We start from the raw sequence: 72089 nt of genomic DNA, 5'->3' as shown, positions 1-72089 counted from the left end.
TGTAATAAAGACATTTTGAAAAGTCAGGCCACACTCATAAAATCAATGGATATTATGGCTAGAAAGAAATGGAAATTATTTAAACTAGAGGTCCCTAAGTATAGTTCATTGTCAGTAACATAAGCTTCATTTGTAGAGTTCTTCATACAGAGTCATTTACATGACAATACTAGGTGTACCGGTTAATAATGTAGGATTTTGTAATAAAAGAAAACACTATAATTTCAGGAGAAACATCAAAAGTGCCTTATTCAAAGTAATGTCCATTGCTAGCTACACATTTCCCTCATTTTCAGGTAATTTGTGGATATCATCCCAATAGAACTTTTCTTGGCAAACCATTCAGAGACTCAAATTTCCCCTTCTTCATATATAAGTGCATGTGCTGTCGATTGGAATAAGTGGAAACCTGAAGGAGCAAAGTGTGGTGAACACAATGGGTGGGTTAATACTTCCCAGGCAAGATTTTTTAATGTGTCTTTAACTGGTTTTAAAGTCTGTGATAGTGCATCATCATGAAGCAAATTATTTTTCTGTGTCTTCTGGCATATTCTGATCATTTTATGTTCAAAGCATAGTTGAAATTTATTATTTGTTGTCAATAGCTATTGACCAGTATTAATGATTTCAACTGATTTTAGCATAATATTGGTTTAATCATAATACACCACACCTTCTTGATCCCACCAAATTCAGAGCATTGTCTTTTTTTCTGAAGAGATTTGAACTTTCCTTTGATATTGATGGTTGACCTGGATCCACCCATGATTTTGTGCATTTGGGATTTTCAAAATAAATCCACTTTTCATAGCCAGTCATAATTTGATGCAAAAGAGACTTTCATTCGTGCAGTTGAAACAACATTTCACTGATGACTTTTCAGTTTTCCATTTGTCTTTTTTTTTTCAGTTTTAACTAATTTATTTTTCTAGTCTCTTTTTTAAAAATTATTTATTGATTAAGGTATTACATATTTGCCCCCATCCCTCCATTACCTTCCCAATCCCCCCACTAATGTCCTCACCCCCCCATTGTCTGTGTCCACTGGTTAGACTTATAGCATGCATACAAGTCTTTTGTTTGATCTCTCCCCCTTACCCTCACCCTCTCCTGCCTTCCCTGTGCTGTTTGACAGTCTGATCAATGCTTCCCTAGATCTGTTGCTTTTTATTATTTATCATAGATGAGTGATATATTGTGATATTTATCTTTCTATGACTGTCTTATTTCACTTAGCATGATGCTCTCCAGTTCCATCCATGTTGTTACAAATAGTAGGAATTGTGTTTTTTTTAGTGCAACATAGTATTCCATGCTGTAGATGTACCACTGGTTCTTTTTTTAGTGCAACATAGTATTCCATGCTGTAGATGTAATCCACTCAGCTGATGGGCACTTAGGCTGTTTCCAAATCTTAGCTATGTTCAATTGTGCTGCTATGAACATAGGGGTGCATATATCCTTTCTGTTTGATGTTACTAGCTTCCATTTATCTTTCATTCAGTCGATGTGTCACCCATTTTCCTTGCTTTTAAATCTTTTCCATTGCTTGTAAACAATTAGAAATTGTTTGCTGAGCAACGTTTAATCTTTCTGCATTTTTTTTTTTTTTTTAGTTTGACATGCATCTTCATCCAATAATGCTTGTAATTGTTGGTCTTCAAACTTTTTCAGTTGACCTGGACATTTTTTGTCTTTCACATTGAAATCATCACCTTTAAAGCATTTAAACCAGTGTTCACAAGTATCTTGAGATGGAGCATATTCACCATAAGCTTCTCAAAGTATATGATAACTTTCAGCATCATTTTTCCTCAAAATAAAGTAGTGATTTAAAACTTCCCTCAAATGCTCTTTTTTTTTTCAAAAATATTCAAAATTTCTAAGTGTAAAAATACCTATGATGTTAACACCTTCAGCAAATTTGATATATGAAGTTTTGAAGCTTGCTGTCAATACAACAAAATAGCATACATATCAAATCACATATATATCAACAAATGTGTAACTTCATCTATTGAAAAAGATCTGCATTACTACCTGGTACGCATAATATAATGAATTGCACTTATCTAGTTTCTAAGGTCTTGGGTAGAAATCTCAAATCTGGTACATTGAAAAATTTGAGAAATCCTCTATAGTATCCCCACAGCTTTCTTGATTCTATACATTGTTATTTTCAAATGTTCACATGTAGATCAAACATATACTTCAGAACACCTGAAGCACTTGTTAAAATTGTTTCTAGAACCTTCCCTCAAAATATGGAATTGGAGTCCCTGGGTATGAAGCCCACAAATTTGCATTTATAACAAGTAGTTTAGTACAATCTGGTGATCAGCTAGATTTGGGAATCTATAGTCCAGTTTAACTTACCAGCTAATGCTTGAACTATAAATATTTTTGCCAAAAAGTTTTATAGCAAATATCACCTTGAACTCAATTACAGATTAATTAGGCCGAGAACATAGGATAAAGATGTATACACATAGTGGCCCTTTCTTGGGACTTCATGACCAATAACAGAATCATTAAATCATAAATACTTGGAGTTAGAGGGACTTGAGATTCCAATTAGTTGGGATTTCCCAAAGTATGTTTCATAGCACATTAGACCTTTAAAAAGGAAATAGAAAGTTAAATTAGATTGGAACACACAGGATGGTATCACATGTCTTTGAGTGTTAAAAATGCACATTAGCCCAATTAACACTGAGAAATACTGTAGTATGTAACTCGCTCAACTTTAATAAAATCAATATTAAAAAAAAATCACCCATTAGCCTACAGAATCAGTGTCCTATCTAACAATTTTGGAAAACAGTTATCTAGTGCAGCATTCATCTAATGAATGAATGTACTTTCCAATTTTCTAGCAGGAACTCTAAAATTGGAGGCTGGTAATTTCATTTCTGAAATCTCTAATTGTTCACACATGCATTAGCATATTGTTTTCTGTTGTTTTTACTTTAAAACTATATGCTTTATGTCTAGAGACAGCATAATGAAGTACATATGAAATTTACTGTCAGAAGTCCTGGGTTTGAATCTTGGCTCTACTAACTACTAATTATTTTACCTCAGGCACTATTCAGGCTCCCTGAACATAATTTATTCTTATATACAAAACTAGAGGCCTTGTGCACAAAATTTGTGCATGGGGAGGGGTGTCCCTCAGCCCAGCCTGCACCCTCTCCAATATGAAAACCCTTGAGGGATGTCCGACTGGCCATATAGGCCCAATCCTAAACAGGCAGTCAGACATCCCTCTCACAATCCAGGACTGCTGACTCCCAATAGCTCACCTGCCTGCCACCTGATTACCCCTAACTGCTTCTGCCTGTCACCCTGATCACTCCCTAACCACTCCCCTGCCAGCTTAATTGTCCCTAACTGTCCTCCCCTGCTGGCCTCGTCACCCCCAACTGCCCTCCCCTGCAGACCTAGTCAGCCCTAAATGTCTTCCCCTGCAGGCCTGGTCACCCTTAACTTCCCTCCCCTGCTGGCATGGTTGCCTCCAACTGCCCTCCCCTGCTGGCCTTATTGCCCACAACTGCCCTCCTCTACAGGTCTGGTCCCCCTCAACTGCCCTCCCCTGTAGGCCTGAATCCCCCACAACTGCCCTCCCCTGCAGGCACAGTCACCTCCAACTGCCCTCCTCTGCCTGCCCAGTCACTTCTAATTGCCCTCCTTTGCAGACCTGATTGTCCATAACTGTCCTCCCATGCTAGCCATCTTGTGGAGGCCATCTTGTGTCCACATGGGGGCAGCCATCTTTGGCCACATGGGGGAGGCCATCTTGTGTGTTGGAGTGATAGTCAATTTGCATATTACTCTTTTATTAGATAGGATAATACTTACCTTACAAAGTATAGTAATAATTAAATGAAATAATGCATGTAAATCTTTAGCACTGTGCCTAGAACAGAGTAAGCACTCAAAAATAGAAGTGTTCATTCCATTCACAGATGACAATGTGCAGTGCTTAGTCTCAAATACAAAAGGAGGGGATTCTGCCTTGTTACCTTCTATGCATCCCACCCCATATACAAATCTCTTTTCTTCAGTGATCTTCCTCCAGATTTTTCTGACCTGTACAGATCCATATCAGTTTGAAATTAATATCCCAATAAATTTCATTTTAATAAAAACAATTCTATTGACCTCATTACTCAATAATATTTTATTTTCACAACATAACTAATGGAATGGAATGTGAGCATATTAGTCTCCCAAGAAGACAAGATAGATGAAAAAGCACTGGAACATAATAAACATTGTGAGACAAGTTGGGGGAAGTGCTAAAGATGCTATTATAGGAACCAATGTGTTCTGTGACAAGACTTTCCTTGGAAATATTTAATGGTTACTCTAGTGGGATTACTTACTTGTTAATATTCTACATATTTATAGGAAAGCCAAGTTAATAGGACATTCTAGATACTAAAAATATATGACTGCCTTATGATGAAGTAAAGAGTGGTAAGGAGATGACTATTTGGTGTTTCTATATATTAACAAAGCAAACATGAAAAGTGGTATTATTTAAAAAACAGTGCAGCTGCTTCAATTAAAAAAAGAACAAGGAGATATTAAAATGCCAACTCTGTCTTTACCTAGCTCTAAAAATATGTGAATATTTAAATTCTTTGAGACTTTATTTTCTCCTCCACAAAATGGGTAATGCAGGACAATTGGTTGGGTATTTTGTTGTTGTTGTTTTGTTTTGTTTTGTTTTCTAATTTGGAGTCAAAACTCTGGACTCTTCCAAACAATGAGATTTAAGTTAATTTTTAAAACACTCAATTGTCAAGAACATAAGTAGGCAGTTAAGATTGAAGTACAAATAGTTTATGAACAGGAAAATATGCTTAGCTTTAATCATAATTAAATATGCGAATTAAAACAGAATGAAATTCTATTTTTCACATATTAGAATGGTAAATATATAAAGCAACATTAATAGTTCAGATATTTTTTTTTTGTGGTTGTAAGGAAATTGGTACTTTCATACAATGTTGATTGACCTCCAATATAACTAATTGGAGGTCAATTAGACATTGCAGATCCCCTTTAACCTAGCACTTCCTCGCCTTACAAATTATCCTAGCAATATGTTCACATGTATGTGCAAATCTATTATGAATAAGGATTTTTTTTTTTTGCAGTAAGGTTTTTAATAGTAAAAAGCTGAAAACAATTTCAATGTTCACCAGTAGGAGACTTGTTATATAAGTTTGGTTCAAAGTAATACTATATGGGCACTAAAAAATGGAGGTAGTTAGGGAAGTTGCTCATAGGGCTAAATCCTTTATACCTTACATGAAAAGAAATAAAGAAGGTGTAGACTAACTCATATTTAATGATCACTTACTGGGTGACTGACTGGTACTGGTCCTTTATTATTTCACTTAGCCTTTACATCAAACTCTATGAGGTAGTCTCTATTATCATTCCAATATTACAGAGGAGGAATTTGAAATACACAGAAGGATGACCAAGTTCAGACAGCTAGTATGTGACAGAAACTGGATATAAACCCAAGACTGAACTGTATTAACCAACTATTCTTTTTTGCTTCTTCTTATATAAAGTCCTCTGTATTTTCCTACTTGAAGAAAGAATTAAAAAAAATATGTACATATGCCTGGATATGATTTTAAAAGTCCTGATAAGATAACCAAGTAAAGGTTAGCTGCAGTTGACTATGGAGGATTGGGGAACTGAGGCTTCAGATAGGAAGAAAATTTGCTCAGGGTCATATACTGAGAGGCCAGATTAGTATGATCTCTGAACGCATAATAATCTGGCTACTCTGGCTACTCAATATATATATTAATATTATATATATATATATATATATATATATATATATATATATATATATATATATATATTAGAGGACTGGTGCATGAATTCATGCATGGGTGCATGGGTGAGGTCCAGCCAGGCTGGCCAGGGGGAGGGGACATGGGCGGCTGGCCAACCTGCCTGCTAGTTGAACTCCTGGTGGAGGGGACAATTTGCATATTAGCCTTTTATTACATAGGATATACACTGAGTGGCCAGATTATTATGCATTCAGAAATCATAATAATCTGGCCACTCAGTGTATATTTCTTTGTCTTTGTTTGTTTTGTCTTGTCTTAATCTTTTTCATGAATTAATTTTCATTGAGTGATAACTACAAAAGCAACTAGCTTTTTAGGCTAAAAAATTATTTCAAAACAAAACCTAATACTCTCATCATTCAACAGATTGGAAAACTAAGACTGAAAGAGGGGAAGGGATCCAGTGAGTTCAAGGAACTAGTTAATAGATGAGTAAGAACAACAATCCATGGCTGTTTGAGTTCTCTTTTAACTTCCTTATTCCTCTTATCCCTGACCCTCAGAGACACTGTGGGTCAGAGATAAAGGAGAGATGTCAACTTCATTGTTAATTTTTTAATTTTGTTAAACATTGTATATATTTTAAATTAAATATTTTTTTCTAAAATGCCATCATAGCCAAAACCGGTTTGGCTCAGTGGTAGAGCGTTGGTCTGCAGACTGAAAGGTCCCAGGTTCGATTCCGGTCAGGGGCATGTACGTTGGTTGCGGGCACATCCCCGGTGTGGGGTGTGCAGAAGGCAGCTGGTCGATGTTTCTCTCTCATCGAGGTTTCTAGCTCTCTATCTCTCTCCCTTCCTCTCTAAAAAATCAATAAAATATATTTAAAAAAATATAAAAAAATAAATAAAAATAAAATGCCATCATAGTACTAGCTAGTATAATTCAACAGCACGTTAAAAGAGATCATTTATGTCATGATTAAGTGGTATTTATTCCAGGGATGCAAAGATGGTTCAACATATGGAAATCAATTAATGCGATATACTACATTAACAAAATGAAGAATAAAAATCTCATGATCATCTTAATAGATGTATAAATAGTGTTTGAATCAATTCAACACCCTTTCATGATGAAAACAAACAAACAAACACATACACACACCTCTCAGTAAACTAGGAATAAAAGGAAATTGCCTCAACATAACAATGTCATGTATGACAAGCCCTACCTAACATTATACTCAACAGTAAAAAGCAGAAAATTTTTCCTCTAAGATCAGGAACAAGGAAAGGATGCCCACTCCTGCCAATGCCACTTTTTATTCAACATAGTACTTGGAGTTTTAGCCAGGGCAATTATCTAATTAAAAGGTATAAAAGACATCCAAAAAGGAAAGGAAGAAGGAAAAATGTCTTTATTTCAGATGGCATGATCTTTTATATAAGAAACCCTGAAGATTCCACCACAGAACTCTTAGAACTAATAAATTCCATAAAGTTTCAAGATGCAAAGCCAGCATACAAAAATCTATAGTCTTTCTTCATATATTAACAATGAAGTTTCTGAAAAGAAAATTAGGAAAATAATCCCATTTACAATAATAAAATTCTGAGGAATAAACTTAACTAAGATGGTAAAAGACTTGTAGATAAACCCTAACCAGTTTGGCTCAGTGGACAGATCGTCAGCCTGCGGACTGAAGGATCACAGGTTCAATTCCAATCAAGGGCATGTACCTTGGTTGTGGGCACATCCCCAGTAGTGGGTGTGCAGTAGGCAGCTAATTGATGTTTCCCTCTCATCAATGTTTCTAACTCTCTATCCCTCTCCCTTCCTCTCTGTAAAAAATGAATAAAATATATTAAAAAAAAGACTTGTACATTAAAAAAATACTGATGAAAAAAGTTAAGGAAGACACAGAAAAAAAATGGAAAGTCATCCTGTGTTCATGGATTGGAAGACTTAATACAGTTAAAATGTCCTTACTACCCAAAGTGATCTATGGATTCAATCAATGTCTATCAAAACCCCAAAGGTATTTGATTTCACTTATATATGGAGTCTAAAAACAAACAAACAATAAAAAAACAACAACAGATTATATACAGAGAAGAGATAGATAGTTGTCAGAAGGAAGGGGGGTTGAGAGGTTGGGTGAAAAAGGTGAGGGGATGAAGAACCACAAATTGGTATTTACAAAATAGTCATGGGGATTTAAAATACAGCATGGAGGGTACAGTCAATAATATTGTTATAATTATGCATGATACTGGAAATACTGGGGGAGAGCACTTTGTGAATTGTTTGATTGTCTAACCACTGTGCTGCCAACCTGAAATAAAACAAAGTAATATTGAATGTAAACTGTAATAAAACAACTTTAAAAAACACACACAATTAAACTAGAACTACCATATAATACAAATGGTCTTTCTGAGAGAAATAGAAAAAAAATTCTAAAATGTATATGGCAACATAGAAGATTTCACATAGCTAAAATAAATTTTAAAAATATATATTTTATTGATATTTTACAGAGAGGAGGAAGGGAGAGAGATAGAGAGCTAGAAACGTTGATGAGAGAGAAACATCGACCAGCTGCCTCTTGCATACCCCCTACTGGGGATGTGCCCGCAACCAATGTACCTGCCCTTGACCGGAATTGAACCTGGGACCTTTCATTCCACAGACCAACACTCTACCACTGAGCCAAACCGGTTTCGGTTAAAATAAATTTTTATAAAGAAAAACAAAGCTGCAAGTATCACACTTCCTCATTTCAAAATAAATTACAAAGCTAAAGTAATTAAAACTGTATGTGATTGGCATAAAAATGGACATATAGTCAGAATTCAGAAACAAGTTAATGCATATGTGATCATCTAGTATTTGACAAGGATACCAAGACTTGTGCTGGGGAAACTGAATACCCACATCCAAAAGAATGAAACTGGACTTTTATTTTACACCATAAACAAAATTCAACTCAAAATGGATTAAAGATTTAGAGGTAAGCCCCGAAACTAGAAAACTTCTAGGAGAAAAAAAAAAATAAGGGAAAACAATATGAGATAAATGTTGGCAATGATTTCATGAACATGACACCAAAGGTATGGGCAGCAAAAGCAAAAATAGACAAGTAAGGCTAAATCAAACTAAAAAGTTTATGTAGAGCAAAGAATGCAGTCAACAGAGTGAAAAGGCAATCTACCAAATGGGAGAAAATATTTGCAAGCCATTTATCTGATAATGGATTACTTTCCAAAATATATAAGAAATTCTTATGATTCAATAGCAAAAACAAACAAACAAACAAAAAACAACAAAAAACACCCAATTAAAAATGGGGAGAGGGCTTAAATAGACATTTTTACAAATGTGACATACAATTGGCCAATGGGTATCTAACAAGAGTGTCAATGTCAGTCATCACCAGGGAAATGCAAATAAAAACTATAATCATATATTACCTCACACCTGTTAGTATGGCTATTATCTAAAAAAAAACAAACAAAACAAAACAAAACAAAAAAACACACACACACACAAAAAACACTTAAGACAAGTATTGGTGAGGATGTGGAGAAATTTTTTATAGAAGCCAGTATACTTTGGGTAGGAATGCATAATGATGTAATTGCTATGGAAAATGTGTTGAAGTTCTTCAAAAAATTAAAACAATAGCTACCATATGATACAGTAGTCCTATTTCTGAGTATTTGTTCAAATAAACTGAAGTCAGGTCACAAATAATATCAGTACTCCCATGTTCATTGCAGCATTATTCACAATATCCAAGAGGTGGATATAACTTAAATGTCCATGAACAGATGAACAGATAAAGAAAATGTGATATAAACATACAATGAAATACTATTCATCCTTAAGAAGGAAGTAAATCCTGTCAAGTGCTATAACTTTAATGAACTTTCAGGTCATTAGGGTAGGTAAAATAGGCCAGTGGCAGAAAGACAAATATTGCATGATTGTTCTCATATGAAGCATCTAAAATAGTTAAACTCATAGAAGCAGAGGAAAAAACGGCGATTGCCAGAGGATGGGGGTTAGGGGAATGAGAAGTTTTTATTCAATATGTGTAAAGTTTTAGTTATGCAAGACGAATATATTCTAGAGATCTGTTGTGCAATAGTGCTATCTTGGCTTCTAAGTTCTCTGAATTTATAGAATCCTTGATGCCAGAGCTATATAGCCTCTGCAACTGTCCCATTAGATTAGACTTTTCCAAAGTTGATGATATTCTTGTTCACCTTGAGCTACCAATGTTGATAAAATTGCTTATTTTGCTCAGGCATGGAAATTTTCCAAGAAGTTATTAGCCTCTTTGATATTCTGTGATTTCCTTGATATGCTGGGATTTCCTTGAGTTGGATAGTTTAGTATACTTGATCATGCTTGGTGTGTGTGTGTGTGTGTGTGTGTGTGTGTGTGTGTGTGTTAACAGCACTCTTATGGAGAAGACAAGAAAAATCACTAAATGGAGACATTAGCCACACTTGACCTTTCAAGTATTATATTATTATCTTCTAGGCCTATATAGGGAATGACTCTATTGGCTAGATGACAGCAGCTTTGAGTGTAGACAGGCTGCATATATCCAACAGTGAAAGCTAAAATAAAACCCAGATAAACAAGCAACAGTGAGAAAGGCTGAGGTGAGTTTTGGTTTATATATATGGAAGTTAATGGTGGAAGTAGGGAAAGGGAGAGAAGAAAAAATTCAGTTTCTTAGGCCTCTTAAAATTTTTATCCAACTATTCTATGATGGAGTTATTTTACTTTTTTTTTTTTTAATCAGCTCATTTGTAATCAGTTTCTTTGCAAATTATTTTGCTCCCCTTTTCTAACTTTTTCCTTGTGAGGAAAAACTGAATTCAATGCCCCATGAAATGTCTAGAAGTTTGATGTGTAAGTGGATAATGATGTTTAATGCTGAAAAATATTATTAAGTGTAATTTTTCTGCCTCCTCCAAAAAGTTTGCAGCCCTATATTACTACTATAAAATAATGTTGAGTCCTACCACTAGTGACAGGCAAATCTATATATACAAGAAAGTAAATAGAAAGGACAAACACAGCTGACCTAAACAAGTTAAAAGATTTAATGTTTTTTTTTTAATTTTTTTGTTGAAAATTTTGCAACTCTTTAAATTTGCATGACAAAGGACATAGCTATTTCTCCTCCCTCCATTACTAAATAGAGAGGAGGAAAAAGAAAATAAACATAGAGGCTTAGAATAGTGAAACTATGGAGCTTCAACAAATGTGTTCAGAACCCCTCTCACTTGTCATTACAGTCTGAGTGAGATCCTAAACCAGGTGGCTTCCTGAGGACTTGAGATGGTTGAGACTGCATCCTCATGGAGATGCCCCTTCTTTCCAAATCTACTTCCCATGGAACAAGATCAACTCAGGTTTATGAACAGAAGAAACACCATGGGGGAAAATTTTGGCTAGGCAGTGAGTCTTCCTTAATAAAAGTGCCTTTTGGGAACAGTTTTATTTGGTAACACTGGAGGCCAAAATGGAAACTCAGCTTCCAGTTAGAGAGAGATTTATTCTGTTGATATTGGGTCCCTGAGGTTCTAATTATTAAGATCCAAGTGTAACTAAGTAGAACACCCATCCTGCTGACAAACAACAGAGTCACACACCAAATGTGTGCTCTGTTCACAGAGAGGTGATAGCTCATCAATACCCTCCTTCCTCAAAGAGCAGAGCAGACAAGCACAAAAAAAGAAAAAGAAAACTGAATCTTCCTTACAGAATAAAAGAAAAACAACAACAAGAAAGGTAGACAAAGAAAGAAATGAAAGCACAGGCTCCCTATCACCTGAAATCAGGGGCTAGAGCATATTGGAAAATATGAAGACCCCATGTAAAATTGCTAGTAGGGTGTACACTTTGCTTTGAATGGAGCAGTTGAGAGCTGTTTATGAAAATCTACATTACTCAATTCTTTCATCCTTTAAATGCCTGCAAAAAATTAGAACATCACAAATCCTAGCAAAATAATTCTTCATTTGAGTTTTCAGTAATGAATTATAGTTTTAGTTGTACATTTTTCTTTTTTAAGAAAATATATTTTATTGATTTTTTTACAGAGAGGAAGAGAGAAGGATAGAGAGTTAGAAACATCAATGAGAGAGAGACATCGATTAGCTGCCTCCTGCACACCCCCAATTGGGGATGTGCCTGCAACCAAGGTACATGCCCTAGACCAGAATTGAAACTGGGACCCTTCTGTCTGCAGGCTGAGCTCTACCCATTGAGCCAAACTGGCTAGGGCTAGTTGTACATTTTTCATCTTCTTAATTCCTAATTATTTTATCCTTTTTTAAAATTTCTTTATTTATTACGGTGTTACATATGTGTCCTTATTCCCCCATAACAACAACCCCCCTCAAGGGCTATGCTGAACTAAAATACAAAGTATGGCACTTGACTGAAAAAAACATTTCTTATTCAGATTGGAGATAAATCACCAGAAATACAGGCTAATGCATCATTTAACCCAATTCTGTGATATAACTACAAAGTGAGATTTTTACCTAATCAATGTTAAATTTCTGTGTAAAAAGAAACATGCTGAAATAAACTAACTGAGCTGCAGGATCTTTGAAAGAAGAAATGTGTTTTATTCTCCTCTGTCTTTCCAAACATATATATCAGCATGTAGTATGTATTCATTATTGTGTTCATTCAGCTAATATATTAACAATACCTGCTAGGGCCAGCCTGGTGCTGGGTACTGGAGGTATAGCACTGAGTTATATATGGTCCTGTCCTTAAGAAAAGCAAAATCTAGTGGAGCTTGTCAAGTAAAACAACAAATTTGAACTTTGGTAAGTAGATAATTTATTGGAAATAATTATTGCATGTAGGGTGAAAGCGATAATTGCAATAAAGGGAAACTATTGCAATAAGGTGAAGACTTTGACCATGAGATCTGCAAGTGTCTCAATGGTCAGGGATGAAAGGGCTTTTCTTTTACAGGGAAGATAAACAAATCTATGAGCAAGGGTGGCGTGATGGGATGGAAAGTTAGAGAATGTTTTACTTTCAAGTGGAAGCTTTAGGCTGCTAGTTCAGGCTAAAGGTGGGTCAAAATTCAGAGGTCAGGACAAAGAAAAGAAGGCTGACAAAATATGGTTGATTCTACACAGTGGGCATTTTGTTATGATTGTTCAATGGGGATAAACATTTCAGCTATTCATTTTTGAGATAAAGGATGGGAATTTGGAGGGTCTATGTCTGGTGTTGTTATAAGAATTAAAGGGGCTCATTCACAAGACTGGACTAAGTCATGGGGAAGAGTGGTACTTGGCAGTAAGTTATTTCAGGGAACACAAAAGTGTTGGGGAGTTGTTTCTTAACCATTGCTCTTTTTCCAGGAACACATGGCTCAGGCAATGCAACAATGTCAAGGGATAAGACCTGTACATAATTGAAAATGAACCAAAGCCATGCTCTTAAAGAGGACTATTCAAAGAACTTTCAGAATAGAGAGGAAAGGTCTAACTGGGGATGAGGGCAGGTGACCCAGGAGAGTTGATATTGTGGCTAAGCCTTGTGGAGTGCTTGCTTTGTCTGCCAGAATAGCACTTTCCTCATAGTTTTTTCTCTCTCCCTACCCCATGGCCCTCATGCATATACAGTTCAATCATGAAGTTCAAAAAAGAACTGTCATATTATAAATTCACTCGTTCAACAAAATTATTAAGTACCTACATCTTGCAAGGCATTGATCTGGGTACTAGGAATATGGAGTGAACTAAAACACATGAACTTTCCTGCTCTTGTGTACCTTATTTCCTAGAGGAGGAAAATGTGAAATATATGTCTTGCTTATATCTTGAATGAGTGAATTCCTTTCTCTTGCACTCTACCTCTCTTTAAGCCATTACTTAAATGTTATTGATCATTTGGTCATTAATACTTTGGGTCCTCATTCTTCTCCTTACTTTGCATTCAATTATTTGTATTTTTGTGGGTTTCTCCTCTCATCTTCGAGGCCCATATTATCTACTATGTACAGCAGTGCTTCCCAAGCTTTTTTTACATCCCACTGGACAGCTGAGTTTTGATACTTCTATTAATAATAATAGCTCATATTAATAATGATTCTGAAAAATAGGGGTAGAGGTAAGACTTTAAAAAATATATGTGATTACCCCTCCCTAAAATTTTGTTTTACATTTTAAGGCAGAACATGCATCCTTACTCCCTGGTTGAAAATCACTGATCTATACTACAGTAATAGTATCTATGGAAGATTAGATTATTGTTTAGCAAATAATCATTTCCTCCCCTCTAACCTCCATCAGAGGAGTATTTTTCCATGTCCCTTTGATGTTGGGCTTGCTTGTGTACTTGCTTTGGTCAATGACATGATGCAAGTAAGGGCTTGATATGTACTTGTGGATTACTCTTGCCCTTTGTGCTTTGACATTGTTATGAGGAGAGCTTCACAATGGTGTTCAGTTGGGCCCAGAAGAATGAGAGACATGAAGAAGACATAACCTGAAGAGTGTAGACAAGTCCACCTAGACCCTCTAAACTGCACACCTGCAGTTTATAGCAGCGCCTCTGTAGCTAATCCACAGACCCATAGCCTGGAGCTGAGCCATCCTAGCCAGCTTGTGATGCCTACTGCTGTTTTTTTTATTATTATTAAATTTTATTGTAGTGGCATTGGTCAATAAGAACATATAGGTTTCATATATGGATTTCTAAGTTACAAAATCTGTATATAGCACCATGTGCCCACAACCCAAAGTCAAATCTTCTCCTGCCACCTCATATTAAGACCCCCTTTCCCCCCAGAGGGAAGAAGGTGATGCTGAGTTTTGAGGTAGTTCTTTTAGGCAGCAAAAACTGACTGGTGCCCTAATTTTATAATTATCTTAGTAACACCCTAATTATCTTCTTGCCTTCAAAATTACCTCTCCAATCTCCACAGAGTATCAGACTGTTTTTCCTAAAATAAACAAAGTTTAGATTATATCTCTCAACTTCTCAAAAATCCTCAATGGTTCCCCATTGCCCACAGAACAAAATACAAATATCTTCACATGGAACTCAATTCCTTAATAATTGACTCCAAACTACCTCTCTCAGACTTCATCTACTATCATACCAATTACTATAATTATTGATTTAATAAATAGCTGTTCATTACCCATTATTTTCCAGGTACTATGCTGGGTACCAGGGATATAAGATGAACAAAATATGGATCTCACGCTTCAGGAGCCCTTATTTTAAATGGAGAGACAGATAAGAAAACCTTATATCAAGTTTTGATATAAGGTGCAATGCTAATACAGGGGTGAGCACAGCTTACTATGGGGATGTATAGGAAGGGCTTCCTGAGGGAGGTAGCAATAAGATCCAATATGACAATAGAAGTCAAAGTAGCAAAGATAGCAAAGTAGCAAAAAGGATAGTTTAGGCAGAGGGATGCAGCTGTATGTTCAAAAGCCTGAGGATAATAGAGCATAGCATGTTCAAATAATGTCAGCCATTTAGTTGAGTATGCCACATAGAATATTAAGGGACAGAAGGTAATAATGACGTGAAGTAAGAATAGAGAAAACAAGCAGGGGCCCAGACATGCTGGCTATGTTATACCATGCATGGTAAAGAATTTACATTTTATAGGAGCCATGCAGTACAGAGAAAAGTTTGGGATCTATAGCCAGAATGTCTGGGTCTGTTTTCTAGCTCTGGTACTTACTAGTGTGTAACCTTGGCAAGTTTTCAAAATTTCCCATTGTCTCCATTTCTTCATCTATAAATTGGAGATAGTAGTAACAGTGAGGTCTGGGGAATTCTCCAAGACTCCTGCCTTTGTGCCTAATCTTTATGGGACAACACCACTGAACATAAAGCCCCTCAAAAAGTATTGGAGTTTTGTGACCTTTCATCACAGCCCACACTGACACCCTCTGGTGTTAATTCTAGATGCTCACTTTGACCCCCTGCCCTATGTATGATCTTGTGGCTGGCTTTGCTGTTTCCATGCCTCTCCTCTGGACTCATAAGGTCTTCCTTGCACTGACCTTTTGCTTTTATTTTGTCCAATATCCTGGTCCTGATTCTTGTCTCATTTCTTAGACTGTTTTCATCTGTGAAATTTTTAACTGTGATTCTGTCTTCTATTAGGACACGGAGTCCCACAGCTGTTCCAACATCTGTCTTGAAGGCAATCCAAGTAGACTAGTACCAGAAAAGCCTAGTGAGATAGCAATAATGTCTCTCAGTAACACTGGACACAGTTGACCTCCATTCTTGTTGTAGTACTCATTATCATTGCTCCCAGGACCCCACAGCCTCCTGGTTTTTCCTCCATTTGTCCCGTTCTGTTTTCTGTCTTGTGCAGGTGCTTTCTCATTCAAATTACTTCAACAGCAGAGATTCTCACAATTTAATGTCAATGAGAATAACCTGGGAAGCTATAAGGTGCACATTCCTGGGCCCTCCCCACAGATATTCTGATTCAGAAGGGGCCTGAGTCTAGATTTAAATAAGTACTTCAGGTGTTTCTAATACAGATGGTGCACAGATAACATTGAAAAAACAAAGCTCAGAAACACCCACGCTTATTGTTGCGCCTTGTTTTCTCATTCTGTGATCTCCTTCTATGACCTTCAGTGTCAGTGATGATGATTCTCAGTTCTATCTCTGGCCTAAACTGATCCAAAGAGCTCTTGCTAGACAAAGTGAGCCATCTATCTGATAACTTGAAGACCTATAGCAATTTCAAGTTTAACATATTCAAAATGGAACTTGTACTCTCTTCATGTCTACCCTCCACAGCCACTTCTTCCATAGAGTTCCTCATCTCAGTGAGTGACATATTCATCAGCCCAGTTGCTCATGGCAGAGAACTCTGAGAATCCTCTTTAACTCAATGTCACTCTTAACCCTCATATCCATTCTATTGGCAAGATCTTCAAACTATACATTCAAAATATGGCTCATAATAATTTACTTCCTTCATTTTAATAGTTTAGATCACATTTTTTTTCAGTATTACTACAAGAACTTCCTTACTGGTTTCTCCCACATATACTCTGATCTTCTCTTCCTTGGTTCATCTTCAATATAACAGTCAGAAGCCGTCTTAAATAAGCATAATCATGTCACTTCTCTGCTTTTTGAAACCTTCATTGATATTCCTTCAAATCATCTAGAAGTCAGAATCCCTTCACAATCTAGCCTAGGGGTCAGTTGGCACTGATGACCTTTGGGATAAATCTATTCCACCATATTTATTTTTTAGGAAGAAAGAGAGAGAGAGAGAGAGAGAGAGAGAGAGAGAGAGAGAGAGAGAGAGAGAGAGAGAGAGAGAGAGAGGTTAATTTATTGTTCCACCCTTTTATGCATTTATTGTGTTTTTGTGTGTGTGTGTGTATGTGTGTATGTGCCCTGGCCAGGGACTGAAACCGAAACCTTTGTGTAACCCTCAACTTTGGTTTAATGCAACAACTTTCTAACCACTGAGCTAATGGACCAGGGCCCATCACCATTTTCTTAATAAAGTTTTATTGAGACACAGCCACACTCATTTGTTTCCTTATTATCTATGGCTACTTTGCATGCTGCAATGGCAGAATTGACTAGTAACAAAGATAATATGGCCCACAAAGTCTCAGGTATTTGCCACCTGGCCCTTTGCAAAACAAGTCAGACAACTCCTCTTCTAGCCCCTACTTATCTCACCAGAAACACATAATAAGTTAATTGTGTTTTGGGGTCTTAACCCATGCTATTCCCTTGGCTTCATATACATTCTTTAACAACTAATTTGAACTATTCAGAGCTTTAATTTATTTTAATTTTTAATTTATTTTATTGATTTTTTTACAGAGAGGAAGAGAGAGGGAAAGAGAGTTAGAAACATCAATGAGAGAGAATCATTGAGCAGCTGCCTCCTGCACACTCCCTACTGGGGATGAGCCAGCAACCAAGGCACATGCCCTTGACCAGAATCGAACCTGGGACCTTTATATCCACTGAGCCAAACCGGTTTCGGCCAGAGCTTTAATTTAAATGTAATTTTCATAGGTAAGTCTTAGCTAACTTCCCTCCCCCACCTTCTCCTCACTCCAATATGCATAAGATTGAATTAAGAAAAGCATATTAGGGAACATAACCTTGGTGTTTAGGAGAATAAGTTTAAGTGAGTCTTCCAGTTCCAATTGAACTGAGCTACACCAGCTTTACACATGGTATGACTGAAGGATACTAAAAGAGGCCTCCTGGTGCACTGCTTATCACACACCTGAAATGCCCACATTTGTTCTACTAACTTGGTATCCTCCTCTACTCCTGATATCCTCTCTTAAAAAATGCATATAACTCTAAGAGCACTAACATACATACTGATGTGCATGTGAATTAGCTGCCTGTGAATATGGCATGTGAATGCAAATCAGAGCAAAAAAAAAACCTTAAACAGAATCAGCATTGTAATGAAAGTGGGGCTGCACAGGCAGTGAGTAGGGTGAAGTGGTGGCCTCAATGTACACATAGATTAGGAGAGAGGGAAGCCAGAGGAGCAATGTGCATTACTCTTAAAAACATTTTAACAAATCAGCAACAAACCAAATTAAATATTTTTATTTATTTCTATTCTTCTCTATTAATACATAAAATTAATTAGGCAGGGGTTGTTTATACATTGACCCTATACTGTGACTATTTATAAGTGAAGTAAAACTGCTAATTTTGAATAAGTTACTAAGTAAGACTTGAAGGAACACTCTTTGTGATTACGGTAAATGGGTCAGTGAATGCACAGTAGTCAATTTTAAGGGTGTTCTAGTTAAAGTGTTGAATAAAAAAAAAAAAAAAAAAAAAAACACAATTGCATTTCAGAGTGATCTTGGATGTATTCAGAATCTTTAAAAACTAACACCCAAATTAAACAATCCAAAACTCTTGAGGTCTGAAGGTTTTTTTTCCCCCCCCTTCCTTTTAAAAAAATACATTTTATTGATTTTTTACAGAGAGGAAGGGAGAGGGATAGAGAGTTAGAAGCATCAATGAGAGAGAAACATCAATCAGCTGCCTCCTGCACACCCCCGACTGGGGATGTGCCCACAACCAAGGTACATGACCTTGACCAGAATTGAACCTGGAACCCTTCAGTCCACAGGCTGATGCTCTATCCACTGAGTAAAACAAGCCAGGGCTCCTTTTCTTTTTTTATGAAAACTTCTGTCTCTATGGAATGCAATTTGAATAGGAATTTCTGAGTGCCTTTTTAAAAATAGTTTAGATTATTTGCAGTTGCTATTCTTACTATAGTCTATTGAGCTATAATCTGAACTAGCGTTCTTTGGAATAAATTTCAATTCTATTTAATTGAGGGTAAATGAAAAATAGACTCAACTCCAAATAGGGAAGATGATATAACAACTAATGTTTATGTTTCATTTGCCAATCTTAAGAAATAACCTTAAAATTAAAATGTAGGATTCAAATAATAAATATAAGCATGCCTTATGATTTCTAGTGTGAGGTTGTTACTAGAGTGCCATCTTCAGTGCAATGTACAGAGGAGGTTTTCTTTTGCTTTTTTCTTTTGCTTTGTACAAAATTAAACATTAAAGACTTCTTTTTGGAATGCTGACACATTGAAAACACTAACAATTCAAGGGATTTGTCTCTTCTACTCTTCTAAAATGATGCTTAATATACAACTATTAAGCATAATTTGGATTATTGATTTGTTATTCTAGTATCTAGTAGATATCTATTAGTAATTATTAGATTGAATATTTAAATGTTTGGGACAAATACATATTTGATAGTTTTGACTTGCTTAATAAATTAGTTTAGTGTATACACCAGAGAAACTTAGGAGCTTAGAGTTAGAAGTATTTCCCAAGATCTAGTCCAAGCTTGCACTCAAATAAATTTTCTTGAATAATATCTACCTTTCTTGTCAGAATCATTCTCACTTTGGACACTTCAATGGATAAAGAACTCTACATGTTGTATCTAGCTCATTCCATTTATAGGTTGCTATACAATCTTATGGAAAATGTTCTTATGCTATATTAGACTGTCTCCCTGAAGTCTCACCAACAGATCCTAATTCTCCCCTCTGGAACTTTCAAATATAGCAGTGTAATGGAAATAGCACCATCCTGTGAGTCAGTAGAATCAAGGGGGTAGACCAGAATGGCTGTAATGTTATTTGACCTCGGACAAGTTACTTTCCCTCTCTAGCCCTCGTTGCTCTTTCAAAAGAAAGGGAATTGGGACCAAGTGATCTGATTTGGAAATTCAATTAGTTGTGTATACTCCCATCTTCCTGTGATGGTGCTTAAACATTTAAGGTAACTTTTCACCAACAGGCTTTTGGTTTAACACTGCTCTGATAACCTTTGAGATGGAATAAAGACCATTTAGTTCAGCCTCACTTGGCTACAATAAGAACATTATCTTAGAATCTGGTCTTCTCCAATGTGATTATATTCAAATGAGCAGCTGAAATCAGAGAGGCATGTGGGATTAAATAACCTAGTTAATGTTCACATTCTCTGTACAGCACAGTCTAGGCAACCAAGATGACAGTGCAGAGAATGGAAATGCCTGTGAACTCGAATCCTACTTCTTTTAAAATGCTCATATTGAAACCTACAAAAAGTCGCCGAAACCGGTTTGGCTCAGTGGTAGAGCGTCGGTCTGCGGACTGAAAGGTCCCGGGTTCGATTCCGGTCAAGGGCATGTACCTTGGTTGCGGGCACATCCCCGGTAGGGGGTGTGTAAGAGGCAGCTGGTCGATGTTTCTCTCTCATCGATGTTTCTAGCTCTCTATCCCTCTCTCCTCCTCTCTGTAAAAAATCAATAAAATATATTAAAAAAAAAAACAAAAAAAAACCCAGAAACCTACAAAAAGTCAACAAGTTCAAAGGAAAGTGATCGACCATGATGTAATTTTAATAAAATGCCATCAACTGCCTACTGCACGCCCACACCAGGGATAGAGCCCGCAACCCAGGCATGTGTCCTGACTAGGAATTGAATCATGACCTCCTGGTTCATAGGTTGATGCTCAACCACTGAGCACACCAGCCGGGCCTGATGGTTTTATCCAATTTCCAATACAGATTTCTATGTAACAGCTTAGGTACATATAGAAAAAAATATTTTGTGAATTTTCAGGGTAAGAATTTGATATAGCAGCTGTTTCGAATCTGAGCAAAGAAATATTTTCTTAAATAGAGTGCAAGGAAAAAATAATAGCCATGTTTGATGGTAACACAAGGAAAACATGACCACGTATCAGCAATAATATACTTTTAATTATTGCAGGGATTCCAGAGTGAAAACTAATTTCTTTGAGTCCAGCTCAGAAGATAAAGCATTATATTCCACTTCCAATGTAAGAATCTAAAATACAAGAAAGATCTTCCTAAGGTTGACTTTTTTACTAATAACTCACTCTGTCTTCTTATAAGTCTTTATGTGTCAACAAGACTTCCTTTCAAATAAATCACTTAATGTACTAACTTTTCTTTATTTCTAGAAGGTACAGTAGGAGATGAGCAGAGAGAAGTGTCCTGATTCTTTCTATTGTATAAATAACTGTGACTTTCCCAGGTGGAGATTGTTTTCTACTTTGAAGGAGAGCTATGAGTAAAACAACTTATAGTTGTGTGCTAGAAGATAACCAGTAAATAAAAACAAATATAGCAATGTAGAATACATATGCAATTAAAATGTTATTTGGTTGTGATAATATTACAATGGCAAGTATATATCAATACATGGACATAGAATCCTAGGTTTTTTGTGTGTGCTGCGACTGAAGATCAAACAAATGTGAAAAAATCTTCTTAAGCTAGCCCATGCCATAGATAACCAGAAGAGAAGAATTTCCAGCAGAGAGAACTTGGCAAATTTGATACATTCTGCTATGAAATAAGGGGACCCATGGTAGAGAAATGGCTTCCCAGGGATTCTTGCAGGAAATGGCTTTCAAAATATGCACTTGGTAATTTGTATAGAAATACAATTTCTGAAAACAAACCAAAAGGCCTAGCTGCTTGTTACCACATGAGACACCCAAATGCTTGTATGTATTTGTTTTGCTCCCCATCAAAATTCATTATATGCACTCAGTTGGTGTAGCTCAGTGGTTGAGTGTCAACCTATGAACTAGGAGGTCATGTTTTTTGTTTGTTTTTTTAAATATATTTTATTGATTTTTTTTTTACAGAGAGGAAGAGAGAGAGGGATAGAAAGTTAGAAAAGGCGATGAGAGAGAAACATCGACCAGCTGCCTCCTGCACACCTCCTATTGGGAATGTGCCCACAACCAAGATACATGCCCCTTGACCAGAATCGAACCTGGGACTTCTGGTCCGCAGGCTGACGCTCTATCCACTGAGCCAAACAGGTTTCAGGGGAGGTCATGTTTTGATTCCTAGTCAGGGCACAAGCCCAGGTTGTAGGCTTGACCCCCCAGTAAGGAGATTGCAGGAGGCAGCTGATCAATGATTATCTGAAATCACTGATGTTTCTATCCCTCTACCTTCCTCTCTGAAATCAATAAAAAATATATTTTTAAATTCACATATATACTATGCATGTTTTACCTTTTGTTATCATTAAACATAATGCTACTTATTATTTTTTACAGCTAGAACTGTATCAGGAGACCCTGACAATCTTTCAATCCATGATGTTAGTCATCCCAGGGGGAAAAAAATCTATGGGGGCTGGAAAAGTAACTAGCTATTTTAATTGACCACTGAATTATTTGAAAGCATATGAATTACTGGTGTTGTGTTGATACAGTCTACATTTCATATAATATTAAAAGAAATAAAGCAGAGAGAATAAGGAAAATGAAGTCTATGATTTGACATATTTCATCATGATTTGTATTCAGTAATCAGATTCTTGAGTTCTGTCTGCTAAGCAAATACCTTTTCTCTTTCTGAATAGTCCTTAGCCTTATCCTCCCCATTCTTAGCTTAGGTATAGAGCTGTTTAGTCAGTAATCTTCAATATACTCTTCTCTTTTTTTTAAACCTCCATGTTCCAATAATTTCTAATCTAATTTTCACCATGGGTTCTTTATTTTGGATCAATATATATAGTCCATGATTCTCTGAATAATATTTGTGAAGGATGGTAGCAGGTTTCAATTTAAAGTGAAACAAAAAGATATTTTGGGCTCCAAATACCTACTTTTGAAAAATCCAGGTAGTCGAGGAAAAAAATGTTGTATTTGTTTACATCAATTGAATAATTCTTTCTGTGCATAATTGACTGTTTCTGTGTATGTGTGTGTGTGTGTGTGTGTGTGTGTGTGTGTGTATGTGTGTTCATAGGTATACTAAAAAACAATTGCATCAGCTAAAAATCAGATTATTTACATTTCTTTGGATGTTGAGCTTCAATAATTTTATGCTAATGAACACATTAAATAGCTACAAATATGACCTATAAGAAAAGAATTTTATTAGTAAAAACAGCATTAAAATTACTGATTATCAACTCAGAATTTTACCACAATGGTTCAGTTTACATGCAACAATGATTGAAATATACCTTGTAATTCTTATTAGTGAGAGGGGAATTTATTCGGATTTTCAAAGGCTTCCATGAGCAGTTTCCACTGTACAGCATGGCTTCCTTAGGCTGTTAACTATCAGGATAAGAAATTATCTAGTATCTGTGAGCTGCTAACTAAGAGAAATATATTGCTCAGGAGCTTTAGAAGACTATTTTCTTCCTATAGCTAATTTAAAAGTGGTATTTTATATTTTTTCATTATATATTCAAATAATTTCTCTGAAGGCCTTGTTCATGAGTTGTTGTTTTTTTAAGTTAAACAAGTATTTCTCACTTTTGATGTATTATTAAAATCATCAAAATTTCTATTTAGTCAGTGTGTCTACAAAAGCAAACTAAGGTAGAGGACTGAGTGATTCCTTCCTGGTTCTGGATTCTGTAGCCAGTGGATCTGGTAATTATGATTTAATAAAAAAAATTGTTTTATTCTCAAAAGCAATTATTTGGTTCAAAGTATTGAAGTAGTGTCTCAGAGCCCCACTTCATTTTCCCTCTGTGGACATAAGAACAGCAGTCTAAAAATAATCTTTAAAAATTAAAAAGTCATAGTGTTTCATAGCAGATAGGCGATTCAGTTTGCTTTCCTTGATTTACCTTTCTAAAATGCAATCTTATCAACCAGTAGAAACTAAGTCAAAATGAAATTTGAAAGTAAATTGAGGGCAGTTTTCTACAAAATAAGCTATTAAAATTCATTTAACCTCCCATTTGCTTTTAATTTAACAAAGGACAGATCCCCAGCAAATCTGTAATTGAGGGTTAACAATTATCAGATGAACTTGATGTATGTCACCAGTAATTCCCGGTAAGTGAAGCCACAAACAGGATATTTTAGTTCAGTCCATCTGACCATAGTGACTAATTGAATGAGTACTGGAAATGAAGCCAAACCTTCATTTGATTTCACTTGTCTACATAACTGGGTGGCTGGACCCAAAGCCCCCATGCTCAGTACTCAGAAATAACTAAAAGAAGTCATATAAGCACGTGATGTATATCCTGTGATACATAAAACTTTCAGTCCAAAAGTATTTGCATAAGCTGCCTATACTGTTTACATTTTCTGCCTCGCTACGTGCAGACATAAGGCCACAGTGTATTAAATTATAATACCTCTCTCTATTTTCCTCTCTCACTTTAAAAAAAAATATTTTTTATTGATTTTTTACAGAGAGGAAGGGAGAGAGATAGAGAGCTAGAACATCCATGAGAGAGAAACATCGACCAGCTGCCTTTCGCACATCCCCGGTAGCAACCAATGTACATGCCTTTGACCGGAATCGAACCTGGGACCTTTCAGTCTGCAGACCGATGCTCTACCACTGAGCCAAACCTGTTTCGGCTGTTTTCCTCTCTCTTTATATTTCTTTCTATAAGGAAATGTGCCTATAACCCACTTTATTGGTCAATACAGTCTGTTTATAATCTTTGCTACCCTCACATTAACCATAATGCAGTTAGCTCATGTTTCTCAATCATAATAATCCCGGTAACTAATGGACTGATGATTTTGGTCATGTTTGAAACATACAAATCACAATCCACCCCATAAATAGATAGGTAACCAGTAACCAGTCTAGCTGGCCATGAATTATTGGGATCATGAAATTTTTCAATCAATAATTATATTTGCTTGTCTGCAGTTATGTCAGATTCCAACTGATTAATCAGAATGAGCAAGAATCAAAGCATGTTGATCTTGGCACTGTCTTACTCTTCTCCAAAGAGGCTGTCAGTGGAAGGGAACACAGATTGCAAAGAGGTTTGAAAAGAATGCATCTCTTAACATAGATTTAACAATTAAGTTGAATACAAGCAGTATTCTATAGCTCTCTGTCTTACCCTCAAACTAGATGAAAAGATCAGTTCGGTTAGTGCTTTATTTCTTCTGAAAAATAATGGAAAGATAAATATATTTAACAAACTATGGCTTCAGAAATACCATTGTAGCAAACAATTTTATTAATACTTTCATAAAAATGGCATTTAATAAATTTTCTCTACTACCTTGATGTTACTAAAAGCAAACAAAAGTCATTAAAACAGTTCATTTATGTGATTACATTGATGTTTATAGCATTACTTGATTTTGTCATATAAACTAACCAAAAATACTAATAATCAAATCAGGGTAAAAACAATACAATGTGTTTTCTTTACTTTATTTCAAAATAGTGATTATAAATACATTTTAATATATTTTCTCCCCCAGCTCTTTGGATGTGACAATAACAAAACAAAACAAAACAAAACAAAAAACCTCACTGTGCTCATTTCATACAGTGTCAATGTACAAATCATGCAAAAGGTATTATAGATTACTGCCATACATTTCTAGATGTGTTCTCTTATTTCAGCAATACCTGTTGACATTACTCATGAGGCCATGCCCTGTATAATTTATGCATTCTTATGGCTTAAAGAAATGAAATGTTTTTAAAATTAACAAAAGAAAGCTGGTCTTAAATTATTTTCTAATTAATACATTTATTGAGTTTATTATGCAGAATGGAAAACTAAATATAGAATATAAATTGCCTTATAGACTTCAATCACTGTATTTTAATAGCTGCTTTCTCATAAAATTACACAAAGATTTATTTTTAAATAATTGAATCATCTTTATTGATTTCATAAAAAAATAATTTAAAACTTGATTTATATTACACGAACATAATATATTGTCTCAACCCCTTCACTGATTTATATGCTCTAATTTTCTTTGTAACTATTCTAATAGAGTCCAAACACACAATACAGTGCCAAGAAGCCCACGATATGGCAGACCACATTAGAAATGAACACTTCTTGGATTTTCTATATTTGAATCAAAACCAAAAATTCTGTATTGACATATATTTCACTCCTTCAGGGGTTAAACTAACATCAAGGTTATAGTTGAAGTCAACAAAATGTAGGTACAATATTTTAACTGCTCTTGTACTCAACTAAAAACTTATGTCTAACAACATTATCATAAAATATACAAGTAGAACTAATGAAAGACAGGTGCAAAATACTATACACTATATAATGTAGGCACAATGACTTTAGTTAAGGAAAATATACCAACCTTAACCAAGGATTTGTTACTGTCATTCACTTACAATTAGATCCTCCAAATAACCACATACACTTAAATTACTTTTTAAAAAGTTAAACATATACACCTTTCAGCAGAAGAGTTTGAGCTAGCCAATATGCTACAGGAAGCTTTGAGATAGTGGCAGGTATTCTTGCCATTGACAATTGCAGAAACCTTGAATCATCTTCAAAGCATTACCTGAATAAAAGGCATCATCCCAATGACCTGTGATCCCCAGATCAAGGATGGAGCTTTCTGGTTCCTCCCATAGTGTCTACTTAGGTTTTTCAATCCATCCACACTTTATTAACAGGATAAATGAAAACACTTTATTTGAAATATTTTCATCTTTATCCTGTCAGTATGCTTTAGGAGCCCTTTAATCCATGGATGCATGCAAGCATTGTAATGGTATTTTAAAAGTCCTTATGAAATTATAGATGAAAACAAGCTGTTGGGCACATATTTTCATGTTCTTTCTTTCAAGGTCAGAAAGTATTTGTTTGTATTTTTTAAATATTCATATAAAGTTTTCACAGACATTGTCATGAAAATTAAAACTGCACATTAAAGTTTTGAGAGCACCAGCACATACATATGGAGACTATGTTTGTTTGTTTGTTTTTTGCTATTTAAAAAAATCTCCAATTATTGATATGTATGCATACACACACACACACACACACACACACACACACACACACGTCCAAGAATGCCAAGTTGTCTGTTTCTTTATCTTGGAATAAACATAGGAAGCCCTAAAATTATTAATCAATAAAGGGACTGCTGTTACAACTTTAATTATAATATCATTTTAGAAGCTGTACTAAAACATTTGCCACTTGAAATCCATGAAGAATATATATGTTATTTACCTTCTTGGTCATTTTACTTATGAATAGAGTAATTATAAGAGATGGAACACAAAAAATATACATACACAGGCAGACCAAGAAGGCAATGTGTTTCAGGATGTCACTGCTAATCGGGAGCTCCTAAAAGTCTTCAAATATCTCCATTATCAAGTATTTCTTTCCTTTGACCAAGTTTGACTCAGCAGTTAACAGCACAAGCAAACACAGTGGCATATCATTTGTAGTTGCAGAGTGTAAACTAATCTGAGATCAATGAAAGCATTTTACAGTGTGGCTTTGATAGCCAAGATAACCATGATGTTTACTGTTCTATTTGATTATCTGATAGTAGTCAGAATGATGAAAGAACAGGAATACTGATGCATACGAGATATAACTATTAACCTTACTCATTACTTTTTTTAAATATTTGTCATTAAAACTATTTGATTTAAGCTCATAGAATCCTGAAAAGCAAGACAACTGATGGCGAATAGCAACTGCTCCAGACACAATACTATAAAAAACTAAGGGATCTATTTTAAAATGCACAACCGGTAACAAATCTGAAGAGATAATATGCTAAATTCTCAAGAATAGCACAGAACTTTTTTTTTTTTTTAATATTTTGTTCCTTTTTTGTTTTTTTTTTCTTTTGTTTTGTTTTATTTTTAAATTATACCTGATCACAATGTCCAGAATATTTCTGTACACATAAGCTTCAGTTTCAGTTTGGTATATTGTCTCTGTCTAAATTTAAACTTATTGATAAATTTCCTGTGATCAGGAAAACAAGTCAGGCATATTAAATACATATTAAGGAGTACATGTTTTCCTATTTAGTATACAAAGTACTTCATAAATATGAATTATGTTACAAAAATAGCTTTTGGTGCGCTCACATGGTAAGCACTTGGCTAATTTTGGACAACCTTTAAGGATTGTGGGTATTTCACATAACTGAGAACAAACTCTAATGTTAGTTTAAGTTGAGCCATGTTTAATTCTGATAAACGTCACATATTTCTTCAGATCACCACAAATGCTATGTAACTCACGTTGAATTTTTTTTCTCTCTTAGGTTTTATGTATAGACAGGTAATGCTTAAAGTGTTCAAATTTATTTTATACTTATGTAATGCATATTTGAAACAAATATTTGCACAATTTAACATTATAAATCCAGTAGTTTCAAGATGCAGGCCATAAAGGTTATCAATTTACAAATACTATCGAATGTTCTCTCTTTGCATGCTTTTTGTTTTACTTTTCAGATAATCTTTACAGAGAGTTGTTACAATGCCACAAATCAGAAGGAGTATTCCAGTTCCACCAACTTAATCTACGTGCAAGATGAAGGACCCAGCTGCGGTGTGAACACTGGTACCAGTTTTCTTGACTTCGCTTTACAAAGCACAAAGAGACGAAGGTTTTGCCTTGGGGTACAAAAGAGATTTGCCTCTTGAGGTTAAATTCAGTGTATTATGTATATAAAGCATCCCTTTGGCAACAGAGTTTGCAGTATCCCCACAGAACTCCACAATATAGGTTTTATGCAGTAACATCTATTGGAGGTTCTCTTCTACTGGACACATCTTTGCAGCTACAGTTAATGAGACACCCTTGGAAACATCTGTCTCTATGCCTATTGATAACACAGTATTTGGAAGTTAGAAATCAACAAAAGGCACTTTCATCATTAAATAAATGTCCTCTGCATGAAGTGAGATTTCGTGACCTAGATCTTGTTCAAAGCTGTTTGCTCCTCAAGTACTTGTAGGTAGTCGGGGGAACTCTGGAGTTTTGCCTTCAGTTCGAAATACTCGCTGCTCTTCCTTTGCTCCACCACAATTTTGCTGTGGTTGCCGCCTATCAATGACTTCTTGTTTTTCTTGTCTTGTTTTTCTGGATAACGGATCTCAAAGCCGCTGACGCCTATGCTGTTGTACTCCTTTTTGCTTTCGAGAAAATTCTGAATAAACACATTGGAATCCCTGCTCGGGAATAATTCATCCAGCTCATCAATTGTGCTCAATCTCTTCCTGCTATCCACATGTAGCAGATCTTTCTCCTTGTCGGCAACATTTCTCATGATGACTTTCTGTCCTGGGGGATCTGAAAACATGAAGCCTGTTTCAGACTCTTTCAAGCCACAGGTGTGGCTCTTGCTCATCTGTTCTATGGTTTGTGGAATGAAAGCTTCTGTGCTCAGTCCATCTTTTTTATTGGTTTTGTGGTCATGCTTCCTCAGCTGCAGCTGCATGGAACCACACTCTGCATTCCCCAGGCCTTCATGCTTCACCATGGGTTTCTTGTTTCGTCGCAGCACAAAAACAAGAAGGCAAAAAGCAACAAACACAGTTAAAATGAGGACCACTAAGATGCTTAAGATTAAAATAGACAGAGGCACTGGGCCCCCAGGAGGGCTTCGAATGGGACCCAGTGGGGTGGTAAAGGTAATGGCAGGTGCAGGGCTTGTGAATGGTGCAGATGGCTTGTTCAAGAGTTTGGGACATAAGATTTCGTTTTTCAGAGACTTCAGCTCGATGTTGGCAAACTGAACAGGTGTTTCACATCTCAGTTCTTTCACAACAATCCCGTCATTCAGCTTCTCCAGCCACAGCTTCAATGCCACTAAGTCACAAGTGCAGTCCCACGGGTTGCCCTCCAAGTCAATCTGTGTCAGAGACTGCAGCTGATCGAGAACTCCACTGACAGGCAGGTACATGAACTTGTTGTTCCTCAGGTTCAGTCTCGCAAGGGGTGCTCCAGAAAATATGTAAACGGGCAAGCTCTTTAAGAGATTGTTGTTTAAGTAGAGTAGCTGCAAATTGGGCAGCGAGTCAAAGGTGCCCGCTAAGATTTCTTTAATCAAATTGTATTCCAAGTACAGATACTGCAGGTTATGGAGGCCTGAAAATATTTCAGGATAAAGTCTTTCGATCTGATTGCCATTGAGATAGAGCCTGCGTAAATTAGTGAGATTGTGGAATACATCTCCCTTTATCACTGTAATCTGATTACTGCCTAAATGGAGCAAATCCAGTCCTTCAAACTCCGCAAAGTCTGAGATGTCCACATCTTTGATGCTGTTGCCATTGACATGCAACTTCTTGGCATTTAAGGGTTTCGGTATCAGCTCAGACATGGACTGTATGTTTTTCTCTTGGCAGTTGACACTCAGTCCAAAATCTGAAGGATGTGTTTTGCAGAAGCAAGGCGCTGGGCAAGGCGTCAGAGGGGGCACCCTCGTTTGGTAAGACACAATCTGACTAAGATTGCGGTTGGAGAGGGCTTTGCCTGCCACGATTCCAGAGATCTTGGACGGATTTGTAGTTTTCGGTGGTTTGGTCACTAATCTGTGGAAGGATGTTTGCGTAGTGTGACCATTGGGAGTGGTGTAGCTGGTTTCCAACTGTGATGGAGGCAGGATCCTTACATCAAAATCACTGCCTGTGCCCATGGGGCATAATTCTTGTTTGTTGGTTTCTTTTAAAAGCCTTCCATATAAGTCACTGGGAGTTTCACAGATAGCTTCTCCTATGTAAATATTATACGGCATATTCTCCAGCCAAGCTTTTAAAGGCAACAAATCACAGCTACAGTTCCAAGGGTTATCTTCTAGTTGCAATTCGACAACTCGGCCTATATGCTCCAGAACTCCGATATAGGGGAGCTTCTGGATTCTGTTTCCTCGTATATCCAGATGGGTCAAAGATGCGAATCGGAAAATATTATCAGGAAGGAATGAAATCAGGTTGTCATTAAGAATGAGAACTTTCAGTTTGTGGAGCTTATTGAAGGCTCCTCGTTCAATATACTTGATTAAATTGTAGTCAGCCTGGAGATACTCCAAGTTCTCTATGCCAAGGAAAGTGTCAGCTCGGAGAATCTTTAATTCATTGTTGTTCAAGTGCAACTGCTTTAATGCACTGAGCCCAAGAAAAGCTCCTCCCTCAATGTTCTGCAGTTTATTATTTCCCAGCTGCAGGGACACTGCGTGTGAAAAATTCAAGAATGTATTTGGATAGAGGATATTTAAAAAATTGTTTTGGAAATTGAGGTGATAAAAATTGGACCAAGGTGGTTTCAGCTGGTTTGGCCGGTAGACTGAAACCTTCTCACAGTTGACATAGAGCACATTCTCCACTGACACACAGGAGCACACATTGCAAATTTCCACGGATATGTCAGAATCTGCATTTGTCGAAGCAGAAATCAGGACTGACAAAACCAGAAAGAGCCAAAGAAACATCTTCTTGCAATCAGCATGCAATGTTATGCTTCTGAATAAAGAGAAATAATCTAAAAAATAAGAAGAAAACATTTTTTTCAATGATTATGACTAGAAAATTACTTGTATTTATAAATGCAGTAACTGAAAATTTGGCAAGCCATAGCAAACACGTGACTATAATTGTTAGCTTTGAATTTTGAAGATACCAAAAGATCCGGGTATTCTCACTTAGTGAACACTAACCACTTAAAAAGCCTTACATTTTATTTCCATACCTGTAGTGTATATAAAATTTACATGTGCAGAATAGATGACAAACAACAGGAAAAGACTGTTGATCATACTTAAACCTTAAAAATCTGAAATATTTTCTCTACTTGGACCACCAAACTGTGCCCTTGAACAAACACAGACCTTAAGCTTTCTATTTGCAACTCTAATGACTAATCTGAGTCCATCATGTCAGCCATGCATTTAGCATCACAAAGGCATTTCAGTTTGTAGGTGTCTACTCTCTAAGCTTCAGCTGGATAAAAGGCTGAGCAAAGGATGCCAATGGGAGAATTGGGTTGCTGTAAAGGGGACAGTCAAAAGGCCAAGGTGGAAGGAGCCCTGGGGAGAGGTCTGCCTGAACTTCAGCCCATTGAAAAGCACATTGCCATAAATCAGTTCATTCCTGTACACTGCTGCCTTAAAAAACCCGCAGATGACCCTGTAATGTTTTGGAAAAGAACAAAGTAGGGAAAGCCAAGTTTTAGATTCCATTCTGATAAATAAACAGTATCTAATTTCCTATCAGTGATCTTCCAAACAGGGAGAATATAACGTTTGTCTTTGAGTCCCTGAAAGCAGGAGAGAAACCTACTTGTTCCTGCACTGTCTAGCTGACGTCCAGACAGCTTTTCCTCCCTCAAGAACTGGCTCTCCTGTCTACTTTGCCCTCTTCCCTTCCTTCATGTGCCATTTTGAACCCAGGTCCTACAGGCACTTGGCTCAATGCTTACCTCCCTCACTTTGACCACAGATTGCCACTGCTGAGGAAGATGTAACACACTATGATTGTTGAGTGGCTATAGCTGCAGCCCCAAGTACATTTATTGCAGCAAATATTTGTCCTAAAATCATCATTTCTTAAACACAACCTTCCAAATATTACTACTCCATGTCTCTGTCTATAAATAAATCAAAATTTAATTTAGTGGAGTTTAATGCTTAGCAAATTAACCTATTTTAGCCAATTCCTTAAATACCACATGCATACACAAATATATGCAAATGCTTCATGGAAAAGATGAAAAGAAACAACAAGAATTCTTGTTTTATTGATGACATTTTAACCATGTAAGTATTTTCCATCTTGAATGGAAAGCTGGCTGCAATTACAATATGGTTATCACTAAATATTAATTAAATAACCCAGGAACACACAATGCAGGAATAATACAAAGCCGGAAGTGACACACAGAAATACCTTTGTGTATTTTGCCCATGAGGAATCAGCTAGTGGTAAAGTGAGCATGTCTCAAGGTAGGCAACCCAAGAGGCAAGACCCAGAAATATTTGCATTTTAAGTAGTTTGGTTCAGCATACAAGCAGCACTGCCTAGATGCTCCTTGGCTGATATATGAAAATGCATTCTCCCATTCACCATGTCAGCTTGATTGATAGCACAGAAAAAAGTCATAATTCTCACGTATGACATCATTCAAACCAACTTGCATTGTAAAAGCAAATTTTCACTCTATCCTTTTGCTTTGCTATAGATGTGTTTTTCAACACCCATCCAGGTTTAGTTGAGTCATTTCTTGTTATAACCCCCATCCCATACCCCCCCAAAAAAGTAATCAAGTTAAAAACCAAACAACAAAGAAAGGAATAACCTGAATTCAGTATACAAATAATAAAAGCAACAACAGATCTGAAATTGCATTAGGAGCTATCCTTCTCTGCTTAATTTCTATTTTAAGTAGCAAAGGGAAGGGGGGGGAAGGGGGGTGAAAGGTACAAGGACTAGTTAGGAACTTCCCAAATGCAGGTTTGTGTAATCAAGAAAGCCAACGCAGCTGGAGAGCATAGCAAGGGAGCTGAGGAATCATGGGAGAGAAGGGGAGACAGAAAGGGCAAGAGACCAGGGAGAAGTGGAAAGAAGAGAGGGGAGCAAGAAGAGGGGAAGGGGGCATTGCATGTAAACGAAAGAAACGTCACATCACATTCACATGGTACCACTAAAACATGCCCACTTATAAAACAGGGAGGGGGAATGAAGAGAGGAGGCAACAAAAAAAGAAAACACCAAGTATGAGTTGGGTACCAAAGTCATCTCTTTGGCTGCCAAGAGCTGCCCGGTTCGTTGGTTCGTTCTCTCTCTCTCTCTCTCTCTCTCTCTCTCTCTCTCTCTCTCTCTCTCTCTTCCTCCTCCTCCTCCTCCTCCTCCTCCTCCTCCTCCTCCTCCTCCTCCTCCTCCTCCTCCCCCTCTTCTTTCCCCCCTCCTTTTGCAGGACCCTAGGCTTCCAAGGCTAGCCAGGACTGCATAAACCTAGCCTTACCACAAATCTACCACAAGTGCTGCGCCTGCTGCTCCGAGCTCCCATGGAGGGAGCTGGCCTGTGAGGAGCAAAGAAGGAACCAGGAGGGTGGGCCTAGGTGGCACCCCTGGAGCTGGCACAGGAAACCTCCTTTAGCCTGCCTAAGGCAGAGGGGGTGCCCACTGTTTGCTACCTCGATCCAGCAGCCAAGCGCCTGGAGGGGCCATTGGCTATAGCGCGTACTGCAATGTTTTGCCGCATCCCATTGCCCAGAGCAGGCACCAGCCCCCTCCCAAGCAGAGCAGCGGCCTCTAGGGTCGGTCAGAGGAGGCGGGACCTCTGGGGATGTCTCCGGGGGCCTTCAGCCCCTCTGTGCCCACATTTCTTAGCGTGCGCCTGTCCCACAAGGGACAACTGCTGGAGTTTCCATCGGCCTCTCCAGACCTGGGCGTGCGGTGGCTGAGGGAGAAGTGATCACTAGCTTGAGCCACGAGGGCAATAGCCACTGGGGTGTCACTGGCCCGCTTGCCACAGGCACAGTGACCCTGTCCTTCCTTAGCCAAGAGCGGCGATCCAGAATCCCCCTTGCCCACCCTCAACCCCCACCCACCCCGCAGCCAGGCCAGCCACAAAACGCCGCTCTCCCCAAGCCAGAAACCAGCTCAACACTGGGGCATCTGGCAAAGTCGCGCTTTCAGCGCTTGCCCAGCTTTGCAGGGCTTTTAGAGTTTACCCACCGTCTTCTTTCACATCCCCTTTCTTGCCGGGTGCCAGTTGTCCTCGACCAGCTCCCGGGGCCACTGCCCGAACCCCAGATCCACGTTCGCCTAGAGTACCTGCGACCAGGGCACAGAAAACAAAGCCCCGCGCACCGGCCCCAGGCTAGGACACTTTCACCGCCGCCCCAGCCACCCTGAGGGCAGCGAAGCTAAGGACATCGCATTCCTTCCGCCCTCGGGGACTTGTGATCACTTCGTGGACAGGCGAGTGGGAGCGGCGGAGGAGCCCCGATGGCCGCTTTGGCCACTCCGCCGGCCCCCAACCGACACGACCCAAAACTAAAAATAATAAGCTCCTGGCCTCCCTCCACGCAAGGGCGCGCGCGCGCCTGCACAGGAACACACACACACACACACACACACACACACACACACATACACACACACACACGCACACGCACACGCACACGCACACACACTCACAAGCACACACATACACTCAAAAGCACCAGCCAACTGAGCTGGGAAGAGGCAGCGCGTGTGGGTGCAGTGATCTCAGCCCCCTCTGGAAATTCACCCACCTCTGGAGCCCCCTGGTAGGGCCCGGGGCTCCGCAATCCGCAGTTTCAGCAGCGATGGGCACTACGTGGTCTCAGCCCCAGCTCGTGGGCACCCGCTCCTCCTCCGTCAAACCCACGGAGCGGTCGGGGCAGGGAGCTGGCGGGCAGCTGCGCGCGCGCGCGCACACCCGGCCAGACACCGCGCGTGCACCCAGCCTCCCGCACCAGGGCTGCACCTTTACATACACTTGCTTAATCCCCGCCTCCGCCGCCCCCGCTGCCCCCCCTCCCCCACCGGCACCCGCTCGGCCCTGCCTCCCCCCCAACACTCAAGCACCTTGACCCCCGCACATTCCTGAGCTCCTCTGTCCCCCACGCAGACACCCCCACTCAATTTCTACCCACATGCCTGGAAAGAGAGCACTTTCCTCCAGGCATCCGCCCCCTCTTTCTGCCTAAAACATCCCCGGGGAGGAGCGACCCCTTTTCTCTTGTGAAGAGACGCTGGTTCCCTAATGCGAGGGCGCCAACCTCCATCCCCCCACCATATACACGCACACTCCCATATACACGCACACTCGAGTCATTTCTCCTCCCCCAGTCCCCTAAGAACAAGGCGCGCGCGCACCACACACACACACACACACACACACACACACACACACACACACACACAGGGGTGCGGGCGTTCCTTTGAGAGAGCAACCGAGAACCCCAGCAAAGCCAAAGAAACATCGAAGAGCCAGAGGGAAGATGGGTCGAGGGAGGGAGACAGGGGCGTCGAGTCTCCGAGAAACGGAATAATTCCAGGATCCAGGGGGGGTGAGTCAACAACAATGACATTCAAAAGCAACAATCGCACTTGGGCTTTGTATCACCGGTACCATACCTTTGGCTAATTGTCACCGGGCAGAAAGGAGGGCTCCGGGAGTACTTCTTCAGGAGCGGGCGATCCTGGATGGAGTCTTCTTTGTGGCCAGTCGCCCGGGATCGGGATCCAGTAGTATTTGCACTCCCCCTACCTGTCTGCACGGCATGGGCTGGGGGCTTTAAGGCAAAAGTGTGAAGCTTTAGCCCAAAGTGAGACTGTTTACTGGATTTAGGAGTCGGTTCATTCTCGGTACCTCAGAACTCTGAAAGCCTTTGGTGTAGAAAAGGTTAAGCAGGGTGATTCAGGAGCTGGGATGGGGAGAGGAGGATAGAGGTAGAGGAAAAAGAGGTGTGGGACTGGGAGAGAGATGCCGCACTTGCTACCAAAAGAAAAAAAAAATCTGCTTTGGCTACTGAGCATGCCCAGTCCCTCGCTCAAGCCCTATAAGGGAGGCATTGTGTGCATTCCACTTCTCCGGGCTTTGGTGGTGACCAGGAGGAGACTTTGGTTAGGGAGGGTGTTGGTGAATGGGAGACTTTAGGGGAAGGGAAGAAAGGTTTAAAGCTTTGGGACTGAGCAGAAGGGTTTGTGAAAAGATCCTTGGGATACCTCTAGGAGACAGGAAAGGAGACAAAAAGGTCTAAGAAAAGTCACTTCAGTAGCCCCCTCACTGTCACGTCTATACTAAAAAGGCTCTAGCAGTTGCATCTCAAACATACATCCAGAGTCTGCAAATCGCGAGAGTGGCTAGTCTAGGCCCCTTTCTTCTACCCATTTGTTAGTGTTTCCACAGAGGGTAGGAATATCCCAAGGAAGAGCTAATGTTTAAACTAGTTTCTTGCAGAATGGTAATTGAGTCCTTATGTTTGATAAGAAAGCAAATCTAACTATGTTATCTTGTCTGTATTTCAAATACCTTGTTTTCGTAAAAAGGAATAGCTGAATTTGTCCTTTAGCTCCCTTCCCCCCTAACCTTGCAGTTTTGTACGGGTTGGCAAAGAAAAACAACTCTTTTTCTTTACTTTGTGTTCTTAGTAATAAACTGGCTTTAGGTAAATAGAGGTAAATTATAAGTGGGAGGTATTTCCCTAGGACTCCTAGCAGTCCATTCTTTCACACATTTCAGGTAATACTGCAGGGCCCATTTATTAAGGATCTAACCCACTTATTCAAATTCCAGTAGCTCTATCTACTATAGGGATAGCCAGTACACAGAAATGCTTTTACTTAGAAATGAAAAACTCTTTTAAGCTAAACCTAGCAAGAGCTTTGAAATCAGAATTTGGCTGTCTGCCTGAACTCCTACAGTTAAACATTTACCATAATTGGTTGATGTTTAAAGGCCTCAAATTGAGGCAAAAAAAAAAAAAAAAAGGATCCGATGAGCAAAGGATTTGTTACATTCTTTGTGGATATTGTCTTAGCTTCAATATCATTTATATTATCTATTCATATAGTTTATTTTTTTAATTTTTGTCATTTCATGAGGCTGCCTTTAGGTTATACTCTTGCAAGTGTTTTCTGGACACAGTATTTATACAGAGATGCACATACATTATTTAAATGAATATTTAAATAGATATGTGTATATAGGCATATTTCTTTATGACCTTGGTGAATATTGCATCTTTTATAAAGAACCCTTTCTTCACCTCCACTCTCATTGCTCTGAAAAATTTCATCTTTCTCTTTTAAAATCAACCTAGAGGCAGAAATTGAGTGGGCAGCAATGGTAAAAATTTCCTATATTCAATGTGAAATCCATTATGAAATAACATTGCTTAAGGAAACATGAAAGAATCTGTCCATAATAACATATGTAATTGTGCAGCTTCTGTTGGTAAGGTGAAATGTATTTCCCTCATAGGTAACAGCTGCAGTACATTGAAAAATCCCTCTACTGTTGTACATTTGAACAATACAGATCCTACTAATTAAGAACTCACAGTTGCACTATATTGTAAATGCAATTTGAGAGTGGTAATGGATACCAAAAAAAAGGTTGGCATTTATTCTAAATGCGCGGATTTCAGGAAGCTACAAAATATTTTATCAGGATAGGTGAATTGTTTGTCCTTTACTATAAATGTTAACAAGATTCAATAGGATGAGCCAAACATTTTTTACCTGAAACTATAATAAACATTCCAACTATATCATAGCTGAAAAGGCCAGGTGTGGACAGTAAATATCAGATGATTTAAAAGTTTATCATTGGCAACTTTAAAAACTTTTGAGAGTTGACTATTTGACTGCAATAACTGGGGAATGTTCGCCATATGGATCTGGAGACAAAAATCTGAAAAAAGTACACCCAGAACATCAATAAATTTAAGTTAATAATAGTGCTAATAACATGGTTAATATTAAATAATTAAAATGAATGCTTTAATTTACTGTTTAAAAGTGACAAAGTGGGTATTCACAGAAATAACATAGAAGTAACAGCTTCCATGCCTTCTGTTTCTTTTGCATTCAAAGTAATTTAAGAAAAACAGCCCTCTAGTCCTGCAATCTCCTATCTCTTAGTACATGTGATATCCATAGGACAACAGTAAACTTAGGGAAATTGCTAGCTTAAGAAAAGGAAAGTAAATATATAAATAAATAAAAGTGTTAAGGAAACTTCAGCAGTATTTATGGCAATCGAAAGCAAAACAAGGTTGGTATTCTTCTAAAATGCATGAATGCAAATATTATGAGCCAGATTTGTAATAGCTTCAGGTTTTCTGCATGTTCCATTGCCCTTAATCTTGGCTTTGAAAGAAGTAGACCTGACCATAGTACTATGCTGATACACTGTGTCTCTCTCCCTCGGGGCTTAAAACAACTGCACCAGGAATTTCACCAAGCTTCTGGACAGCCTTAATTCCAAAGGCAGCTCTCTTAAATTAAACACTAACAACAAAAAATAACTCCAACAAAATATGGCCCTAGTCAGTGGTCTTTCACTTTCATTGCATTTTTCATTTACTCTACCATGTCCTGCTGCTGCTTAAAATCAAATTATCCTAAATATTGGTATCCAGGTATCACAGATTATTCAGTGTATCTTAATATTTAAATTTTACTTATATCAATATTCTGGAATTTAAAATAAATAGAAACTTGGCATATCTCTAAATTGAATACAAAAAAACTCTTAGGATGTTAATATATCTTCAAAAGGTGTTTCTGTGATCAAATTAATTTAGGAGACCCTGATAAAGCTAAGCATTTTTCTTTTAATTTTGGGAATTCTCAGTAAATTCAATTGTATTGAAAATGAATTCTGACTTAGAAGGGAAAAGGAATAGGTAGAGCATGTAAAATTTCTCCTACTTATTGAACAGTGTAATCCTTTTTTTATATGTACTTTGAGAAACCTGGTGCTGATTGCTCATTTTTGCAAATTTTATGGAACTTAGAAGCTGAAAAGTAGCTTTCAGATCATAATTTAATTCATACTATAGTTGCTACTATCTATTGAGTGCCTCTTCTTAGTCATGTTGTCCCAAAACTTTATTTTGTTCTATGAACAATACTACAAGGGAGTGATTCTTCTTAAAAAAAAAACACACGAAGTTCAGGGAAGTTAAGTGATTTGCCCAAGATCACACAATAAGTAAGTGATAGTCAAGATTTGACTCTAGGTTTTTGAGGTTTTCCTGAAACTTACAATTTCTTGCCCACAGAGAAATCAAAGAATTTTTAATTTTGAAAATTTAATAGATAAAAAGAATAAACCAATAAAGGGCATGACAATAAGTTGTGCACTACAGGCACTACAGGGTCTCTTAAGTTAGCTGATTTTACCCTTCTGCAATAGTGGGCTTATTCCATTCACCCTTCTCTGCTCTTTCAATTTTTATATCTAAGTTGATTCTGAACCTATGATGATATCTCAGGTGTCTCCTTTGCTACTGCCAAATGCAGCCATGAAGCCCGGCTTGTCTGGCTTAGTGGTTGAACTTCAACCTATGAATCAGGAGGTCACAGTTGGATTCCTGGTCAGGGCATATGGCTGGGTTGCAGGCTCAATCCCTGATCTTAAGGATAGGGCCACCGATCAATGATTCTCTCTCATCATTGATATTTTTTATCTCTCTCTCTCCCTTTCCCTGTGAAATCAATAAAAATATATTTTAAAAATAAAAATAAATAAAGTAGTAGGATTCATTCCTACAGTTATTCCAGAGTTAACATTATATCTGGTAACCTGTTTTGTTTGTTTGTTTTGTTTTTCAGAACCTAAGATGTCAGCTGTTAATGTATTAAGGTCTGAGTACTCCAGGCATTGGATGATTTTTTTCATATGATATTCTATTCACAAATTCTTTCTGGAGAATTAATAAAAAAGAATATGCTATTTTGAAGTATCTTTGTAATTCTAACTCTTAGTGATTATTTGTTTATATGGCTCACTAGTATCACTTTATATTCTTCAAAATATCATTTTTCTTAGCCACAGATGCAGACATAAGAGTATCGGTTCTGTTTACCCATTTCTTTCTGAGTATTTTATAACTTGAAGAAATCTCATCTTTCTAACGTCAGAAATTAGGGCTTAGAAACAAGCACAACTGCCTTCAGACAATGCAAAGATAATAAAGATTGTGAAGTAATAAAAAAATAGGGAGTTAATAGCCAGACAATCTACTGTGAGAATTATTCCCATAGGCTGTACAAGTTCCAAAATACCAACCAGAGCTTTGTCAGCAAGACAGAACGTTGATGAGAATCCTTCCATTTTTTCCATGCTCAATTCTATCTGGGAACCAGAATACCATCACCAGCCAGAAAATACATGTTTTCATTTTGCAAAAATATTGAGGGTCATTTTTCCCAATGCTTTTGTGCTTTTATCAGAGTATTATTTTTCCTTAGAAATTTAAATTTAAACTTTTCCTTCAAAATTGATATCGGTTAAAGCCCTTTCCTTTTTGTTTTAGAGATTACTTTTGTACAATTCACAACATCGGTCAAAATCAGGAGCACAAAGCAAGGCATAAAAGGCATAATTTGAATATCTGAGTTATGGTGTGACTGGATCACAATCACTATATAAAACATAAAATTTATACTTTCCTGAGGCTCAAAGGGTAAAGTCAGAGAAAACAGAACATCTGTGTGAGACAGTGTTATTTGTCTGGATTGACTATCTTCTTTTTCAATTCAAAATTGAAGCTTGTATTTCCCCAATCTGACTCAAATTGAGTAATGCCTACCCAGATAAGGTCTTCTTGAGAAAATGGTCCTCAGTCGCATGCCAAGGGATCATGTCATTTCTGAGAATTCCTGTTATATCTGTAATGTGCATAGAATTGTTGCTAGTCATAGAGTTTAATATTCTTATGGCTTAACCACTCCAAATCAAGCTGAACTTTTTATCAGAATAACACTCAATGCTTGAATGTATTCAATGATGGGGAGCTCAGTGACTGTAGCAGCTCAAGTGAATCATTTAGAAAATCAATTACAGAATTTTTGAAATTTTTACTGTATTATAAATGTGAAAGGAACATAAAATTAGATCAATGAGAATATTAAAGAGCTTGAAATTTGCAACCAGATGAATTGGGGTGAAATTCTTGCTTCACTATTTAATAATTCTATGATTTAGGTCAGTTAACTTGACTGAGCCTTCACTGCCTCAGCTATACAATAGGTATGGTAAACTCAGTCTCCCTGAGTTTTATGATTAACTAAGATGTTTACAAAATACCTAGAATAGTACCTTTCTGTCACAGGACTATTTTCTCTTATTCATAAGTAGAATAAATTACTTAGACAAAAATCAAAGAATGCAGACTATATATTTGTTTTCTACCCTAGCCTATCAAAGGATAATGAGTAGAATAATGTTATGTGATTGTTTCTTAGTTTTATTTTTAATTATTTCAAAAGCTAGAAACTATTGTGTAAAAATAAATTCATTGGTGCTTATACTTCATGTTATATTTTAGTTAGTTTTTTATTTTCATCACTTTGTTAAACATTAAATTCAACAACAATCTCTGTAGAGCTGAGCATTACAAACATCAGGATTATTATTATTTTTTTTGTCTTGCTTGCCAGATGATATAGAATCTCATCTTCTGCTCTCCAGACCCACAAGAAGTGGGAAATAACATTATTTAAACAAAGTTCCTCATAATGGCCCTGGAGAGAATATTAAAAATATATATTCTGCCGAGACCTGTTTGGCTCAATGGATAGAGCGTGGGCTTGGGGACTGAAAGGTCCCGGGTTCCATTCCTGTCAAGGGCATGTACCTTGGTTGCCGGCATATCCCCAGTAGGGGGTGTGCAAGAGGCAGCTGATCGATGACCCTCTCTCATCGATGTTTCTAACTCTCTATCTCTCTCCCTTCCTCTCTGTACAAAATCAATAAAATATATTTAAAAAAAATAAATATATATATATATATATATATATATATATATATATATATATATATATTCTGGAGTGTATCACTGAATATATTATTGGAAAAACAAATAAAAAAAGAGAAAGAAACTGGGGAAGGAACAAAAGTATGTATAGCTGTTATTTGTACAATTTATTTGTGGCTTTATTTGTAACATATGCAAAAAAGTTCAAGGACTTAGGGACACTAATTTTATCATTTTTATAGATAGAAAACAGGTATTTTTAAGAAACTTAATGACTTGAAAACATAGCTTTTTTTCTAACTATAAGATCATTTTGTCACCAGAATGACATATGTTGTTTTTAGAGAAAAGAAAGTTAGATCTGACAAGATGTGATTAGTTAAAGCTAAGATCACATTTGTGTGATAAATTATATATAAAGTAACTCAATCTCTACCTTCCAATAACTATTCAGATGAATAGAGTATATATATGCATGTATCTGAGCTATTGTTAACTTACTTTTCTTAGAATATTCATTGTTGGAAATGTTGAACTCTAACTTATATATTTTGTATTCTATTTGTAATTCTCTATAGTAAAACAATTCTATTGTAAAAAAAAAATGTTCAAAGTATGAGCTCTAACCAATGAATTTTTCTAACCAATGAATTTTTCACAGAGTAAAAGTTGTTAGACATTTTGCTTCTTATAGTTAAAGCTATTCTGCAAAATTTTATCATCTTTTTTCTGTGAAAGAATATGCAGAAAACCAAAACTATAGAATCCAAGAACTCAGAACAAAGGGGGGGGGGGATTACAAGTAGGCCACATAATGATTTCTCTCATTTATCTGTGTTTCAAGAGATCTGAGTTTCCTGAGCCTTGAAGGGAGAAGAATCTCATTAATAGCCACTCTGACTTTTTGACTATCTCTCCTGTGTGGCAAATGGCAGGGCATCCCATGAGGGGGCAGTGGTCTTGGGAGCCTGATCTCCCATTCTTAGTCTTCCACGTACACTTAAAGAAGACTTCTGGTTAAAAGTATAAGAAATGTCATTCTCCAGTCCAAAATCTGGTGAATAGTCAGACTTGTGTTGGTCAGTTGATCAGTTATGTCTTGCAAATCCAAAGAGCAATAGCATTGATAGAATGTTTTTAAGCTAGCACTAGCACTTAAACTTAAAGTTACATATGACAAGAACTTATAATCTATTAATAAATGTTTGTATATTAGTTGTACAATTTTGTTAAAGAGAAATTTCTAAAGGGGAGATGTCTTACTATAAAAGAATTTAAATTTGGTAAGCATACTAGAAACCCTATAAAGAGATAATTTCATATATCATTTCCATAGTAACAAAGGATTGGCAATAACTGATTATCAAGTAAATTTCAGATCAAAAGGTAATTATTTTGGGGTCTCTTTTTCAGCATTATATAAGGTATCTCCAATTTATTACAGATTCAGCTTTTATCATTTATTAAGGCAAATGGCAAGAACAGATTGTCCTAGAGGAGAAAATGGATAAAGGAGAAACAAATGACATTTTAGCATAGCCGTGCATATGATTTATAAATTACACATAACTCTCAAGTAGTTTTTTCCCCCTCATTCAAATCATTATCCACTTCAAGTAATTACAGTAAGTCCTCACTTAACATCATTGATAGATTCTTGGAAACTGTGGCTTCAAGTGAAATGACATAGAACAAAACCAGTTTTACCATAGGCTAAAAGATATGAACAAGCATTAAGTTCCTAGGGCATATTTCTGGTCACAAAAACATCAACTTCTAAATAAAGATCCCAAATACTTTTAATATCAAACATTGAAATAAATATAACATGTACATACATTTAATAAAGATTAATAAAAACAAGATAATTATTTTTCAACTCACTCATTCAGGGTGCCTGGTGGCTGGAGCCTATTGTAGTTCAGGGAGCAAGGGTGGCCCACCCTGAACAGGACACCCTTCTATTGCAGGACAATTACACACACCTACAGTCACTCATTCTGGGACAATTCAGACACACAATTCACCTCACATGCAATCTTTGGGATGTGGAGCTGCAATCTGGGCAGCTCCCCTGCTGGAACACTCTGCTGGCTGCCCCCTTGGTCGGGTGTGGTGGGGGGCTCTGCCTCCAAGCTCAGTCGCTTGGAGGTCCTCACTTGCCCAGGTCCTCACTTGCCCAGATTCCCCAAGAAACCCATGCAGACATGGAGAGAATGTGTAAACTACAGTGACAGTGTCCACACCCAGGGAATCCATTTTTTTATCATTAACATTACAACATTGAACAAAATGACATTCATTGATTGAGAACTTGCTGTACTTTGAAAAACAAACAAACAAACAAACAAACATTTTTCCTTCTTCCCCGTTCACTGTAAATTATGTATTTGCACTCAAAGATTTTCTGGGAAAAGTCAACTTTAATCCTGAAGCGTTTCTAGAGAGCCATGTTGCATCTTTTAAAAAATATATGTATTTATTGATTTCAGAAAGGAAGGGAGAGGGAGAGAGAGATAGAAAAGTCAATGATGAGAGAAAATCACTGATTGGCTGCCTCCTGCATGTCACCTACTGGGAACCAAGCCCACAACCTGGGCACATGCTCTGACTGGGAATTGAACCTAGGACCCTTGAGTCCGCAGGCCCATGCTCTATCCACTGAGCCAAAACAGCTATGGCACCATGTTGCATCTTATACCACATAGACATAAACTCTTCAAAAATATAACAATCCAGTACCACTCCCTTTCCCATCCCCATCTTAATTGTTGATTTGGTAGCTGCACATTGGAAGCGTCAAAATGTATATTAAAAAGAAATTAGCATGTTTCACTCTCTTTCCTAGGAATAGAAAATTGCCTTTTCTTTAAGACTCTGAGAACTCCATGAATTCACAAGAACATAGGGAGTTTAGTTAAGGTAGACTGACTGCAAATAATCTTCTCAAGCATAAAGTGCAATTCATTTGAAATCTTTATTGAATATCTATTAATTATACATCAGGCTTTGAATACCAAGGTGAAAGGCATTGCCTTCCATCAAATGGCAAGGTCAACAACTTGTATGTCCTTCTAGCTATGACAGAGTCCAAAATTTTGGTATTCCTCATAATCTCTGAATTTATTGATAAAGCAGATGAGACTGTTATGATAAAAATCATTGCATAATGTATTGAATAGAAATGCCCTTGAATCACTAAATGCTTACTTTTAAACTTTACCAAATTTCTTGCTTTTCTGAAATACTGTAGGTGAAGGTGATAATGGTAGGCTTCCATGGCACATATTCAAGGAAATTAAGAAAATCAGAACATTGTCTTCCATCAAATGGCAAGGTCAACAATTTGTATGTCCTTCTGGAGATGACAGAATCCAAAACTTTGGTATTCCTCCAGAATACAGAGTCAAAATTTACCATGTGCCAGGCATATTTAGAAAGGACATTAACAGGAATTGTTCTATAAAATAAAAAATTAAATCATTTGAAAGGACCAGAAATGGAAATAACCAATGTAACCAAAATAAACAAATGAAAGAAGACACCAAAACAGTAAAAATCTTTTCAAATTTGATGACCCATTTATGAAAGCTTCAAGAAGGGTGACATAAAAAGGAAGAAAGCTTATGTTTTTTTCAGGGTGTGGACATATAGAGATGTGTGAGTACTTGGCTTCTAAGTGGAACTAAAGTAACAACTATCTTCTCCATTATATATATATGGATTCTCTCTCTCTCTCTCTCTCTCTCTCTCTCTCTCTCTCTCTCTCTATATATATATATATATATATATATATATATATATATATATATATATATATAGTGTCCGAGAAACAACTAAAAAAATCCCAACTTATTCTCAGAAAATAAAAGCTGCTTGCAATAATATCCTAAATATAAGCAGGTATGGTTTTACATCATTTTTCTTTTTTTACTGATATATACAAATGTGCCACAATATTTAAATGGGTCATTTGAAAAAATATTTTATGAGAGCTGAATCTTACCAAAATTATTTTCCTGAAAAGTGGGTTCCTTTATATTTTTTGGACTGTTGTAGTAGATCAAAACAGACTGGAGATCTATTTCTTAGAGCTGTTTAGCCCTGGGACTCCTACTTCAGTCTGACAGTGATGCCTTCTAATTGTTTATAGATGTCAAAACTTTACACCGTTTTTTGTTTGTTTGTTTGCTCTGATTTTTTTTCCTGACATGGTATTTAATTTGTGCTTTTGCTTAGTCCACTACCATTAAACAATTCTTGAGGGAATGTTGCATTTGAATTTGAGCATGGATTTCATTAGAACTTTGGTAGCCAGGATTTACCATTATTTTTTTTCAGTTTCATTGTGTTATCGCATAAGCAACCCACCACCCCAACCTGCTCCTCTTGGATAAAGGAACAAAGCCAGAAAAGCAGCCATCCCAAAACATTTGCTTTTCAGCATCCTACACTGAAATCATCTTTTGCTAGTCAATGTCCTTGTAAGTTATTTTTTTTTCTTTACAAAACTATTTAGGAAGGAAACAAATACATTTTCCCTGCTGTTGCTATTATGCTATTATTTGACTCATTTTCAGTTTATTCATCATTCATCTGGATCTGTGCCTGTTTATTTTCCAAAGGTTTAATATGGAAAATTATTTCTTTGGTCATATTGAATCTTAGCTCAATTTTTTTTCCTTTTCCATATCTAAGAAGCTTCATAACTATTTTCTTATTAATGCTCACAACACTCATAAATTATTTTTTTTTTAAAACATAACAGTTTCTAATGTAAGAAACAGATTAAAGCTAACTTTATTAAGTTACATTAGTTAACAAGTTAGGAGCTAGGAAAGAACAAAAATAAACAATTGTTAAAATCCTGGGTTTCCTGGTTCTCAATGCAATACACTAAAAATGTTCTAGCCCAGATGGTGTTGCTCAGTGGTTGAATGTCAACCTATAAATCCGGAGGTCACAGTTCAATTCCCAGTTTGGGCACATGCCTGCAAGTAGGGGGGCATGCAGGAGGCAGCCAATCAATTATCTTTCTTATTGATGTCTCTCTCTCTCTCTCCCTTTCTTCCTCTCTGAAATCAATAAAGTGTGTATATATATATATATATATATATATATATATATATATATATATATATAATGTTTTTCTATGACTATATAAGGCAGGTTACTGTAATATAGTCATCATTTATGAACACAAAACAGTTTGGGGATGCTGGAAGAGACTGTAAACTGGAACCAACTCCTACTGCCAGGGTAAAGTGGAGTTGTTGGGACACTGCTGGCAGGATCAGCAAGTAATCAGCAAGGATAAGGTCCTTTCTCTCTCCTCCAAACTTACAGTCTTCCTCTAGCTCCCCAATTAGCCAAGCTCCATAGGAAGCCAGTTAGCAAAGGGATATGTGGTTTTCAGAGTCCCAGAGTCAGGATCACAGAGCAGTGTGTGCATTTGGACCTGAGAGCTCACTTTGTGGATACTTAGTATCCATACCCACCCTTCTACACATATTTAGTTTCCATACAACAAAGCCCTATGTTTTTCTCCTTTCTCCAAATAAAGATGCTTCTCCCCCGCCTGGCAGGCAGACATGGCTCAGTGGTTGAGCATTAACCTATGGACCAGGAGGTCACCATTTCATTCCCTGTCATGGCGCATGCCTGGGTTGCAGCTTGATCCCATTTGTGGGATGTGCAGGAGGCAGCCGATCAATGATTCTCTCTCATCACTGATGTTTCTTTTTCTCTCTCTTCCCTTCATCTATGAAATCAATAAAAAATATATTTTTAAGAGAAGATGCTTCTCCCTTTCCCCCAAAGCAAAGTCCCTACAGCTACTATGTCCATCTCTAGCTGATATTAAATGCTCTTTTAAGTCCACCTAAACATTATATAATCTAAAGAGTAAGTTTCAAAGTTAACTGCTAGCACAATCTTGATATAAAATAAAAAGGGAAAGAGAGGAGGAAGGAAGAAAATAAATTGTATATGTGATATGTTGTGTACATATGCATATCATATATAAAATATTATATTTATAATATATAATAAGTACTATGTAATGTATTTTTGTGTGTGTATATATATACACACAAGCAAGGGAGGAAATAGGCATAGTTGCTCCAGTATTTTTTTTCTTTCATGAGGCTATAATAATATTAAAACTACCCTCTTCCATTTCCCCTTTAGTGTTTCCTTTGCATTAAGTGAGGACTCAACTAGTCATTTTTTTTTTCTATTACAGTGATCCAAACCTTCGTTCTCAAAGCCTTTGAATGCTCAGTACTTCTCCTTCCAGTTTTTTTGCATTAGTTTTCCATTAACAGTATCTGTTGGCCAAGAAAGTTTTAAGAATCAGCATGGCAGTACTAAGAAGGCAGTTCCAAACATAATCCTCCTTTTTACTTACATTGTGTAGCAGCAACCCAAATTTTCTTTGCTAATTAGGATTAATAGTCTGAGATTGAAAAACCATAGGTGGCAGGTGACTTCATTAGCATATTGTTCAATAACATCATAGTTTATTAAATTAGGACTGATGCCAGCCTTCCAGATCTCTTTGCCATGTTGACCATAAGAGGCAACATGGGCTGTATCTTGAAGAATGGCACAGTTGAAAGACCCATAGGCAGTAGCACACATTGTTCTGGGAAGCCTGGTGAAAAATGTGGAAAACTGAGCAAATTAATTTTGGTCAGAGTTTTATTTTTTTAAGATATGTTTTTATTGATTTCAAAGAGGAAGGAAGGGGGAGAGAGAAATAGAAACATCTATTTCGATGGGAGAGAATCATTGGTCGGTTACCTCCTGCACGCCCCATACTAGAGATCAAACCCACAACCTGAGCATGTGCCCTGCCTAGGAATGGAGCCATGCAGGTCAGGCAGTTATAGTTGTTTTTTTAATTAAAATTTAAAGTAATTGTAATTATTTTCAAAATTGCATTCACCTTATATTTGTGATAGTAAAAAAAAATCAATGATATGTCTAGTTGATTATGGCACAACAGACAGATTTGACAATTCAATGATGGATTAATTTAGGTGAACTCATTGACCTAAGTTAAATACCTTTGACCCAGACAAACTTTCCAAACCTTCCTTTTTTTTCCCCCTTTACAGGCTTCACATAGTGTCTTGTGTTTTTCTCATCTTTATTATTTCTGTCATCCATTGTAGCCCTTAGGGGTCTTCTTCACTGTAAGAGTGGCCCCAGCTCTAGCTGCTTTTGCTCAGTGGATAGAGCATCAGCCTGTGGACTGAAGGGTTCCGGGTTTGATTCTAGCCAAGGGCACATGCCTAGGTTGCTGGCTTGATTCCCAGTGGGGGGTGTGAAGAAGGCAGCTCATCAATGATTCTCTCTAATCATTGATGTTTCTATCTCTCCATCCCTCTCCCTTTCTCTCTAAAATCAATAAAAATATAAAAAAGAGTGGCTGCAGAGTAATATTTAGCAGTTTCTCTATTTGTCCCCCAAATATTCTTCTTAATTAAAATGATTTCCTATTAATCACTATGAGGAAAAAAGATTGTGGAGAACAGAAATACCATTATCTGTCTCAACCATTCACCAAATTATTTTTTAACATTTACTTTGTGCCAGGAACTATGCTAAACACTAATATTTTAGCAGTAGAATTAAATAGCCCCTGCCCTAATGGAGATTATGGTTTTAAGAAATCATGTGATGGTGGCTATCTAGATCTCAGGCATCTTTCAGTTTTTGTAATCATTGTCCTTTTTATATAAATTCTTACTCTCTTACTAGAATAGGACAGTATCTGTATTTTAAAAAAATCACCCCAACCCAATTTGATATTAAGAGATGATCTGAAATAAAATTGTTTCAGCAAAACTGCAACTTATGTTATTGGACACTTGCCTTATCTTTTTAGACTCTGGTCCAAAGTAGATTCAGGCCTGTGCCATCATTATACATGGGAAATTTGGCTATAATTTTGAGTTTGTAGATATTTCTCTCTCTTCTAGGATCATTTTCACAATCTCCAAGTATGTTCTTCTTTGCCACGTAAAGTTTACCTTTATGCTTAAGACAAATGGCTTCCAGCCTATCTTCATTTCTTTCAACTCTTCTGGGAAGACTCCAAATCCAAGAAGTCTTACTCTTTCCTATTTCTGGCCTCTGGTCTGAATTAAGAATTTTCTTGGAAGAAAAAACAAAAACAAAAACATTAACCATATTTTGCCGAGACCAGTATGACTCAGTGGATAGAGTGTTGGCCTGCAGTCTGGAAGGTCCCAGGTTCGATTGTGGTCAAGAGCATGTACCTTGGTTGCAGACACATCCCCAGTGGGGGGGGTGCAGAAGGCAGCTGATTGATATTTCTCTTTCATCGATGTTTCTAACACTCTATCCTTCTCCCTTCCTCTCAGTAAAAAAAAATCAATAAAATATACTAAAAAACAAACAAACATTAACCATATTTTAAGATCGGTCCTGTATTCAAGCAAATTGTGATGTTTTTCAACTATAGTTATAGTTTACTGAACTTTCATTTGTGAGCATGATCTCTATCTGCCTCTCATTCATTAATAATCATGGAATTTCTTTGTGTCAGACACTATTTTAGGTGGTTTTCATATATAATTCCACCTAATCCTCATAACAACCTTTGAAGAAGGCAATTTAATTATCTCCATTTTATAGAAGAGGGAATTTAGGTCTAGAGAAGATGAGGTGGGTTATTCAAAGCCACATTGAAGCTGTGTGATCCTAGTGGTTGGTGTATTCTTTATTTTTAATGTTTTTATTGATTTGAGAGAGAAAATAAGGTAGAGAAAGAGAGAAACATAGATCCACTGTGTCATGCATGCACCCTATTGGTGATCAAGTCCACAACCTATGCATGTACCCTGAGCAGGAATGGAACCCTTGACCTCTTGGTGCATGGGACAATGTTCAACCAACTAAGCCACACCATCCAGGGCCTGGTTGGTGTATTTTTTTAAGGTCTTGCACTTAATATCTTTTTAAGATATTCCATAGCTGTAATATATGGGTTCCTGATAAAATTTGACTGGATGGAAGAACAATGTGACATAACAGTGCATGTGCAAATAGATTTCATTAATGAAACAGTATTTATAATAGAGAAGGTGATAATTTGTTCTACTCTCTGTTGGAAATTATATATTTGAAGTAGTATATTCTATTCATAGTATCATATTTCTCAAGTAATATTAAATCTAGAAAGTATCCAGGAAGAAACCTGTAGGTTTGGGAACCATGTCAGGTGAGAAACCATTGAAGGGACTGATAGCATTTTACCTGTGAAATGGGAAACTTAGCTGTCTTGAGTCACTTAGAGAAATACCTTATAGAAAATAAATTAAACTGCTAGACATTTACAGAGGGCATAACTATGCACACATAGTAAATGCATAGTAGAAAAAGAGATACTTGAACTCACATTAAGGTAGAGTGTTATGATTAGAATGTCCAAAAGTGGAATAGGCTCTGCAGCAGCATGGAAGTTGCCTATTTCTTACAGAATTCAATTAGCTGAATCACTTTTGGAGAATGCTGAAAAAGAGATTCAATTAATCATGTCCAATGAAATTCATTGATACATGAAAAATAACTAGCATATTGGCATGCAACAAGTGTTACTGTTCAGGTCCATTATTTCCAAAAAGTAGATTTTACACCTTACCCATTTTCATATTTACTTACTACCTGAACCTTTCCTTCTTTTTGGCTAAACCTGACCATTTCTTATAATAATTTTTTTTTCTGTACCTCTAGTTATTTGCCTCTATTGCTCCCTTTGTCCAGAATCCTAACCTAGTCCCATCCATGCCTACAGATGTCCTAGAAAAATATTTCAATCTACATATCAAATGCCATCTCCTCAACAAAGCCCATAATTAAGCTTAGCAACCAACTATAGGCCTGTTGCACGAAGATTCATGCAAGAATAGACCTTCCTTCCCCTGGCTTTGCTCTGGGCTGCCCAGGCGCCTGCAAGTCCTCCCTCCAGGCTACCCGGGAGCCTGCTAGTCTGTGCTCCCAGCTGAAGCACTGCTCCTGTAGCTCTCTCTGTCCCTCGCATCCCCCTACCCCCTTGTAGCAGGCATCCCACCCTGCCTGGCCACTCTAGGCCTATGTATGCAAATTAACCCACCAGTTTTGTTGGATTAATTTGCATACTCATTCGTGATTGGCTGATGGGTGCCATGGAGGTATGATCAATTTCCATATTTCTTTTTTATTAGTGTAGATTGCGCTTCTTCAAAACAGTGTATTTCACTATCTTTTAGAGTCAATAAATCATACCTAACATTCCTTCCATCAAATTGGAGACTTCATGGAATCACTGCCCATTTTTGTATTTAACTCCTAAATGAATTCACCTCACAAAGCAGGAAAAACCACTGTTTCTAAGATATCTTCTCATATTTATCAGTAAATTATGGTGATAACAGCGTCAGAATTTTAAATGATTTATGCTGTCCCTGAAAATAAATCCCTTTTTAATCCCATGGAAATTATTGTAGAAGGTTTCTGGTGGTAAATTCAAAGCACGTTAATAATCTTTTCTTTAAATAATATTTCATCGGCCAATATCATATAATCTTGCATGCAATTAAAAGTGTGATAGTGGTTGAGGAATCTTTGTTTCAGCATTTAAAATATATATATTTTGGCCCAGCTAGCATGTCTCAGTGATTTAGTGGTGACCTATGAACCAGACGGTCATAGTTCAACTCCAGGTCAAGGCACAAGCCTGGGTTGTGGATTTGATTCCCAGTGGAGGGGTTTGCAGTAAGCAGCCAACAATGATTCTTATTATTGATGTTTTTCTTTCCCTCTCCCATCCTCTCTGAAATCAATAAAAATATATATGGCTTACAATTTTTATTTAATGTCTGTGCTATTATTATATAATTTATTTCAAACTTATGCTAGTCATCAAGGCAACACCAGTTGAGAAAATTACCAAACATTCCAGGTAAGATAGCAAAGGTAAGACATGACATTACTATACTGGTATTTTCATTTGTATTTACCTATTTATTTAGGCTTTTTACGATTACAACTTAATTCAGCAGGTTTTTCACAATAATCAGCTCTGTAATAAAGCACAAAATATTTTATTTTTTGTATTTATAATAGGTTTCATTTCATTCTTTATTCTCCATTTTTATTTTTCCTTTATCTAAACTCTTATACATTAAATGTGTGGGGTTATCTAATCTCATTATATACCCTTGAAATTCCACAATTTTTGCAGAGTTTTCCCAGATTGCTTAAAGAAGAGCCAACCTTGTACTCTTCCAGCCCCTTTAGGTCATAAAGCTTTCTCCCATGTTTCATAATCTACCTAATGATGTACTTTTCTAAAATGTCACAGAGTGGTACTTTATTTGTGTTTCTCTCTCTCTCTTTCTCTATGTCTTGCTTTGATGCTTTGATTCCATTTTTTTTGTATTTTTAATTGTTTTTATTGCCTGATATAGGTTGCTAGGTTTCAAAAAACCAACAACAATCTGTGTGATTCAGTTGGTGGAAGTGATTGCAAAAAACTTTAGTGATGAATACATCCTTTTAAAAGGCAAACAGTAACTATGCTCCCTTCAATTTAATATCTGTTGGTAGATAGAACAGGTTTGCTTCATTGCACTGTAATAGATTTGGCTGAATTAATATTTGGTCTGTTATGACTTGTTTCTCTGTGTTTTCAAAAAAGAAAACAAAAATGTCTCCATAGATTTACTGCATTGTTTGTTTTATGGTTCAGTTAATATCAGGAAGCTTACACTTTAGTGGTATAGATATTATAACAGTGCTATAAAGTACTTAAAACCTGCCTTACAAGTTATTTTTGTAGTAAAAACCATATTCTGACCAAAGATTTATATATATAAGCAGGTAGTAAAGCATGTTATCTTTTAATAACTCTGCTCAGATATTAGACAAAGCTATGTTCAAAGTGTAATCTGATATGTAAACAATGTCATGACCACCATACTAATAGTTTCTGGTACAGGTGCAAGATGACTTTCACTAAACATGATCAGACAGTTGTGCACTTGAAAAGCATGTACCACGTAACTTTTAAATATACTTAGATGGTAAAATAAATCTAACACCTCAATTTGGGTATGTCTTTATAATCCACACCATGAAGGAAAACAAAATTTATAAAATGTTAATTTTCACATGTTCTGTTTGAAATTTGCTGGCACCTTCAATTTTCACTCTTTAAATACAGCTTTCTCCATCACAGCTGGTTGCCTGTGAATGAGAAATACTTAAATATACTGCTAAATTTTCTAATCGGAATTTTTAGAAACTCCACATTATGCATCTGCACATGTAATTTCAGTTAAATTATAAGACAGTATTGTAGTAATATATTTCCTTACTTTGCTAATTACTTTATTAGCTAATTAGTATTAAAACAAACTGCCAGAATACCTAATATGATTCTTTAACTGCTGCTTAGTGTTAAGGAGTAAAACTGCTACTACTGGTAATTCACTGAGAGATTTTTAAATGTTCTTGCCATATTAATAATAATTAAAAATGAATTGCAGTTAGATTCCTAAAGTCTTAGTGCATGGTGCTGGAATGGGCCTCACAACTTTTATGAGAATGAATGGCTAATATTTAACCTCCCTAACAAGTTACATGTGATGAATTTGATGAGCCTAGGACACAGTTAGGAAATTCTGAAGCAAGATCAGTAGGTCAGAGAGTATACTAAGGTAAACTCAAGGTCATGTTTTTTGTTGTTGTTGTTTGTTTGTTTGTTTGTTTTTTAGGTTTTTTATGTTATTATTTTTCTTTGTATACTTCCTATTATATCTAGCACAGTTCATTGCATGTAACAGGTAGTCAATTGTGATTTGCTCAATGAATTAATTGAACTATAAGAATTCAAGGTCTGTCCTGAGTTGGGATAGGGTATAATAGATAGTAATCACTTACTTTTTTTTTCTCTATCCCCTTGGGAAACATGAGGTTTGGGGTGGCTCACATCCATTTGTAAATAAGTCCAAAAACATGTCAACTGTGTATGAAGAATGGAGCCTCTCCATAAAAATCTATATTTAACTAGTGACAAAATATATAGAATGTTTTAAAAATGTAATTTGTTTGAGCAACAGACCCATATGTGTGTACTTATGCTTATTTATATATGCTTGTATTTATAATAAAAATATTAGTGTTGGAAACCTTTAACATATAGCTTAAAGAAACAAATATTCAAAACGTTCAACATCAGCTTCATTTTGACTTCCACATATTGAATTCCTCAGTCATCTTTCAGCTATATGGGTATCACAGTGTCTTCTTCCCTCAAAGCTATCATGTAACTGAAAATGAACTAATTTTGGAGTCATCTAAGATTGGGTTTTAATCTTGGCTATTCCTTCTACTTGCTGTGTGGACTTTTAGGTGTTTGATAGCCTCACCTATGAAATAATATAGAAATAGCATCTATACCACAGGCCTATGGTGATAATTAAGTGAAGCCATATATTTAAAGCACTTAGCACATTATAGTTTGTCAAGATATGCTAGTTTCCTTGCACCTGCTTACCACAAACTGTCTACATGTGCAGCTGGGAGAATTGTGTATTTGAACCCATGAAACTTTAGTTCAATAGCATTTTTGTTTTTTCCCCAAATCACTTTAAAATCTATTTACATTATTAAACACTTGAAGCAATTCTAGTATTCAAAATCTCTGTATTGTTTTCTTAAAAATTAAATTACAAATAAAATTATATATAAAGATGTACAACATGGTGATTTGATAAACATACATATATATAGTAAAACGATTACTACAGTCAAGCTAATTAACATAGTTACCATTATTTTGCATGTGACAAGAGTATCTGAAGTCTAGTCTCAGCACATTTCTAGTGTACAATACAGTATTTTTAACTATAGTCATCATGTGTCATTAATTAGATCTCTAGACTTTTTCATCCTGCATAACTGCATGTTTGTACCCTTTGATCAACAGCTATTGCATTTTCCCCCACCTCTCCACCCTTATACTCTCTGTATCCATGTATTTAATCTTTTTTGTAGAGAATCTTTATTGTCAATTAGGACACTTTGTCAGCTAGGGATCTTATCATCCAACAATAGCCATTATCACATCTGAATTATGAGTATATTTTGTTAAGCTGGTCAAACATAGCAGAAGAACCAAAGGACACTCAACTAAGGTATGTTTTCAAATAATATGCCTAAGATTTCATTTTGACTATTCATAGGTTGGTCTTATAAACCACATCAAATTGAATTTTCTAAATCTCATGATCACAGTTGGAAGTCATTACATTGTCACCTTTGGTAAGTGCATCTTCTTAGGTAACTTCAAGTCATTAACCATTAACACAATAGAAAACTAAGACTTAGCTTTTAGATCCTGCTGCCAGAAGATGTAGTACAGACTTAACTGAGTCATGAGAAAGAAGCAAATATTTATTCAGTTCAGCTGACCATACATTTGAAGAATGCACTGTGCAGTACAATGACTCTTCCAGACATTATATTTTGTAGGGGCCAACTTTGTGATCCTCTCAGGGAGGGAAATATCTTTCTAGTGCCCTAGGGTGAATCATAGGGTGTTGAGGCATAACCCCCAATAATTAAGCTTCAGGAGGTTCATAATTGGTTAGTTAGTTGTTAGTTAGTTAGTAAAAGATTAGTGATAGGCTAGAGGCATAGAAGATAATACACAGGGCCAGCCTGAGTAGAAAAAAAATATTTGGGTAATCAGAACTAAGGGCACAAATAAGAAAAAGAAAAAAAAGAAAAGGAATCTGCATTTAGAATGTAAGCTACTGCAGGGAAATTCTGTGGTTACAAATGGGTGATTAAGTTGCTATAATAGGCTCATGCTGATATGAGTGATGAGTGGTGGAAATTGTGAAAAAATAAGAGATGAATTTGATCAGAGATGAGTGAAAGTGAGGAATGTGATTGATGGAAGTTCAATCATTATACAAAGTAATCCACATCTTTATTAAGATGAAACATAAGATTAAGAAAACATTGCTACACATCAAAACCAGATTTTCATAACATAGTGTTCTGTACCCTTTGCAGAAATAGAAAAAAAATCTTAAAATTCATATAGAATCTCAAGGGACTTGAATAATTACCAAAACAATCTTGAAAAGAAGAACAAAGTTTGAGGACTCACACTTTCTGACTTCAAGACATATTACAAAACTACAGTGATCAAAATAGTGTGGTTTTAGCATAAATTCAAACACAGAAAACTGTGGAGCAGAGTAGAAAACCAAGAAATAGGAGGGTGCTACAATCACACAATATGAAAAGGACTGTTTTCAACAAATGATTGAAAAGCAGAAGTCCACATGCAAAAAGTGAGGTTAACCTACACCATATTAAAAAATTAACTCAAAATGAATTAAATAAACTAACATAAAAACTAAAATGACAACAATTGTAGAAGAGAACAGAGGGGAAAATCTTCATGATATTGACACCAAAATCCTGAACGACAAAAGGAGAAATAGATAATTGGGACTACTTTAAACTTAAAAACTTATGCACAAAGAAAAGAAAAAAACAAACAAAAGGCAACCTATTAAATGAGAGAAAATAATTGAAAATCATGTGTCTGATAAGTAGTTAATATTCAGAATATATATATAAAAAATAACAAGTAGCATGATTAAAAAATTGAGCAATATATTTAAGTATTTCTCATTCACAGGCAACCAGCTGTGAATGAGAAATGGTCAACAAGCACATGAAAAGATTTTCAACATCATAATCAGTAGAGAAATACAAATCAAAACTACAATGAGACATCACCTCACACACATTAAGATGGCTGCTATAAAACAAACAAACAAAAACAGAAAATAACAAGTATTAGAGAGGATGAAACACATGTGCACTGCTGGTGGGAATGTAAAATGATGCAGATACTATGGACAGCAATATGGAGGTTCCTCAAAAAATTAAAATAGAATTATCATATGATCCAGCAATGCTACATCTAGATATATAGACAAAAAAAATTCAAATCAAGATCCCAAGGAAAGAGTTGCACACCCATGTTCATCACAACATTATTTACAATATCCAAGAGGTAGAAGCAGTCCAAATGTCCATTGATGAAGGGATAAACAAATGTGGTACATACATAAAATGGAATGTTATTCAGCCTGAAAAGGAAGGAAATTCTGTCACATGATATAACATGGATGAACTTTGAGGACATTGTCATGAGTGAAATAAGCAAGTTGCAAAAACAAATACTATATGAGTTCACATATACATAGTATCTAGAATAGTCAGAACCATGGAAACAGTAAGTAAAATGGTTAGTTGTCAGAGCTGGGGATAAGATGGAATGGAGAGTTGTTTGTTGGGTTTCAGTTTTGCAAGATTAAAAGTTTCTAGGGATCTGTTACATAATAATGTAAATGTAGTTAAAACTACTGAACTTTATAATGAAATATTGTTAAGAGGTTAAAGTTTATATTATGTGCTTTTTATTACAATAAAAAAATTAAAAAATAGAAACTTAAAGAAAATGTCCTGAGCCTTTGTGGCCACAATTATAGCCACAGAAAACAAAATCAATCTCTCTACAACCTTAAAAAGAAGGACTGGCATTTGTGATTTATATTAATCAATCAGGTGGTTTAACACTTTCCAAAGGTCACAAACCAGCTGGGTGCAAGGCAAAAGCCAGATCTGATTGTCCATTCAAAAGTGTCTACCACCTTAACCTCTGCTATCATGGCATATAGGGACTACTGTCCTAGAAATTCTGGAAGTAATGAATGCTTCCCACATTGCCTCATCGCTTCCCTCCTTTGTTAGTTGAAAGAAAAGAAAATATTTTCATCAGTCTTCTATGTGTACCATACCAATAAATTCTGCATGTAAGCAACGTGAATCCTGCTAAATAAAATATATATGATGTAATAGCACTAAAATAGTTCAAAATACAAAACACTGTTGGAAAGAGATGAAAAATAATGAAAATGGAATACTGCCAGTATGTCTCCATTTAACACAGTCTCTGTTGAATGTCTAGTTTTAAACCTGTAATATTTCCCAGTGTGGTGTGTCTTTCCCCAAAACGCATGTTCACTACTGATTTAGAAACACATTCAAAATGATATTTAACCTTTGATTTTACCATAATTTTAGAAATCTATTGTTATATATTTATTTCAGCCACCAGGTGGCATGCATTTTGCTGCTGAAATATACAATGAAATGTATAATAAAAAAATGTATAACAACAAATGTTATCCCAAAGAGAGAAATTATATAAAGTCTTACATATATAATAAAAATATAATGATAATGGATTTTATCATGAATTCAATCAATGAAAACGTTCACGCTAGTAGATTTGATAGTTATGAATATATCACAAAGTCCTTAAGAACTTTAGGGTAGATATTTATCCTAGTGGATAGCTCAAAGTAAAATTAATTTATAATTAATTAAAGATAGTTGAGCACAATTATTTAAAATTAACTTAAGTCATTAATTTCATTAATGACCTGGTCTTGTAAGATAGAGGTAAAATTATATTTTTTCAATTATTATGTGTAACATTGATTATCAATGAGAAGTTTACATACCATTACCTAAGTATCAAACTAAATAAATGTAAAGATATGCTTCATTTTAAGAAAACTCTCAAATACTAAGAAAAATTAGAGAGTAATTATTCTCCTCATTCCCTCCAAAAAATCAATCTACAAAAAGATTTACAGCAGTGTCAACAAAAAAATAATAATTTTTTAGAGTATTTAACTTTTCATCTGACATCACATAAAATGGAAGAAAGGCCAACCCAATGCTTATCTTACCTGAGAAAAGAAAAACATGCAAATTAATCATCACTCCGCTACACCCACAGCCAATGAGAGTGAGTATGCAAATTAACCCAACAAAGATGGAGGTTAATTTGCATAGGGAGGCATGGAGAGGCCTGCTGTGAGGGAAAAGGGGGTGGCAGAGGGAGCTACAGGAGCAGTGCTGGTGTACTGTGAGGGCTGCTGGCTCCCTGGTAGCTGGGAGTGAAGTCAGGGGAAGGAAGTCCTATTCTTTCACAAATATCGTGCAAGGGGCCTCTAGTAAGGTTGTAAAATTCACCCTGGGGCTGTAGGAAATTTTGGAAATGTGGCAAGAGAATATCCACCATCATTTTCCCATTCGATGGTTTATTTTTCCTTCTACTTTCAAACCCAAATCCAGGTAGCTAAGCCCTATTTGGTTCAGTATTCAGGAGAACCATCTGACAAGGCACAACTCTGAGAATGTAGTATTCATAGCTTTGGTTTCCAAAAATTTATACTTTTAGGGAATGAATAAGACTACTGACATAAGAAAAAATATGTAAGTGGAAAACAGCATTGTATGAGCAAGAGTGGGTTGGGAAGTTAAGAAAACAGATTGGTTTCTGGAGCCTAAAATAGATCTTCATGACTAGAGAGGAGTGAGGTATCTGCAGATCCCAGCACAAAGGTGTCAATACTCTTTCTAAGTAGAACCCTGGGAAGGTGCCAAATCCAAGAGAATGAATGTTTGAGTGGTATGTCTAGCCCAGTGGTTCCCAATCTTTTGTTGGCCATGCCCCACCTAAGCATCTCTAAAATCCTGATGCACCCCACCCAGGGACATATAATTTTTATTATTCAAAAAAGTAAACTCCTATTCATGAGAAGGAAGCCTAAAAGGCCATTCACTTGGTCTAAACAAGCTTCCAAAGAACATAGCATCCATGAAAGAAAAAAAAAATAAAAGAAGGAAAAGACAGTTGAAGAACTAAGAAAGAAATCACTAAGAAATGGCTAAAAAAATAATAAGATGAAGCAATATGAAAAAAATAGCAAATAAAGTTTCAAAACATATAATAGAGAACTGAAATGCATAAATATGTCACTATATATATATATATATTGTATATGTGGCCCCTAGAACCATAAGAAATGCAAAAAAAATACTGTTAATAACCCATTCTCGATTGCCCCCCCTTAAAAATCAAATTGCTCCCCTGTGGGGCATGTGCCCCATGTTGAGACCCACTGCTCTAGATACATGGGGCCTCAGAGACAGCCTTGAAGAGATGGATCCACCATAGAGTAGCAGGGAGGTAGCAGAGAGGGTCCTGTGTGTCAAAGAATGGCATGCAAGTACAGTGCATTATTGACAGACCTCAAGGGGCCACATGGGTGGAATGAAGGTGGTCAGCATACTTGTACAGTGAACAAAGGTCACATGAGGTCATAAATGTCTCAAGGGCTATCTGCATAAACAGATGTTATCAAGGACCAGAATTATCCTCTGCTCTATAATGTAGAGGGCACCCTGGAAGGCACATGGACATTTCTTAAAATTGTCAGCTGAGCCGGAGGCACTGGCAGAGTCCTGTCCCTGGTTACAACCCCTCCCTGCAAGAAGGCGGGAGTGTTATTCAGTTCTGACTACTTACCTTTGTCCATGTGTCGGAAGGGGCGGGACTAAATATGTAAATCCAGTAATGCTAGGGCTTACTTAAGAAGGCAAATAAGCTCCTTTGACTCTATAAAATAAACCTGCTTCATGGACTCAGAGTGCTCACTGCCTCTCCATCAAAGAGAATAACACTCACCTAGCTCCCAGCTTTATAAATCTATTTCTGCATCTTGCACTCTTTCTTTCTTTAATTTCTTAATCCCCAGCTCCTCCACTCAGCAACCAGACTGTTTCCTTTTCTGTGTGGGACGCAGAAAGAGAGAAACATCTTCCCCTGCACTATAATATCTTGGTCAGAAGTTAGCACTCCCTGCAACCTTATGGCATGGTGGGAAACCCTGACATTCCTAATTTATTTAAGGCAAATGAAATGTGAGCTTAAAATTGAAATTGTGTCGTGTCCTGGAAAATAATTAAGGTTGTATAGCTTCATATATCTGATGCTATTAGTATTTTCTAAACTTATTCCCTGAACTTAATTCTCTTTTTTTTCTGTAGTATTTGGTAAATTTCTTCTTTAAACATTAGCCTTTGTAAATTCTACAGCTAGACACTGAAGAAAAAAAGTTTTATTTCCATAGGTGGACTGTAATTTTACAAGAACGAGAGAGCAAGTTACTTATGAGACCAACCTTGGAGAACCCCAAAGGAAGGTGAATCTCAAGATAGATGTATTCCTACTTGATGATTCTCCTGTCTTCCCTTTCACCTATATAATTAAACATCACTATATTTCCTAGAGTTATAGGAGGCAAACAATATTTTTCCTACATAAAATACTCATATTCTAAAGGGGAAAAAGATATGTCAATCAACATGTACAGAACCTGTTATCATTGAGTCTGAGAAGTGCCCAGATAGAGAACAGACAAGATATTGCTAAGAAATATAAATGAACAGGGAGAACTATGTAATATATTTAGAGATAAATAACCCTCACCTACATAGACTTTTATTGTCTGTAATTATCAGGACATGTGTGTGTGTGTGTGTGCGTGTGTGTGTGCATGTGTGTGTGTGTGTGTTTTTCTTGTGTATGTGTGTTTCTTGTGTATGAGCCTCATTTGCATAGTTTTAGGCTCTCTGGTAACAGAGTTTTGATTGTAATCAGGAGGGTCTCCTCAACCCAGATATTTACTTATAATAATAATTTAAGGCATTCTTTAACTTGAGGCTTCATGAGAATGACAAGAAGGTCTATTGAGAATATCTGTGCCCACACTCTGGAATGAGAAACTTATGTCTACATAATTATCCATAATAATCTCTGCAGGGACTACATATTTTCTGATCTTGCTTTCCAGTATAATGGAGGGAAGAAAAGTTCTCATTCTTTCCAAATCTTCTGTCTCATGAGTCCTGGTTTATGTTGCAATGTCCACATCTTATTGGGGCTTCCTTAATTATGGATCTTGGGGAGTTTTTAACCATAGCTCACCATCATTAGGGATGGCTACATAATGCCATGGCTCTCCATGTCTCTAGTTTGGGTACTTCAGGATTGGTGGTCCTTTTCTCTGAAACCCAAAATACTAGAAAGGGTTGTCGAACATTTGTTGAGTGCCTACTATGTGTGAGAATCTATTACAGGCATTATACACATAGTAATTATTTTGACACTCATCACAGAGTGAATGAAGTGTCTCCTTTAACTTCAAATGAAACTGCAAATAGATCCCTGGTTTTGTTCTGTCATGACATTTCATAGTTTACACGGTTCAAAGCTCTCACAAGCAAGCACAGTTGGGGACTTGACTGTTTTCTGACTTCATTCTTAGTAACATGGGGGTGACACCAGGATTAGCCAATCCTGGAGGTGTCAGAGAAGGTTTCAAAAAAACAAAAACAAAAAAACAGACATGCTTGACTTTGGAATAGGTGATTAGCAATTTGAAGGGTGGGGGTGAGACTAACCCAGCAGATAAAGCAGTTATGTAGAAAGAAACATTGCTAGGACAAAAATTCTTGGCTTATTGTTGGGCAAAGGATATGATTATATTATGTCTGAGTATTCATCACTAAATTATCCACTACAAGGGCTGCATTAACATCTAATGGTACTAGCCACGAATAAGCTTATCTCTTCTCAAGTCTCTCCAGTATTGGGATTTATTATTTTACTTATTTAATATATAAAAATTTGCATCTTATTAGTGTAAAAGTTTGCATTTTTAAACTCCTTAGCCAAGTTAAACATATTTTTCATGTATGCTAGTATTTGTAGTTCTTATGAGAACTGATATGTCAAGTCAATTGATAGTTTATCACCTGGGAATTTGGTGTCATTGCTTACCTCTCTTCATTCATGTGGTTCCCATCTATTATATTTTGCAATAAAAGATATAATTTTAATATATAACTTTACTCCACTGGCTACTTTACCCATTCAGTAAACTATCCCTGAAATGGAAAAGTAAGTAGAAGGATGGGTACAAACAGCATACTTTTTTTTTAAAATGCTGTCATTAAGGAGGTTAATAAGTGGTGAACAATAATTGTCAATCTTTTGATATTTAAGGAAACAAAAGAATATTATGGCAACAGATTAAATAATTATGACATTACCATAGCAACTGTGATGGACTACTATAAAGTTGAATATTGAGATTCAGTTTTCATAAATATTCAAATATTTGATTACCTACTTAAAGCTTAGCTCAAATAAAGATTTCTTTAGACAATTTGACAATTTCTAGGCATGCTTTATCTGTAATTGGTTTTAGAGTCATGTAGGTATAATTGAAAACATGGATTTAGGCTGTTAATATTACATAAATGAATTTTCTCCGCTAGTTTGGCAATTGTGGTTGGATGGGATCAGTTAAGATTTCAAATAATGTTAACCCTCATAGATTTTATAGACTGACTTTAGGTTATCTTACAAAATGTGTAAGAATTGGGGGTTCTTTCATATAGAATATCCTATACCATTACCAATAGTAATAAAATGTAGGAAGCATTGAGTCATGCTATGGTAACTAAAATATTTAACTACATAGAAAGTGCATGTTATAATGATAAGTAAGCAACTTAAGATACTTAAATATACTATTCAGTATGATGGACAGCATTTGTCTAACATTTATTGAGCATATATTGTACCAAATGAGAAAATCTCTTCTAGGTATTATACATATATTAATTATTTTAATACTCATCACCACACTGTAAATTAGTGTGACAAATATCCTTCTACCCTTCTGAGCTATTGGCTGACATTCCCTATAATATAAAAACAGATTAACAGAGAAAAACAGGAGTTTATTAATATTTATACCTCATGTATACATGGGAGAGACCCTAGAAAAAATGAATAACTTAAACAAATGTCTTTAGAATCCAGGATTAATACCATCTTAATAAGGAAGGGGGAAGGAAGGTATAGCTCTTCCAGGGAAGTGTAAATGATTTTTAGGAAAGTTGACTAGGACCTTAGAAAAGCAGATGGGATGTATTATGATTTGTGATAAAGTTTGTCTGACGAAGTGTTGACTTCTAGTCTCTTCTGTGATAAGAATCCATCTTCTCTGGTTGATGAAACTCCCAGGGAGAAGTTTCTTTGACAATTGGGTTACTTTTGGAGGATCTGTGTTTGGGCAAATCAGGGAAGTTCAGAGAAAGCCTCCAACTGCATTTGCTGCTTTCAAGTACCTACAGCTAAAAATAATCAATATGACAAAATGGCCTATTTTGGGGTGGCATATTCTGCTATCCTTCAGTAAGTTACTGTTATAACTCCGTTTTGTAGGTGAAGAAACAGAAGCATGTAAATCTTAAACTTGAACGAAAAGATTCAATATATGTATTTAGGTGTTGGGCATCCTCTCCTATTTCCCATTTTCCTGTTACTTCTACATTTTATATTATAAACTGCATTCCTTTTATACTGGTAAAAATTGAGTATGCTATTGAAAAATGTTTCATTTTTCATGCTGACTGGGACATATGTTGAGCTTCAGACCTGTTGAAATAGAAGACAAGTGTCAAATTCAGCCATTCAAATGGGAATTTTAGTAGCCATTCTAAGTGTATTCAGTTTTACCCACAGGGTACAAAGACAGAACAGCCAACATGAGAAAAGCTGTCTCTTCCTTTTTTGAAATAATAAAGAATAAAAAACAAAGATGTAAGACATGATCGACCTCACAAGAGGGGTGTGAAAACATACAGCCTCCTGGTGAAACCAACAAAAAAATTGTGGTTGGGTAGAGTTTTTCTTGGAGAAAAGGAAAACAATAGTTTGCTGCAAACCCCAGCTGAAAATATAAGATGTTGCAAAGATTTTTTTTTAGACCTGATGAGGATGTGAACTGCAGTGAAAATACTCCCTCTTCCATTCTCAAAAGTGAAGGGCTTTGAATTCTGAGTCTTTCTTACAACACCAGTAAAACTAGCAAAGGAAAAGTGGTCACCTAAAAAGGTACCAAATAACATGATAAAAAGCAGTTCAATTTCATTCATCCTGACAAGCATTTATTGAGTGCATAATAAGTACTGGGGCAGGCAGAGCTAGGCACTAATAATACAAAGATAAATAAAACAAGTTTGTTGGCTCATGGGAGGTTTTCCTCTATTGGATATGCAGGCATGAAACATTTCATTTTAGCACAATGGGGATAAATGTAAGATGGTTTCAAAGAGTTGATATATTTGTGACATGCAGGGAAAATAGGATTTAACATATACCCTCAAGGGGCTGCAGTTGCTACTTGGTACAAGAACCTTCTTTATGTGCCAAGATTTTGCCTAGTATGTTAACTCTGTAACGGCAAGGACCATGACTATTTTGCTCTCTACCATATACCTAGAGCTTTAGTCAACTACCTGGCCTTGAGCAATTTTGCCCTCCCCCATACCCATCCCCAGATATTTTTGCTAGAACAGGTGTTGGGAAAGTATGGAATAAAACCTGCCCTGCTTTTTATGGCTCACAAGCTAGGATGGTTTTCATATTTTAAACTAGAGGCCTGGTGCACGAAATCCGTGGTGTTGTCCCTCAACCTAGCCTGCACCATCTCCAATATGGGACCCCTTGGGGGATGTCTGACTGCTGGTTTAAGCCTGATCCTGGGGATTGGGACTAAACTGGCAATTGGATATCCCTCTCACAATCCTGGACCACTGGCTCCTAACTGCTTATCTGCCAGCCTGCCAGATTATCCCTAACTCTGCCCCCCTTGCTGGTCTGGTCACCACCAATTGCCCTCCCACTGGTCTGGTCACTCCTAACTACCCTCTCTGCAGGCCTGGTCACCCCCAACTTCCTCCCTCTGCTGGCCTGGTTGCCCCTTACTGCTTCCCCCCTCCCAGCCTGGTTGCCCCTTACTGCCCCCCTGCCAGTTTGATCACCCCAAACTGCCCCTTATGGGCCTTATTGCTCACAACTGCCCTCCCCTGCTGGCCATCTTGTGGTGGCCATCTTTGATCACATGGGGGAAGCCATCTTGTGTGAGGGTATGAGGGCCAATTTGCATATTACCTTTTTATTATATAGGATGGTTACATAATGCCCATGTTTTACTCCTTAGCCTGCAAAGCTTAATATATTTACTATCTGGTCCTTTACAGAAAAAAAGTTTGCCAATCCCCATGCTGGAGCTCAGAGAACAGAAATGGTAACTCAATTGTGAGAAGCCCCTATCAGCATCATCAGTCCTTGCCACATAAAAGGAAATTAAATCTGTGGAATATATAGGTGATCCTTACCAACTGTTAGAGGAATTAATAAGACCAATATTGTTCCAGATAGCCATGAGTTCCTTAGAGGCCATTGGTTTTACATAAGGCCACGAGTTGCCTGAACTATCTAAGTACAAGAAAGGATGTGAGTTATTCTTCTCTATAATTCTCCACACCAAGTATAGGGTCTGTGACATAGTAGACACTCACTAAATCTTGGATGAGTGGATGAAAAAATGAATCACAGAGGAGAAGATTGCTTTACATTTCAATTTGGGCTACACTGAAGTAAACTACAGAGCTTTATTAAATTTCAAAGCAATCTTTCACTCTAGCCTGGTATGACTGGTTGTGGCAAATCAAACCCCTCCACACATATATTTTTAATGTGGTTATGTCCATTGTTTCCATGGTCACCTGACTTCTATCTCCTCTCTGTCTCATGCAACTTTAATAGAAACTGTTTTAGTCATTTTGGTTTTTATCTTTATCTTCTTAACTGTCTTTTAGACCTGAAATTCTCACTTCAGTACCTATGATTCTTTCAACCAGAATGCAATAAAAATATTTTGGTCCCCAACTGAGTGGTGGCTTAAACAGCAATACATTAAGTGTAGTAGTAGAGGGCATAACTAAGTGCAGAGGCATTGCAGAAGAGGACACTTTAATTTTGCTTGCATGAGTCAGAGAAGACTTCAGAGAAGAGGTGACAATTTAACTGAATCCTCAAGAAAGAGTTTTCCATGTGGGTGGGAGTAGAAGGACATTTGAGGGAGAGGAGAGAGTGTTTATAAAGGCACGGAAGAGCCTGGCTATGTGACTCAGTGGTTGAACATCAACCTATGAACCAGGTCAGGGTTTAATTCCTAATCAGGGCAGATGCCTGGGTTATGGGCTTGATTCTCAGTAGGGGTCATATAGGAGGCAACCAATCCATAATTCTCTCTCATCATTGATGTTTCTATCACTCTCTCTCTCCCTCTCTTTCTCTCTGAAATCAACAAAAATACTAGAGGCCCAGTGCATATGGATTAGTCCAGCCTGTACCCTCTCTAATCTGGAACCCTTCGGGGAATTCTGTCAGTCTAGACCGGCAGTTGGACATCCCACTCACAATCCTGGATCACTGGCTCCTACTCACTCACCTGCCTGCCTGCCTGGTCATCCCTAACTTTCCCTCACTGCAAGACAGTTCACCCCCAACTTCCCCCTCCCTGCCTGCCTGGTAACCTCTAACTGACCCTCCCACACACACACTGGCTGCTTGTTCAGTTGTTTGGTTGTCCCTTGGGCTGGCCTTGGGTGGCTGGGCAGCCACAATCCAAGGCTTGCCTGCTCCTCAGGCCAGCACTGGGAAGCTGGGGGACTGAGGGGATTTGGGGTCCTTCGTAGGCAAGCAGTGCTGAGGGAAATGCGCACCACCATATTATGGTTGTGGGCACTGTTTTCTTTGAGGGCAGGACATTCAATTAGCATATTTCCTCTTTATTAGATAGGATATTTAATAAAACACATGATCATCTTACAAATAAATAAATAAATAAATAAATAAATAAATAAATAAATAATAAAGGCACAGAAGAATGACAGCCTAAAGGAGTGTTGAGAAAGTTCTAGTAATCCAGGACTTCTTAAATAGAGAGTATATGTGGAGGCCAAGTGGCAAGCAAGGCCACTTGGCCTCCACATAATATAATGGAGTGAAGACTTTATTCTGAGAGTGATGGGGAGTCATGGGAGGACTTTCAGAAAGGGCTTAAAAATATAAAATTTGTATTTCCGAACAGCAGTCAAGAATCCTTTTCTGGAAAGTGTCAGATAATAAACATTTTAGGCTTGGTGGGCCATATATCAGTTGCATATTCTTTACTTTGTTTTTCTTTCTTCTCCTCCTTTTCCTCTTCTTTATTCTCCTATACCTCATCCTTCCTCTTCCTTTATATGCCTTTGGGAAATGTAAATACCATTCTTACCTCAAGGGCCATACAAAAACAGGCAAAGGGCTGGATTTTGACCTAGAGACACAGTTTGAGGACCTCCATTTTAGAAGAGTGGTTTTAAAGTTTGAAGTCATTGCAGACATCCTAATATATAAAAAGCCAACAACCGGATGGAAGACTGAACAGCAAGCTGCATGGGGCAAGAAGGCCAGTAGGAGGGTTAGTGAGAGATGACTGAATGATTGAATAGCAGGCTTAATGGGGTGACCAGGTCAGCAGGGGGACAGTTAGGAGCTATCAGGTCAGCAGAAAGGGCAGTTAGGGGAGACCAGGCTGGCAGGGGGTGTATGAGGGACAACCAAATGACTGAACAGCAGGCTGTGTAGGGTGACCAGGCCAGCAGCAGAGGTAGTTAGGGGCAGATAGGAGGTAGTTAGAGGTAGTTAGGAGGTAGTTGGCAGGGGGTGTAAGTGGCAACCAGGCTGGCAGAGAGGGGCAGCTGGGAAAAACCAGGCCAGTGGTGGGGCAGTTAGGAGTGACCAGGCCAGCAGAGGAGGCCAGTTGGGAGTGACCAGGCTGGTGGTGGGGTGGAATAAGGGGTGACCAGGCTGGTGGGGTGGCAGTTAGAAGTGACCAGGCCAGCAGAGGGACGCAGTTGGGGGCGATCAGGCCACCAGGCAGATGCTGTTAGGAGTGGTGATCAGGTTTGTGGGGGAGGGGGCAGTTAGGGGCAATCAGGTAGGCAGGCAGGTGAGTAGTTAGAAGCCAGCAGTTCCAGATTGTGAGAGGGATGTCCGAATGCTGGTTTAGGCCTGAACCCTGGCTTAAACCAGCAGTCTCACATCCCACGAGGAGTCCCAGATTGTAAAGGGTGCAAGTTGGGCTGAGATGACCTCTCTGTTCATGAATTTCATACATGAGGCCTCTAGTTGTTCAATATTTATCTGTTGGAACTGCTGGGAGTAGAGAAGGGAGGATCAGTGAAGTTGTGGGTCTGACTGGCAGTGTTTTCCCCTCAGAATTCTGGACAGGGTTGTGGATTAGGGCACTGTAGCCTGCTTTTGAGACAGGGTTGCTGAGAGAAAGCTCAAAGCAAAGGCAGTTTCCTAGAAGTTTGCAGACCAGCTCCATTATCAATAATAAAATGCAGTGGTTCAAAGAGTAGAGAAGGAAAAAAATGAGGCCAAAGGTTGACAGGAGTTCCATGAGGTATTCATGAAGCTTTTTATATGAAACCCATGGCTTTAGTGGGGGTGAGTTGGTAAGCAGTGGAAAGGGCAGATACAGAGCAGAAAGTTACAGAAACAAATCATTAAATACCAAATTAACTAAACTACATATGGAACCACTTAAAAATAATAACTCTAGCCCTGACAAGTTTGGCTCAATAGCAGAGCTTCAGTCTGTGGACTGAAGGATCCCGGGTTCAATTCTGGTCAAGGGCACATCCCCAGACTGCAGGCTGGATCCCCAATAGGGGGCATGTAGGAGGCAGCCAATCAATTATTCCCTCTCATCATTGATGTTTTTATCTCTCTCTCTAAAATTAATAAAAATTCATTTTAAAAAAATAACTCTCTTTATGACTTAAAATTTATTTCATTTTATATATCACTAGTGGCCTGGTACATGAAATTCATACATGGGGTGGGAGTGTCCCTCAGCCTGGCCTGCACCCTCTCCAATCTGGGACCCTTGGGGCATATCTGAAACCATTCGTTCATCTGCCTGATTGCCCCTAACCATTCTGCCTGACAACCTGTTCACCCCTAAATGGCCCCCCTGCTGGCCTGCTCTCCCCCAAGTGCCCCCCCTACCAGCCTGTTCACCACCAACGCCCCCCCCCTGCTGGCCTGCTCCTCACCCCCAATCCCACTCCCACTGGCCTGATCACCCCTAACTGCCTCTGCCTCAGCCCCACCACCATAGCTTTGTCAGGAAGGACGTCCAGAAGGTCTCCTGGGCTAATTAGTATATTACCCTTTAATTAGTATAGATGATATATGTTTAAACACTAATGATACTAACTTACAATGAACGAGAAATAACAACATGTCAGGCACCATTTGAAGTATACTCTATGTTTTCTTCAAACCTCTTCTGAGCCCTGTAAGGCAGGAATTGTTTTTAAGCATGCCCATTTTATAGATGAAGACACTGAGGTAAAAAGGCATTGACTAATTTGTTCAAGGTGATACCCATGGAATTTAAATGCAGGTACTCTGTTTGCAGAGCTTTCCTCTTCACCACCATACAGACTGCTCATCTAGGGAGAAT

General features: G+C 37.2%; 1 protein-coding gene across 1 annotated transcript; it reads right to left on the bottom strand.

Annotated features, from left to right (window-relative positions):
* Nucleotides 1–25398: 25398 nt before the first annotated feature.
* Nucleotides 25399–36700, bottom strand: SLITRK4 (SLIT and NTRK like family member 4). The gene is made up of 2 exons (XM_036443513.2): nucleotides 36329–36700; nucleotides 25399–31703 (listed from the first exon to the last, which is right to left on the bottom strand). The coding sequence occupies exon 2, from the start codon at nucleotides 31651–31653 to the stop codon at nucleotides 29137–29139; it is 2517 nt and encodes an 838-aa protein (XP_036299406.1). The 5' UTR covers nucleotides 31654–31703; nucleotides 36329–36700; the 3' UTR covers nucleotides 25399–29136.
* Nucleotides 36701–72089: the final 35389 nt, after the last annotated feature.

This window comes from Pipistrellus kuhlii, unplaced genomic scaffold, assembly GCF_014108245.1.
Source record: "Pipistrellus kuhlii isolate mPipKuh1 unplaced genomic scaffold, mPipKuh1.p scaffold_m20_p_19, whole genome shotgun sequence".
NCBI lineage: Eukaryota > Metazoa > Chordata > Mammalia > Chiroptera > Vespertilionidae > Pipistrellus > Pipistrellus kuhlii.
Note: the sequence above shows the minus strand (reverse complement) of the source record. Positions and strands in the feature narration are given on the sequence as shown.

Bases quoted from the DNA above. Each gene is read 5' to 3' on its own strand.
- SLITRK4 (XM_036443513.2), bottom strand. From the start codon at position 31,653: ATGTTTCTTTGGCTCTTTCTGGTTTTGTCAGTCCTGATTTCTGCTTCG.